The 72,089-nt window shown below is 31.7% G+C and overlaps 4 protein-coding genes across 9 annotated transcripts in view; 3 read left to right on the forward strand and 1 right to left on the reverse strand.

Moving 5' to 3' along the window:
• The first annotated feature begins 1,799 nt into the window (after positions 1-1,799).
• On the forward strand, positions 1,800-31,890 carry LOC148603684 (uncharacterized). Of its 5 annotated transcripts, none has more exons than XM_088552018.1 (10): positions 1,800-1,836; positions 11,181-11,355; positions 16,180-16,375; positions 17,227-17,367; positions 18,720-18,881; positions 19,577-19,698; positions 20,139-20,325; positions 21,053-21,230; positions 22,823-23,043; positions 26,639-31,890. In XM_088552018.1, exons 2-10 carry the CDS (start codon positions 11,251-11,253, stop codon positions 26,761-26,763), a joined length of 1,437 nt encoding a protein of 478 aa, XP_088408144.1. In that variant the 5' UTR covers positions 1,800-1,836; positions 11,181-11,250; the 3' UTR covers positions 26,764-31,890. The 5 variants fall into 5 exon arrangements, with proteins under 5 accessions (XP_088408144.1, XP_088408146.1, XP_088408147.1 ...); XM_088552020.1 differs by lacking the exon at positions 1,800-1,836 and adding an exon at positions 1,892-2,032; XM_088552021.1 differs by lacking the exons at positions 1,800-1,836; positions 26,639-31,890 and adding exons at positions 10,651-10,936; positions 26,462-26,626.
• Positions 31,891-32,800: 910 nt separating this feature from the next.
• Positions 32,801-61,788, reverse strand: LOC148603685 (sterol O-acyltransferase 1-like). 2 transcript variants are annotated; one of them, XM_088553919.1, is made up of 16 exons: positions 61,645-61,788; positions 54,206-54,270; positions 53,013-53,146; positions 51,712-51,732; positions 49,167-49,226; positions 44,403-44,510; positions 43,511-43,659; positions 42,703-42,830; positions 42,249-42,324; positions 41,471-41,585; positions 40,824-41,020; positions 39,588-39,664; positions 38,645-38,743; positions 37,621-37,756; positions 36,896-37,038; positions 32,801-36,275 (listed from the first exon to the last, which is right to left on the reverse strand). In XM_088553919.1, exons 1-16 carry the CDS (start codon positions 61,694-61,696, stop codon positions 36,165-36,167), a joined length of 1,671 nt encoding a protein of 556 aa, XP_088410045.1. In that variant the 5' UTR covers positions 61,697-61,788; the 3' UTR covers positions 32,801-36,164. The 2 variants fall into 2 exon arrangements, with proteins under 2 accessions (XP_088410045.1, XP_088410046.1); XM_088553920.1 differs by lacking the exon at positions 51,712-51,732.
• On the forward strand, positions 46,707-48,316 carry LOC148603686 (uncharacterized). Its single transcript, XM_088553922.1, has 4 exons — positions 46,707-46,844; positions 47,281-47,472; positions 47,795-47,867; positions 48,189-48,316. Exons 2-3 carry the CDS (start codon positions 47,298-47,300, stop codon positions 47,860-47,862), a joined length of 243 nt encoding a protein of 80 aa, XP_088410048.1. The 5' UTR covers positions 46,707-46,844; positions 47,281-47,297; the 3' UTR covers positions 47,863-47,867; positions 48,189-48,316.
• The window catches only part of LOC148603687 (putative serine carboxypeptidase CPVL), a 12,601-nt gene continuing 2,289 nt past the window's right edge, over positions 61,778-72,089 (forward strand). The window contains exons 1-12 of the mRNA XM_088553921.1: positions 61,778-61,879; positions 63,674-63,851; positions 64,426-64,544; positions 65,255-65,369; positions 66,167-66,225; positions 66,716-66,795; positions 67,383-67,449; positions 67,782-67,904; positions 68,841-68,972; positions 69,543-69,641; positions 70,059-70,232; positions 71,091-71,273. Of these exons, the coding sequence (XP_088410047.1) occupies positions 63,683-63,851; positions 64,426-64,544; positions 65,255-65,369; positions 66,167-66,225; positions 66,716-66,795; positions 67,383-67,449; positions 67,782-67,904; positions 68,841-68,972; positions 69,543-69,641; positions 70,059-70,232; positions 71,091-71,273 (1,320 nt within the window). The 5' untranslated portion in view covers positions 61,778-61,879; positions 63,674-63,682. The remainder of the gene's footprint in view (positions 61,880-63,673; positions 63,852-64,425; positions 64,545-65,254; positions 65,370-66,166; positions 66,226-66,715; positions 66,796-67,382; positions 67,450-67,781; positions 67,905-68,840; positions 68,973-69,542; positions 69,642-70,058; positions 70,233-71,090; positions 71,274-72,089) is intronic.

Genomic DNA, 72,089 nt, shown 5'->3' on the forward strand with positions numbered 1-72,089 from the left:
CTCTGGCATAACGTATGAGTTGTGATATGAACATTCCATACGCAGGTGCTGAAGGGATGTTGCCACCGATGAAAGGAAAGTTGACAATTTTGAATGAAAAGTCATCACTTTGTCGTAAAGTTTGATCAATAGTTTTCCCTTACCATCGATTTTTAAGTGTAGGTCAAGATATGAGGCTGACTTCACACTGTCTGTAGTATCCTTATCTCAAGTTCTTTGGGGTAGATCTGATGTATCAAATCCCCGAAATTGGGATTGTTTAAAGATAATACGTCATCTATATAGCAGAAACTGAGATTGAAGGATCTAGCCAAACGATATTCTTTCTTTCGGATCAGATCAGCCATAAAGTCAGCCTCATAAGAGTGAAGGAATAGGTCAGCAAGTAAAGGAGCATAATTTATTCCCATTGGAATGCCGACCGTTTGTTGTAAAACACGTCCACAACACTGGACAAATATGTTGTCGATTAAAAATTCCAGCATTTTGTACCACATCTTAACATCTTCTTCTGTATATTTGGAAGATGATTTGGAATTATTTCTTACAAAGTATGAGGAATCTCTACCAAGAACTATATATTTGCATCTACATTGTAGGTGTACCATCTATTTTGGAAAAACAACGATGTATAATGTTTTTAAGTCGGGATTTTAACTGAGTATGGGGAATAAAAGTATACATTGTTGAAAAATCATAGGTTTTAATGCTATTATATTCAGATAATAGTCCTGAACTGATTGTCTCCAAAAGATCTTTCGATTTTTTTCAGGATCCACATTGAATACCACTACGGGAGTAACAAGTGTTGTGGAAGGACTGCAGACACTCTTTGACAGTTGTAAGTATAAAAGTTTAAAGTTTTGAAAGAGGTTTGGTGGTACATTTTGCAGATCCGGCTATGAAACGTTGTTTGTATGGATTCTTGTGGAGTTTATCTAATTTTATCTCATTATTCGTCTTCAACAATTAGTAATTTTGAGACTCAAAATAGTACAATCAGGCACGTTCTACCTACTTTTTCTTTACTAACATGTCTATACCCTTTTCTATCATTAAGTTACGTGCGATAAGGCGAATTTTAACAATTGGTGCCAGATCTGTTGAAAGTTTAATGGTATCAACAGAAGGTGGTCTATATCCATCAAGATCATATTTATTTTGGCGCTTTGACATTGAATGCATTGATCTATATGTCATCCTTTCATTTGTCCTTCATTCTCTGAAAAATAACTGATTTGACACATTATCCATGACCATGGGGGAAACTATAGATGGGTGGATTGCATACTACATTGACCAGGACTCGAACATGGTGCACCATAGGGATGGAGTTTCATAATGTACATCCGTAAGATTAAATCATGTGACCCCGTATTGCATGTGTTGACTTAAAAAAAAACAACATTTTATTATGTTTACAGCAATGATGCAAATCAATTACCATAATTCTATTTCCCCAAAAATCAATTTGAATCTGCTTACTAATGTGCGAAATGTCACACATGCATTGGACTATATTTTTAGAAAGTTCATTTTAGCTAGGGGCACCTGCAGGTTCCTCGGTTATACGTATACAGTGTGTTTGTTGTTTGGTTCAATTAATCAACCGAAGCTTTGATTGTCAAATATCAAATTATTTTGAATATTGATAATTGAACAAGAACAACAATTATTTCAGACATATAATAAAATATAAAGATTTACATGGTAATTAGATTTCGCATCCGCTGTGAATCCTATAATCTAGGGCCTCGCAACTACATTTGGAAACTGTTACATTTTTGTAAACAATATCCCTCCGCCATTTCTAGAACTATTTTTGTCGTGGGTCAGGTAGGTTGGGACATCTAATCTAATATTTATTTATGTTGATCAAAATTAGCATAATTTATTATGTAGTCCATGTGCTTTTATATATAAATATATATACCGATTTAGCTCTCTTTCTGTTAAAACATGTAAATTAAGTGTTGATAGTTGCTCGTAATTTTCGTTTGCATTCCTAACTTGGTTGCTGATGAGGATTTCGGTAAGTGATACAGACGTTCTTATTTTTATTATTAAGCTGCATATATTATATCGTATTTATTATGATATTTTTATTATCATAATTTATAATATAAATGCGCGAAAATTATTCTATACTACGATAAACAACGATTAATTTACAACCAAAATGAAACCCTTTGTTTACTGGAATCTTGTATTGATTTTTCATAATGCTGTTTTCATCAGTTGGCTTCAGAAGCTGGTGTGATAATTAATGAGATAAGAATACAAAATGGATGCTCTTGAATATGTATCAGTTGTCATGGATATTTTAGTAAACAGTGATTATTTTAAGTTTATCACACACATAATATGTCTTCTTATTTGAGTAAATGCTACATTTATCCATAACATTTTCAGCTTCCGTACACCAGTTCATTTAAGTTTTAACTCTAGTATGTAATTATTTTAAGTACATTTGCATATAAAATTAAAAATTATGTGGCACTTGATAGGAACTGCTTCCCTATTATTGTGTTTTTTTTATATTTATATTATCATATCTTTTGAGCAATTTGATGTTTCCCTATACATAAATTTGCACTTTCCTTCAGAGATATTTTTTACTTACCATGTAGAATACACTATTGGAAGGGAAGATAACTTTGGTTAGATCAATAATTTAAAAAATTAAAGCACTACAAATTAAACTTGTTGTATACATGTACAAGTTTAACTTAGTGGTACAATGTGCATCAGGTCACAGGTTGCTGCTACTATTATGTATTTTAATTCCTTTTTTGGATTATTTAAACAAGCAAATTAAATTACAATGTAGATGTATGAAAGTGTTACATCCCATCAACTCGTATATATTTGTTTGATTTTTATATGGAACCGTATTTAACATGTTATATAAGTGAAGTAAAAATGCTCTACTTGTGACCTAGACTAGATCAAACTTTTTAAAGGATAATTCTTTTTGCCTTGAAAAATACATGTACAATGTATAACTGAAATAAACATATAATATTTGCCTTAACAAATATATTTGTACATGCATATGCGTAAAAATATTCTCTTAAATCAGTCTTTGCCATATAAATTTCTGACAATCAGTTGCTTAGCCCAAGTTCATATGAACTTCTGTAGTAATCATTGGAATTTAAGCCAAACTTCTGCAAGTCCACTAGCATTTTCACCAGCCATGGCTGTCAGGCTGATGGTCAATTTTGAAGACTGCTCTTTTCCATCATCTAGCCCTTCAAAGTTAAGGATGTGTAGCAAGGTTATGCTTTGTAAATGTACATGGACAATGTATTCTCAAAGAAGCCCTGGAGGATCATTTATAAGATGGAAAATCATTTTGCTCATTTATACAAAATAATTACATGTAATATACATGTACACTGTATAACTTAAAAAGAGTTATCTTTCTTCTTTGAATTCTTTTTTCTTGGTATAGCAAAGTTTTTTGGAAGGTGACCTGTGTCAGATTGATGAAAATCAACCATTTATACATGTACATATGGTATATGAACTCATCTTCCATTATTCATTTTTACCTGTGTCGTTAAAAGATGTAAATACAGACTTAGCATGTGTAGTAGCCACTTTACTCCATCCCAGTTTTAGACTGTTCCCTCCATCAGGTTTAGTTGATAAGGGGGTATCCACATATACTTAGTGTAATCTGTAATTCGAAAAGTACATTTGACATATTTAATCAGTATTGTTCAGACTTTGCGCAGTGTTTACCTACACATTTAAGATGTGCACCTCTCATTATGCAGAAATGTGATTAATTTTTCCTTCATTTTTAGCACGTTGACATTTTTGTCGATTTATGCTGTGGGTGGTACATACAATGTAGAACTGTCATTGTGTAATATGTGATTCAAAGAGAATGATACAAATATTATTCAAATGTTGCACTGTATTTGAATACATGTGTACATGTACAAATTTTTTGTAGGTAAATTGTATTTCAGAACTTACAATTCATACTTGTACCTATATTACCCTGAGAAGGATGTTAAAGTGTACATTGTACATGTACAATGGATGTACTGTATATTGTAACGTCATTGACTATGAGTAACAAAAACTTACTTGGAATTTGTATACAAGTATTACATATAAACAGTTGTGGGAAATGATGATTGTCTTCCCGGACTTTAGATGCATTTAGACTGTTGCCTATTAAATTTACATTTTATGCATGGTTTCTTGGTTGAAATACATGAACTTGTAGCTATACATGTATATACAAATGTTCATGTAGGCATCTGTATTGGAAATCTTTTATTGGTTACTCTTATGAGAGGAAATGGTTGTACGTGTATCTTCAATCATTAGATGCTGGGATACACTCATCATGAAGACAAATCTTTGTTAAGTACATGTATCTTCAATCATGAAAGAATTCAAAGATGGGAGAAAGGGAATTTTTAGAACCTACTGATACATGTATGTACAAAGAGTTTTAAAACACAGACCTGCACAGGGCGAAATAGAAAGAAACTTTGAGTTGTTTCTTTGATCGGGCCTATAGAAAAGTAAAATGGGTCAAAATTATTTTTAGGGTTATTTTGTACAATGTACATGAAGGTGAAAAATGATCTTTTTTTACAGGTTCTACTTTACATGTATATCTGGAAAACTGCAAAAGTTTTTGGTTTTTTTTTTCAATTTTTATTCAAAGGACATACATGTATGTGTATATACAGGTATGCTTCTATTCAAACCTCTACAATAACTCACATAATCATATTAAACTTCATGGTTGTGTGAGCTCCCTTTGGATCTTTATAAATTTCTTTTTTTTTCTTGAGTGATGACATAATTCATGCAAATTTGTTTTTTTTTTCTGTATTGGGCCTGTAAGTCATGAACAATGAACATTAGCAACAATCTCCTTAAAACTTTGCTGAGTTGTTAATTTACTTTTATTTAGGTTTTTGTGTTGACCGTGTCATTGTCATCTGTATACACATGTATTTTCTCTTTGTATACAATTTTATAACATGGTTCCAAACTACAAAAGAGTTATTGCTATTGAAACTGGAATTAGGGGACAAAAAAAAACAAGTATTTCATAGAATTTAATCATATTACTCCAGTAAATACATTATTGCTCCACAATATTCTATATTACAAAGGTCAGGCTAGGATTCATTTTCAGAGTTCAGACTTCAACTGTTTAGGAACAATAGGGACCAGAGACAAGCATTCTACTAATGTACAGACAATAACTTTACTATAAGTAATTGAATATTTTTACAATTGTAGCACATGGTGTTGTACCTGTACATATACATGTACGTGTAGCACATGGTGTTGTACCTGCACATATACATGTACATGTAGCACATGGTGTTGTACCTGTACATATACATGTACATGTACCACCAAAGGAAAGATTGGACTATTGTTGGAGACTATGACTAGAGCAAATAGGAAATAAGGGCAAGAAACCAGCATTTTCATAACATTCATAAAAAAAAAAAACTTGAACAGAAGTGAACTGATCTCTTTTAAATTGTACTACAAGGTGCCATACCTCAAAGGGAGACTGAAATTGATTTTGGGTTGTGACTTGAGCCAGTTCAGAATTAGGGGCCAGTAACAGATATTTTTCTGATTTCTTGATGATAATTTGAGCAAAAGGGTATAGATGATCTATTTGAAATTCTACCACAAAATGCATGTAACATGCCCCAAAGGACAAATGTAGCAAGGTTTTGCATATTTACCTCCTGGGTCTGCCAATATATTACAATATAAAAAGTTTTTTTATTATACAAAATATACATGTGCCTACCATAGACAAGGTCTGAGGGGTACCTGTACTTGTATATAGGAATCAACCATCTGTCCACATTTCTTGTAAGCGCAACTCTTCCTAAACTGCTTTAGGGATTTTGGTGCAATTTAATAGGAAGGTTAAGTATATAATGTAGATGTGCATGAAGGAATATAATTACTATCAGAGGACATCAAAATGAGATAATCCAAACTAAGGGTTTTACATGTTAAAACCTGTCCATCTGTCTGTCCGCAACTCCTCCTAAACCATTCAAGGGATTTTGATATATTTTTATAGGATGGTTGGATGTTTGTTTGTTGGGGTTTAACGCCCAAGCAGTAATATTTCAGCTATATTCAGGCGATGAACATGAAGTGGATGATAAAATGAACATGAAATGATAAAATGAAAATGGGATAGGACACAAGGACAATGGGGTCGACAAATTTTGATTGCCACAAGAAAAAGGGAGGGATGGGTAGGGTCAGGCAATTTAGCCACCTGTGGCAGAGCACAAAGGTTCCTACTCCTATCAAATACCACAGCAGGGTTTTTTAACATGCGAGGAACGTGACATCTTTTCCAACACGGTGCACCACTATGGTTTGCGGTCAGGTTTTCTGTATTATAGCCTGACAACCCCATTATGTAACACACCAGGGGTACCCATTCCACCACCTGGGGTAAATATACCAATTGCTCTGTGGGCAGAGCACCTATCCCCCGGCTAGGTTTCTGAGCACTATTTAGTTGCCTTTTACGACAAGCTTAGTGCTGCTGCAGGCCTATTCTTTTGACACCTGGACCTGTACAGGATTGATGGTTGGATGTCATATGTAAAATGTAGGTGTGCATGAAGGAATAAACATGAAGTTACTGTGGGAGGACTCCAAAGGGTAATAATCCAATTTAAAAATTAAAACCTAAGTGCAACTCCTCTTCGACTGCTCAATGGATTTTAATGAACTTTTATAGCAAGGTTGGGTATCTAATGTAGATGTGCATGAAGGAATACTGTCAGAAGACTCGAAAGGGAGAAAATCCAAGCTGAGGGTTTTACATATAAGTCCATTTGAAGAGGGTATTCTCCTCATGAGCTTGCTCACAGTATTACTAGTTTTATTACAATATTAATCAATTTGAAAGTTAAGAGTTGATACTAATGTACATGTATATGTTATAATATGTAGTATATATGTAACACATGTAACTGTAGAAACAGCCTGTTAATCTTTCTAACACTTAAACCATACTACAACCAATGGAAGTTGATGCAGTGCAAAATAACTACATTCACCTATCTTGTTACTATGCATTATTATCATCCTTAATATTTACATGTATAGAACTAGACTATTACATCATTATATTATTGTTATAGTCTAGGTCATATCATTTCATCTATACATTTCCTCACATTATCCTATTTACCCATATACAATAAATTCAATTTGTTCTGGTATTATGACGTTTCCGTGGATATAATTAATGAAAAAAATCTAATTTTCTAGTGGAAAATCAACATAATGGCAGTAGCAGAGTGTTCTGATGGTTTTTATAATGTATTATTGGGTAAAATCAATGGAAATCAATCCTGCTATTAGAATTCTGTATGCATCTCATTAATGCTAATGTTGATAGATCCACTACACAATAGGGGAGATAATTATATTGATGAAATCAATACTGAACATTCCCCCAGGAATATTAAGTTGAGTAAACATCATTGGGAAGTCAGATCAATAGTTTGGACTCAGAATATTTCATTGAGATTGCAGAAGTACATTTGTATGTTATGGCTTGTTCTCAGTTTTTATTTTTTGCAATGAACATTTATATACATTCTATATGTACATGTAGGTAAATTGCCTTGAAATCCAGTGTTGAAAATAATGAAACTGAGATTTAATTTAGCTCTTAGCTCCAGTTTTGTAAAAGATTTCTAAACACTCCGGTAAAAAATTCCCGATCTTCAATAGACCTTTTTGTGTTAAGAGCGGAATAGATGATGAGCATGCATAACATAAACTCCCATGAAGTAGAGCTGCATTAAATAGGAAAGGGTCTTTAGGGGGTCATGTAAGACCCTATTACTGTAGTCTTAAATTTCTTGTCTTTATGTACATTAAACCATTGGTAACATTTTATATCAGAGACCCTGATTTTGGTCCAATGTTTGTGTTCTTGTACTCAAGTTGGACTTTCAAGAATCATTTCAATTGTTTATACCTGATTATGATTATGATTTTTATGTTTCCCATTTTGTGCAGTACTAAAAATTAACTAGAAAATAATTCAGGAACCACAAAATGTACTTGTCTGCTGATTGATGCATCTAGATGTTTAATTGATTCTTACCTATCAAATTTGAGTTATTCCCCTTTACATAGTTGCAGTTACAAATATGTATGTAAATATAAACAACATTTACTTAAAAAATTCTTTTCATATAATACTAGGTCATGAAAAGATGAAATTATACAACTAAATGTATAGTACATCTTTTGAGGTACAATGCTTATATTCTGTTCAATGCACAGAGTAGCATATCTGCATGTAAATGTAGATGGGCATCAAATAAGTTACATGTAAGTATGGTTTTGTAGTAAAAATCAGTTTCCAAATGTGTATATCTCACTAAACCTCAAGACAATGACTGGAAAATGCATTTAAAAAGTCCTGGTTAGTTTACTTAAAAAGCAAACTGAAGAAAGGTCCTGCCTTCATGTATATGCAAGTTACTCAGAAAATAGAAAAAATTACACAAAAAATAATTTATAATAGAGAGATTGGTGTTTCTTTCCTTGTTACTCAGGAAAAGAAAAAAAAACCCTGTGTTTCTGCTATAACCATGATCTTAAAAACTAAGGTCTGTTGGTAGGTAGTAGTTAAAAACTAAGGTCAAGAGGTAGGTAGGCAAACTTTTTCTCTGACTGGTTTGTTTAAGACGCAATTAGACTTTAAAAGTGCTTGTCAAAAAAGTGTTTAGTGGGTGCTAAACAAAATGGGTCAGTTGCGTTTGTTTGTCACACCGGTAATTTTTTTGGCCCGTTTTTTTCCTTGCTGTTACTCAGTGAATTGATCACTTTAACTGATTGCATTTGATCATTGTCAACTCTCTTAAGGAGGTAGACCTAGGCTAAGGGACACAACTCTTACAAATCATTGGAACGTTTGTATTTACCATTTTACAACAATCTCGTGTAATCATCAAAGTTACTTGAACTGATTTCATTCTGTTTCAAAGGAAAGCTTAAAAGGCTTTGGTGAAATTGAATATGATACAAACATATCACTGATTTAAAGAGTTATGTCCCATACCCTAGGTCTACCTCCTTAAGTTGAGTTTTTACATTTTTGATTTGTTTATTTAAAAGCTGATGTTAATAATAGGATTATTAATGAAAAAGAGTGAATAACCAAAGTATGATCACTAGTGCCGAAGAATGCCTAGATTTTTTATAGTGTTCCGAACTTGTTCTGCACAGAAGTTGAATCTTCATGCATTTTTGACATGAGTGATCGTATTTTGGTTATTCACAATAACCAGTTGATTATCAATTTTATTGTATAGATTTCCTCTATTGTTCATTACTATTTTCAACATGAATTTTAAATTTTGTGAATTGCGGATTGATATTTGTACTGTGATGATTAGGCAGGAGAAAGTCTGAGAGTGAAATTACTGAATTTATTTCACAGTGTGAATTATCGAAAAATTTTACACTACGTACATTTGGTAAATCGCTGCTATCTATATAATAATATTCTGATATTTTAATTGATGTAATAGAACTATTAAAGTTCTGGAGTGAATTGTCAATGGTCCATTATTTTTCATGCTGATATTTAGACATTTACGGACTGTAGAAAATGTGCGGGAGGGACCATGTAGTGACATTACTGATAAATAGATCTGTACATGAAGAGCAGAATTAACAGGAAAAAAGCACGTGTACTTTGACTGAGATTAAAATTTTGATGCCATTTTAATGATTCTCAGAACTGAAAGAGACCCCTTTTGCATATACATATACTTTATACAGAATTATTATTTTGAGGGGACATTTTCAGGTAGAGTGTGATAAATGGCTCACAGTCTCTCTAATCCCTATCACTGCTTGTATTAAATCTGAAGTTAAATGTTTTCATCAAGTTTTAAAATTATTTCATCCTCTGTTGGGTCCACATTTTTGGCATATTATGACAAGCAGCAATGGGTTAAAGTACTTCGAGAAATGACTATTTTTTATGAGCTTTTTGACTTAGGTGATCATTACTTTAAATTTTCCTTACATTTATTTTACTTAAAACTTTTGTTTCTTCCTTTATCCATGAGAATTGGTATCCACAAGTTTCAGTACTTTCACAGTATATTGTAGCTATGAAAAGTTTAAGGAGTTGGTGCTTTTCATGTGGTGTTGTGTAAAATAGTAATTAAGTTCATATTTCCCAATGTCAAATTCAAAATATTCAGTTTTGGTCAGATCAGATGAGGAATTACAGTGTATTATTGCTCGCATACAAAGCGACTATTTCCTGCTCTGTACAAACTAATTTAGCAAAGTTAAATATTAAATTGACATTACTAATGCCCATAAGGTTGGCATAAACTTTATGTGCTGTTATTTAACTATGATTAGGTTTACATTATAACTACATATATCCACAGTGTATATGATGGGTACTTAAGATTTACCAAGAAACAGTCGTCATTGATTTGTTCTCTTATTGTATCCATGCCATGAATAAATTGCATTTATAATGAACAGAGTCTGGATTTCCAATATTTGGCTCATTTATGACTAATCCAAATACAGAATTACAAATTAATGCTTCCAAACTCAGAATAAAATAAGATTATTGATTTCGGAATTGATTTGCTTGGAATTCTCCTAAATCAGTCATGGACATGAATATCATTAGAGACTCACTCTATTTCGATATTGATTATTTCTAAAATAAAAAAAAAAACAGGCAGCATTAGTAATGCATTTTATGTCAATAATTCTGAAACGAAGTATAGCCACATTGAGTCGCGATTGGCTGATTCCTGGGTAATATTTTATCTGGATGTCTTGAGGATTGATTCGGGATTTCGTTCCGACCTTATTTGGATATGATGATGTTGGGCAGGTATTATAATGAGCACTTTTTACTACAATCAAATATTCACATTGTCAATGTTGGAATTAATAATTAGTCTTCATGGCAAGGTGCTTAGCATGATTTATTAATAATTAAAGAGTTTGCTTAATTCTCTTAAGAATACTTAAATTGATTCTAAAAAGCTTCAAAAATTGACTTTACCCCTTTTGGATCCTATTCTAACTATGTCTCTCGTTTTCTGCCAAGTTCTGGAATTTTACTGTTTTTTCAGAGGACGCATTGCGACAGGTTTGGAATATTAATCATAAACCATCAAAGTGGCGCCCGTAGGAATTGACCCAATGGAGATGGATGGGGACTCCAGCGATGAGGTGACTGCAGAAGCCCTCAATGGAGAAACGAAGCCAGATGCAGCCAAACTTGCACAGTCCGCCATTATCAAACAAGTAAGTAGTACATTCCTTTACTCAGCAGACGTCCATATTGAATTGTCTTCTGCTCAACAGGTGGAAAGTCTCGCATATGTTTAAGCAGGTGGAAATAATAATAATAAATGGAGATCTCATTAGCAAATCTATGCTAATTGTATGGAACATTTCAGATAAAAGTATACTTTCATGTGCTATCCTTCTTTTGATTCAGTTCATTGAATCTTCTTGTCTCCAATATCCAATATGGCAGATATTTTAAATGATCATCCTTGGTGGTTGTGCATTTCTGAGAAAAAAATCCATTTTGGAATATTAAATGTTTCGCTGATTAACTTTGGGTATATTATCTAAATAAAGGGTGGATATATTATTAATATAGTATGGGTATATTATGAAAGTTCAGGGCAGGCTGATTTTAATTAGGAATTTCCTAGTTGTAAATACCATACATGTACAGTTTGTAATGAAAGGAAATATGTGTGTGTCTATCATTCTGGATGATTGGATTCATGAAAGGTAATTAGTGTGATTTATTAATCTATTGATTAACTAGTTACATGTACCGTGTAAAAAAGATTAGTATTTAAGTGTTTAAAACAAACAAAATGGCTGATTTTTTTTTTTTAATTGAAAATTGAAAATAATTCATTGACTAAGCCAGGCATAGCTGATTTTGTTTTCAATTTGTGTGCTGCCCATGGTGGAAAATCAATATAAATTTTAACTGATTACATAAAAACTACATTTTGATGAGAAATAATTATTAACAGTATTCTTGGCAAAAAACCATTTAATTGATCTGAATTTTCGATTTTTGATGAGACTTACACTTGGCAAATTAGCCACATTCTTCCAAAATATACTTTGCACATTGATTTAAATTAAAATCCCAACATTGTATAAAACATTGAATTATTCACTATTTTCTTTTAAAAGAAAGGGTTACCAGTACATGATGTCAGGGCAAGTGGAATAGTGTGAAAGTAATAGGATAATGAATTGAATAGAGTAAATGAACAAAATAAGGGTTTGCTGAACTTGTTCTGGGCATCCCCTAGTTCCATGCAGGAGTTGAATCTTTCAAATGTTCTTGACATACATGTACTTGATTGAAATTTTGTTATTCACAATAACTGATTGATTATCCTGTATATTATATAGAAGTTCTCCATAATTTATTGCTATTTTCAACATAAATTTAAAATTTTATTATCGATAGTTTAATTTTGGTGTCGTCTGAATATAGGTGAAATATTGTTGCTCGGGTGTTAAACCCCAACAATCAATCAATCATTTATTTTGGTGTTGTGACATTTGAAGTGAGAAAATTGGCAAATTTGTTTCACAATGGGAGTTACCAATTTTTTTGTTTTTTTTTAACCCCTGGAACATTCCATAAATCACTGCTGTTCATATAAGATTGTTTTACTGTATCTTTTTCTCATTTCCTTTGTGTGTTCACAGCTTTGTCTTGGGAGTTTTGTTTTAGGTGGAGATTATTATTAACAAATTCATTGTATTATATCTCCCAGGAAGCTTTTGATATTTCTAAATGCTGCCATAATTACATGTAGCTGATTCACCGATAATGGAAGCAGGTACCATACAAAAAATTTGCATTTGTCTGTCCCTCTCCAAGTGGTTTCCAGATGATAACTTGAAAAATGACGAATGAATCTTTTTGTTCAATACCATAGAATATAGGATAAGTTCCATGGTCAGCAAAATGCAAATACAGTTTTGGAGTTATATCATTTTAAACATTTTGCCATTCCCTTTTTTTCACAATTACATGGCAGGGTGTCAATTAATGTTCCATTGATGTCCTATTTTAATGTTAGTGATATCCATTGATTTTTTTTTTAAATAAAACAAAAATGCCAATATTATTGGTTCATTGATATTTAATACTAATTATAACTAAGCATAGAAATCAAACATTGTGTAAAGCAATTAAAATTTACTAGTATGACATTGAGTGTTTGTAATCTGGTGTTGTAGGATAAAAGAGAATAAATGCTTTGAAGTTATGGAAGTAAAAATTAACACAAATGGAAAACTTGTCACATGTTCTATTTTCTCAGCAATAAAATTATGTTCTTTTGTTATGTAAAATTATAACCAGAAAGATCACTGGTTGAAGTATTGATGTTGCATTGATTCAGTTATTCATTTATTTGATCAAAGTGAAATCTGCAGAGTTGTGTAAGGATTTTTGTTGTTGATGACAAGATTTCAGAGTACAATGTACAAATATGTTAGTTGGATCATTCTGAGTTATTACTGGACTATCATCTAATAATTGAAAGAGTACAAAAAATATACATCTCTAGAAAAATAGTTTTTTTTCCTCACAAGAAAAAAGTAAAGTAATACATGTATCAAGTCAAGTTTTTCATTTTTTCAAACAGAAAAAAGTAAATTTTGTAATTGTCCTTAAAAGAAGTAAATAAGATTGATTCCTTGAAGGCCGAAAAAGTAATGTGTTTCCAAGCACCCCTCTAAATTTTTGGAGGGTCGGTCAGTAGGTTTTCTTTATTTCTATTTTTATTTTTTTAACTTTAAATGAAATAAGTGTGACACCAAACTCAGAATACAATAAAAACCAAATCTGCAAAGATTCAACAAGTGATAGTCTTAGTCCATGGCTAAAAGCACAATCACGTGTGTTTACAATCAATCCTAAATATAAACAACCAGTATTTCTTAATCTTTGTTTCTCCATCTAGGATAGAAACAAACATTTTTGGCTTTATTTCTTCTCTTTTTTTTGTATGTAAGACAGTTGGCAGGCTTTTTAATTATTAGTTTTTATTCAAAATCGCAAATAAAAACTTTCGGATAAGGGATCTGAAGGAGGGTAGGTACGGTATCGGAAACTAACCATTTTTTAGGCTCAATTAATCAATATCCCTATAGACCTTTTTTGGTGGGCGTTTTCACCCTGTCCATTTTGATCAGTCATTTAAGTGCCCTCAACTTTTCAGTAAATTTACCCTAAATAGTATGTTTTTGTTTAAATGCTTATACATTCTTATTACATTACATCCTGTTGTAATCCCCCTTGGTAGTCCAGGGAAGACTATTTAGGGGTTTCCTGTAAAATAAATCATCTTCATTGACAGGGATAATGTTAATGCTTGTACCATGTACTTTCAGTTTTGCCTATAGTATGCTTCAGTGCTCTTTTTGGCCTGGATTACCCTGACTTAAAAATGCCCCTAAAAATACTTAAACAAACAAATGTTGTGTTAACTTGGCCTAATCAGACAAAATACAGTTACTATTAGTCTTAAGGAAATACTAGTTTTGAGATGCAGATTTGGTATTGTGGAATCAATAAGCATGAAATAAGAGATCAATACTATTTTAATAATATTTTCATGTATATGCCTTTTGATTTATATAGAGCATCTCTGGAATCATTTCTCAATGCTTTGATCATGGGTATTGTAAAATGCAAATAAGATATGAAGATATAATGTTTTTCAAAGTAGACTCTTTGAAAATAGATTATCAATTATCTCTTCAGCTAATAATTGTGGAGATGGAAATAGGTTTTTTATTTTCCCTTCATCTTATAATCGATCAGTGGTTTAAGAATGTTTAACTGGGAATTGAAAACCTACAATAGAAGATACGATCTCTCAGTAGATGACTTCTGACAATAAAATCTTGATTGGTTTAACTATTTTTGGTCTTTGTTATTGGAAAATATCAACATTCTAAGGTTTAACACTGTGCGTTATTGGAGATTGAATTGATTTGTAATCAGGAAAATGCAGTATTCTCTGTCATGTGTAAAAATTGGAAAATTTATTTCAGGTTTTCTGGCATTTACATTTTGATCAATGATTCTGACATGAAATAAATTGTACCCTGAATTGACTTTTCATTTTTACACCAAGTTTGGGTTTATTTGTTCCCTGTGCAATGTCTTATTATTAGTTAAACCAGTTTTAATGAAACTTTATAGATGAACCATGAGGATCATGTACATTTAGATATTGAATATTCATGAAGCAAGATAATTATTGCCCTCATGTTAAGAAAAACAGATAATCCAACTAAGTGTAAGTTTTTATAAGAATCGTGCAAAATGAAAAAAAAAAAACAAGAAAGATGCATATCCAAAACTCACCAATCTGTTAATATAATTTCACTATTTGATCTCTGCATGAACTGGATTTGTTAAAAAAAAATTCCAAAAAATGTTGGAAAAACGATTTTTTTTTTACAGTTATCTGCCATTAAAATGTTTATTTTGAGCAGATTTTAATATTGAAACCTCAATTAACAAAATGATATGGAAAATCTTGTATTTTTTCCTTGATTATGTTGGTGCAAATAGTCAAAATACATGTTCAAAATAGTAGAATTTTTCCTACCATGTTTCATTCACTGCCTGATTCTTACAGAGACTTAAAATGAATTAAAGTACATTTGGCAAACTGGGGTTAATTTCTGTGAGCTCCCTCACAGATCCTGACTCTTCTACAATTTATTGAAATCATTTTCATGTCAAAATTACACAAACATTTTAGTGCGTAGTAGTACCTAAAACCATGATAAATAACCTAGGAAGTAAAACATACAAGTTGTTCATCATTTACAAATGTAGTTAATAATGAGATGCCTTGATATTTGTCAAATGCTCGTAAGAGAGGAGCAACAAAACTCATTAATATACATATTTTAAATAGAGGCAGTTTCCCTTTAGGGGTTTCTCACTTATAGAACTTCTAGTTTTTGGTATCTTTAGTGTCAGCTACAATGTATGCCCTGTTTTAACAAATCATGATTTAAGTACATTTGGTAAATGTTTTTGTTTTATTTTAGGATGTTATGCTCTCAGCAACCAGCACACAGTCACCACTGGCAACTGTCTCATCAGTGTTCACCATGCCAACCATCTCCATGCCAACAGTTTCTATGGCAACCAGCGCTTTGGGTGGGCTGACTGACCACCTGTTTATGTCACATCTTCCATCAGCAACAGATTCCCCATCTCATAGTGATGTCAAAAATGATAATGGTAAGTATCATTACCTAGGACTTTGTGGTGGGATGATTTTCTTCTGCTTTTCGGTGGATATCTTTTTTTTTTTTTTTTGATTTTACTGTAACAGTGCTTTATTTCACTATTTATTTACTTCTAATTTTTTTCAGTTTCCACTTATCTGTTATTCCTTATAAGATCATCTCTGTGGTAGGAGAAAGGTGGCAATACGACACAATTACATTTCACGACTGTCTTTTATTCAACGATTTAGATAATGATTTTCTTTTTAATTTGTCACTTGAAATTATCATATTGAGAACAACAAAACAAAAGAATATTACACAGGCAAAATTATTTCACATGATTTTCACAAGAATGTCACATGATTTTCACCTGAGTTGAGCAAATAAATTGACAGAGTTCACGTGAAGTTCAGGTGAATGGAGTCTTCATGTGAAATTCACACGAAATTCGTGTTTAGTAAATTTCACATGAAAATCATGTTAATTTCATGTGAATTTCACATGAATTTCACGTGAAAAATGTTTGCCTGTGTATACAACACACTTAATATTTAATCAAATAAAATCATTTAGAAGTGCTAGACCTTTACAGTTGATCTTTAACTCATAAATAGGTTCTGATTTGAAATTTATTTTTTTACATCCTTGATGGTGGTACACGGACTTCTTTATAATTGCATTGGTTCAAATACTCTGTTTAATTAAGACTAGGGATACTAGGTCACTGATTTTTGTTGATACTACATGTATCAGTTACATATCAAGCTAAAATCCCTTTATCTCTTGCGTATTCAGCGGTTAACATTTTTTCAATAATTTTAGTGTCTGTAAATACTTAAAATGTTTTTACTCTATTACTAGGTGCAATTACTTCACTGTCCAGTCCTTCACATTTGTTTGGCCAGCCTCAGGTGGCAGCTCCACAGTTTTTCCTCACAGGTCAGTCGGTTCAAGGACAAGGTCATGGGGCCATTCAGCAGCTGCTGATACCAGTATCTACTGGTAAGCAGGTTGTCATGGTTTCCTCTTCTTAGATGTTGTCATAGCAACAGTCCTAGACATATTTTTATTCTGTCCATCACTTTTTCATAAGTGCAACTTTATGGAAATTACTGCTCTGAATTGCAGAAAAATTCAGGGTTTGACACTAACTTTTGTTAGCCCACAGGATGATTTGATAGATAAATAAGTTGACCTCATAATTATTTTGCAATCTTGTCCTTATGATTAATAAAATTTTAAGAATTTATTTAGGTAGTCCAAATGACTTCCTTTTGAAATTTCAAGGTAGTTCTTTCTCAGATTGGGCACGCTCAGGACTACACAACCACTCTTTTCTTGAACTTTTTAAGTTTTAAAGACCTGATATGTAGTTGTACATATTCCAAGAAAATTTTTGTATGCACTGAATTTTGTGGCACTTATATCTGTTTGAAGGCTGACAGGGAGAGACATACATTTTTGAAGACAAAAAAACTTTAATATATTTCACAGAAGCTGATCATAGTAGATAGGCTTTTGTTTACATACTGTGTTCAAAAGATAATTAATTAGTTATAATCTGTAATCTATTGAGTCATATGTATATATTCACGTGAGGATTTATCCTCCAATTTAATATCCCCTCTTTATAAAAAGATATTTTGCTGAGCAATTGCTTTGACACCCTGGTTAAACTTTATATATGAAAGCAGTGGGTCAGTATTGATGAAAATACATAACTTCCAGAAGTTTTTTTTATACCCCTTTTCCAAAATTCTTGCGGAATTACACACTTACAAGATTTGGTGAACTGAACCACTGTCCTTTATAAACATGTAAATAGACTTCTGAAAAAATGGTTATATAAACAACCAGCTTTTTCGGGGCACAATAAGTCTACATTGTTGTCAGTATTTGGGTTTTTTTAAATATCTGAGTTACTGTGGATTGATTTGTAAGAAATTTTTGTTAAATGCGTCTTGTAACAAATGATAAGTTTTGATTGATTTTGAAGGTTGTGGCAATCATTATATACAAATACAGGGTCAAGACAGTATGTGTATTAAACTTTGTTTAACTTTAGACTACTTTATAATGAGTAATTTTCACAGGGTGCTCATGCTGGTATTTTATTGGTCTGTCTAAAAATCCCATAATAAATTTGCAAGATATTTACACATAGTGCACCATTTGTCATCCACAAATTTTTCGCGTGCTTTTTGCTTCAGAATGGCAAAAAAAAGCACTATTTGGTAGTTGCTAATTATGTCCAAAGGGGAAATAAACTCAATTTCTATTTATAGTCAATATAACATATCACAACTTATTTGCTGAGGGTGGATGATAGATATATACTTTACCTTTCTTTGCAGGCAATGGTCAGCAACAGTTTATAAGTATACCTGTCTCCTTGGCAACTGGTGGTAACCAACAGATACAATTGTTAACGACATCTAATGGTCAGATTTTAGCCACAAACTTAGCTAATATTCCTGGCTTAACTCAACCACTTAACCTCAATATCAATTCCAATAGTAAGTTACAATGTACAAAGTACCATTATAATAGAGGAAACTTGTTCTTTCATACCATTTTCTTCACTTTAAAGCAGAATTCCGCTTGTTCAAATCCAATTTATACCATTATGATTCTTTTTTTACTGAATATTTACTTTCAATTTTGCCAATTTCTGCCTTGTTTGTTGACCTAAAATCAGGTATGTTCTTTGCTAAGGAATCATGTCATTTTGGAGATCTTTGCATCAGAAGTTTTTATCTGTAACCGTTTTATTGGCAGTTTGTACAAATTTCATTCATCACCAAAGTAATAAAAGTTGAATTTGTCGGATTAGATTTTATCAGAATTTATCAGAATTTAATTTATTATGAAAGTTATGTAATTATTCTTTGTATTCAAGAAAAATCTGCTTTTTTCAAGAACAGTATGATTTATCAAATGTTCCCAGAAATTAAATTTCTTACTACATATCAGATTTAATTCATTGGTTTTCTCAGGAACTTCTCATCACAGCAGCTTGAAATTTGAACATATTCTTCCTGTAGGTATGCCATATGGTGTGATGCATTTCTGGAAAAATTGGAAAACAGTTTTCTGTTAACCGAGGACTTCGTTAATTTTCCTTATTTTGTGGTTAAAATGGGAGTATCACCATTGAGTCATCGTTCACAGATTTCTTGTTACTTGTTCTATAATATGTCATTGATTACAGGCAGCAGTCAGTCATCTAACTCATTACATAATCATCTTAGTGCTAGTGGTCTGGGATTAGCCAACCTTCCATCACTGCTGACGGCTAATGCTCAAAGTCAGATCCTTGCTCTTGGGCAACAGGTAATAATGCTCATAGTTTAATTATTTTTCTTAGGAAATAGAAGGGTTATATTAAGATAGATAGATAGTACCTGTGTTATTGTGCACTGCTTGAAGACAAGACACAATTCAATCTTCTCATATATTTAAAAGACAACTTTCAAATTAATTTACTTCAAAGGAAAAAGCAGAGCATTAATCGTAGCAATTCTTGTCCTTAGTATGCTTTTAATTTAGGCAATAAAAGGTTTAGACAATAATGAGAAAAGTGAGGTAATTACATGAACTGGTAACTTGCAAAATGTTGAAAAATTACAATGTAAGTTATCTGTTAGTATAGACAGCTTCTTGCAAGTTCCTGGATAGAGCAGTCCTTAGGACGGCTTGTCACATGACTCCAGTGTAGCCAGTCTTTTCTCTGCTTCTACAATGCTTTAATTTATTTTTTTTTCAATTTTCAGGTATTGAATCCATTGACCTTGACCCCAACTGTGACATCATCATCAACATCAAACTCAACAACCAATAACCAATCTCGATCAACTGCATCACCAACTACACCAAAGAGGTTATCATTAGTATCACAAAGTCCCACATCAACCTCAACAATAGATGGGTTACCACCAAGTGTTAGTCAATTGTTACCACGTAAGTCTTCTGCCAAGTGTTGGTCAATTGTTACCACATAAGTCTATTTTCAAGTGTTAGTCATTTGTTACCATGTAAGTCTACTGCCAAGTGTTAGTCAATTGTTACCAATAAGTCTACTGCCAAGTGTTAGTCAGTTGTTACCACGTAAGTCTTCTGCCAAGTGTAAGTCACTTTTTACCATGTAAATTGTCACCAACAAGTGAAAGTCAATTTTTACCACCAAAAGTTATTTGTTACCACAGGAAGTTTCCAGGAAAATACCCATAAACATTCTTTCCCAAGAATTCTACCACAAGTACATTGTAAAAAAAAACATTTACTAATGAGTAGAGATAATGTTACGTTACCAAATGTTAGTATATGTAGATGTTACTTTTATCTATTGACTAATTAGGCCTCCATCTGTAAAGTTCAAAGGCAGAGAAAATAGCATGCACCTTCCCTCTCCAATAATAACTTGTATCACATGTTTTTCAGTTTCTGGTTTGCAGGATGATCTTTGAAGCCTTATCATGAAAAAAGGCATCAGTTTTTACCTATTTGACTTTTTCTAGTCCCTATTTTTCTGTACAAAGGAACTTAGTGAATTACAATGTTGAAAAGAAAGTTGTTTGAATTTTCTCATCTTTTATAGGCAGAACACATGCAAACTTTCATTTTTTTTCTGTAAAATCTTTTTTCACTTGATTTTAAGTAATATAGGGTTTTAGATTTTGCGTTTTAGATACTGTTGGAAATTCTACAGAGAGCACGACAGTAGATGGTATTAATCTTGATGAAATAAAAGAATTTGCCAAACAGTTCAAAATACGGCGGTTGTCTTTAGGGCTTACACAAACACAGGTTGGCCAAGCTCTCAGTGCTACTGAGGGACCTGCTTACAGTCAGTCTGCAATATGCAGGTAATGAATATTGTTTTGTATTACAGCATACTACATGTAAGTTAGTTCACTGAGTATGTTTTAGGTTCAATCTTTACACTTTTGAAAAAATGTTTTCAAACTATTGAATAAATGAAGCTTATCAGAGTAGTTGGAGCAGACTTGATTTTTTTTTTACACTTTTTTCCAATCTAATTTTTCCATAACAGTTCTTTATTTTTAAGTGTATATTTGATTCTAATTTTCAATTTAAGGGTTTCATAAAATTATGTGTTCAATTAACAAATTTATATCAGTCTTTGACGTTAGCCACTAGCCCGAAGCCCGGGGCTAGTACAGTTTAAATGTCTGTAGCCCGACCGTGCTAGTCAGATTTGAGTTGTGAAGGTGTAAGATTAAAGTGTTTCAATGACCTACAGTACATTGTTGTGTTTACATTCTGTCCGAAATATAATTACAAAGTTACGACAATGTCGCTATTGTTTATTTTTGTCATTATTTACTTTCGCGACCTTTTGTCCTTTCGTGTCAAATCATTCTGAGTTAAACCTGAAGATATCTGAAAACCGGGCGTTAATTAAAAACAGCAATATGCCGCAACGTTTATTTTATGTTAGAGTTACTATTAAAAACGATGATTAAAAGTAAAACTAAATAAAAACTAATCGATTTATATAATAAAATCTTTCACAAATACTTGTAGGACAACATAATATTTAGTTGTCAAATTAAAATTACCATGGTTCTTATTTTGATTTGAGGGTTGTTGTTGTCTGTCGATAGTTTTCGGTATTGAAATTTTAGCGATGTCAATCAAACTCCTCAGATAATTTGCATGTCTCTAATGTAAACAAAGATGGAGGCATCCAAACTGTCATGGCACGACGGGGGGATCCCTGGTAAAAAAAGGAAAATCATTATCAATTTTTCGGGCTATTAGTTTTGAGTTCGGGCTACCAAAAATTCAAACTTGCTAGCCCAAAGGGCTACTGGACAAAAAATTTAAAGGCAAGGACTATTTATATTAAAATAGATAAGACAGGTTGAAAGAATAAACAAAAAGTCCTGCTCAATGATTTAAATAAGAAATGTTTGGCAACTTTGGTTGCTGGCCACAAATAGTAAAGAAACAAAAACCTCAGAAAAATACTTAGAGCAACTTAATTAATGTACTTAAGAAGTGTTAGTGAAGAAACATTGAGTGTTGAAAAGATGTCGTCGTTTTTATTTTATATTTGATACAAAATCACCTGGTCAATAAACAGGGTCTAGAACTTTAAACCACACCTCTTTTAACCAGAGTACTTTTACCATTGAAATAATCCTGTGTGAAAAAAATGCATGTGTATTGGAATAAATTAATGTGAGTTATTCTTAATTTTTGCCAAAATATTTGATAATAAGGAATGTTACCAGTATCTGTAGATATTATCTTGTATATAGAACTTTGGTTCGATTTACGCATTTCACAAACTGCTTTGTGGTTTATTTTGCGTAAATCAAACCTATGTTCATTATATAAAACAATATATTCAGATATTAGTTGCGTTCAATCTTTCTTTTGAACTCAGCTATACATTGAATTTTAGAATACTTACCTTCTATTTATTTAGATTTGAAAAATTAGATATAACTCCAAAAAGTGCACAGAAAATAAAACCAGTGTTAGAACGATGGATGCAGGAAGCTGAGGAGAGATACAGGAACGGTGTGAATAATTTAACAGACTTTATCGGAAGTGAACCGTCAAAGAAAAGAAAAAGAAGAACGTCATTCACACCTGCAGCATTAGAAGTTCTCAATAATTTCTTTGAAATCAATACACATCCTTCAGGTTAGTCATATTTTACACTTTCCTAAGTCAAGTCAAAGAAAAATTGAAAACAGTCTAGAAATGTAAAGTGTAAGTCCCTGTAAGAATCAGGCAGCTGTTAAAACAAAGGAAAAAAAACATTTTGAAAGTTCAAAGTTCAAATATGACTATTTGAACTATAAGATTCAATGAAAAAAGACAAAATTTTCCATATCATTTTGGGAAACTGAGTTGTAATATTTCATTGAAATGCACTGAAATTGAACATTTTAAGGGCAGATAACTCTATTTCCCAACATTCTATTAAACAATCCAGTAATGCAGATATAAAATAATGGTCATGTAGAGAAAGCATCTTTGAGTGAACCTATATTATCAGATTAGTGGGATTTTGACATGAATGTTTCTCTTTTTTCCCCATTTTGCCTGATTCTCACAAAATCTTACGCTTAAGGAAGTAGACCTAGGATAAGGGACACAACTCTTACAAATCATTGGAATATTTGTATGTACCATTTTACATCAATCTCATGTAAGCATCAAAGTAACTTGGATTAATTTCATTCTGTTTCAAAGAAACGCTTGAAAGGCTTTAGTGAAATTGAATAAAATACAAACATATCATTGATTTCAAGGGTAATGTTCCTTACCCTAGGTCTACTTCCTTAAGTGCAAGGAGATGAATCATTACTAAAATGTTGGGCAGTGATAAAAAAATGGTTATAGATACCAACTTCTCTAGAGGTATGATATAACTTTCTGTATCTTTGGAATTTTAAGAATAAAAACAACACCTCACTTCTACAATACTTCAAAATTATAAGTCAGAGAAAAATATGTACTGCTTGTTATTCATGGAATCCCTGGATTTTGATTGGGGTTGCTATTCAGAACTGAAGGGTTTTTTTTCAAGTTTCTGGCTCACAGACATGTGCTTCATGTTCTGTTTCTGGTATCTTGTAATAAGCTAAATCAAATGCATGTTAAGTAAATATTTCAGGACCAGATAAACCTGCTAGAAACACTCTTATAAAACCTGCCTTTCTTACATCAAATAAAATTCTTAAAATAAAGTAAACATGGCAGGATCAGTCCTGAAGACATTTCAAATCATGACCTATCTGTGATTGATCAATGAGTTTAATATTTTTCAAGTTTTATGAAAAACAGACACTTAAAATTATTTTGAAAAGCTATATATATTTAGAAAAAAAAAGGTTAAAATGTTCATGATTTAAGTTGTAGCTCAGTAAGATTTTTGAAGCAAACTACTCTTCTCATGAAATTTTATCTATGAACCTAATGCCTAGGTCACACATTCAAGGATTGTCTTACTGGAAGAGCTACAGATACAATCCGGCATAACTTGCAGCGATCTGTATCGTGCCGTACTTACCATGTTATATCCATAATGATACATATTAATACTTGGATATCCGTGACAAATTTTGAAAATTTCACCACGGATGAAACAACCATAGCACAACCCTACTTAACCGTATAAGCTCGTACTGACCTATTTTAAGCCCTATTAAAACTGTATTGATCCCTACTAATTCGTAGATTAGTATTTGTCAAGGACTTTTAGGGTTACTTACAAATAAGTGTGTACTAGCATGGTTACACTACGTTATTGCTAAGGATAGAGTATGGTGTGCAATGGAAAGGTACAACCCCTTTACGTTGAATTACGAATTGGTAAGGATCAGAAAGGTTTCCCAATGATTTTTACGGTTTACTACATGTACGTGTATAGTACATTCAATCTTGACAATATACAGATTATAATGGTCCAGTGTAAGCTCAATGGAGCACTGTCATAAGAATATGACCAAACTGACATCAAAATGACACCAGAATGTTGTATAAATACCCTGCACATGTAGTACTGAAGATAAAGTATTTGTTTTGTCATAGACACAGTAGATCATCGGTCCTAAATGAACTATCATCAACTCATATTTGTCATAGACACAGTAGATCATCGGTCCTAAATGAACTATCATCAACTCATATTTGTCATAGACACAGTAGATCATCGGTCCTAAATGAACTATCATCAACTCATATTTGCAGTTAATTGGCTTGGTGTTGATATTGATATGACTCGAAATGCAACAACAATGATTGAGCTTCTTGATGACACATGTAGGGAGGACCGGAGGCAGAGGAGATGGTGGAACAGGGACTGGCTTCTCCGAAAGGCCTATCCATGGGCAATATGAGGCCCTAATTACTGAACTTAGATTGGAAAATTCAGCAGCACTTAAGAACTTTGTGAGGGTAGGTCCACAAATGTTTCAGGAACTTCTTTATGTCATTGGTCCTAGGATAACTAAGAAGAACTCAAGGTATAGGCAGTCCATCTATCCTGGATTGAGACTAGCTATCACATTAAGATATCTTGATACAGGGGACAGTTACGGAATATTGATGTATTGTTTTCGGGTTGGTGACAACTTAATAAGTGGTATTGTTCGAAATATTTGCAAGGCCATAGTTTCAATATATGCCGAGGACGTTATCCAGACCCCTACTGAGCCTTAGCAATGGCAGGCTATAGCTGAGCAGTTTCAAGCGAGATGGCAGTTTCCCCATACACTTGGTGCTCTGGATGGCAAACATGTAGCCATATGGTGTCCTCTGAAGGGAGATTCCCTTTACTTCAACTACAAACGATATCAATCAGTAGTTCTGATGGCTCTCGTTGACACCAATTACAAATTTCGATGGGTGAACATTGGTGCACAAGGTCAGTTCTCTGACGCTGAGATCTGAAATCAATGTGATTTGAAGGGGATTAATTGTCATGCCAGGTGATGAAAAACCAATGGGATTTTATATAATTGCAGACGATGCCTTTGGCATGAAGCCTATCTCCAGGTGAAGCCGTGCCAATGATAAAAGGATTTTCAACTATTGTTTATCTAGGGCCAGAAGAGTAGTTGAAAATGCCTGGTATTCTGGCAAACAGATTCAGATGTTTGCAGTCAGTCATGAACTTAGAGCCAGATTCAGTTCATGTAATTGTCCTAGCCAGTGTTTGCCTTCACAACATCATGAGGGCGCTCTGTAATGATCCGTACTTAATCTTATCAGACCGTGGTTTTCTGTAGTAACCCTTATCTGTACTGTAGCAACATGTTGTTTCACCTTAGCAAATGCACTGTGTTATGACTATATTGTACCGTCTCATTCCGTATCAATTATAGCCATTTTCCCAAATTGTCCCTGGTGTGTGTGTCCAAATTCGTAATACCACTGTCCTTCAATCATATTGGATCCATATCGAACAACGCCAGCCTGATTTTCTGGGGTCATCCGTGAAATTTCATCCGTAGCAGAACGGGCGATGCAATCCGTGAATGTGTGACCTAGACATAAGATTTTGTCACGGACCTTAACACTGATTTTTAGATTTATATGTTTCTCGTAACAGGTGCTGAAATGACTGAGTTATCAGAGCAGTTAAATTACAACCGTGAAGTCATCCGTGTCTGGTTTTGTAATAAGAGACAAGCTTTAAAAAGTACAATTAAAAAACTGAAACAGGAAACCCTATAACAGTTTTTACAAGTAGCAGTAAATGTTCAGATTTATATGTTTCTCGTAACAGGTGCTGAAATGACCGAGTTGTCAGAGAAGTTAAATTATGACCGTGAAGTCATCCGGGTCTGGTTTTGTAATAAGAGGCAAGCTTTAAAAAATACGATTAAAAAACTGAAACAGGAAACCCCTTAACAGTTTAAACAAGTAGCAGTATAACAGACAGTCTAGTCACAGTGCAGAGGGGCACAACTTACAGACATGTACCAGATACTCTTACATGGTACTGAAATCTAGGATCAAACCATCCTCTACTGGCATATGCTTCAAGCATTTACATTCATTTCAGAGGCAATTGATTTAAAATGGATTACTAACTTGCAATCCATTTCAAAATATACAGTACATGTTTAAATTGATCTGTATGTGTAATGGCATAAAATTGTGCAATATTTTGTTTAGCAGATTATTTATAACAACTTCCAATTTGAAAATTTTTTATTTTAATTTTTTTCCCTTATATCAAAAATTATTGATACAGTTGAATCATCTGTGGCTATTATAGTTTAGATGGAATTTGAAATACAAACTTGGTAGTTTCACCATCACAGGATTTTTCATGCATTTTAATTTTAAGTGTTATATTGTCTAGTTTAAGTTTTGATGGCTTTCATAGTTCTTGTTCTAGTACTAGAACATCTTTCATCAGAAATCCACATATATACCTCAGATTAGGTTGTATTATACTTATGGTTGTCGGATCAGTAAGTTATGGACTTTGGACTTAATACAGTTTGGTCAAAAATCTTAGTAGAATTGTTACTTGGTATATCAAATGTTAAAGGAACTGTGTTTCTTTATTATTTTACTAGTCATATTTTAATTCTAATAACAATCCAGATGTGACACAAACTGACATGACAATTTTAACAAATTTGATTTATTTAACAAGTGAGACAACTGTCAGGAAAACAGGAAAGACAATTGTTAAGATTGGGAAACTAGGGGAGACAATTGTTGTCATGAGATTGTTGTTGTTACTTTCTTGTTAGTGTTTATATACATTTTATAGAATGATATTGTTAGATTTTTTAATTATTATTTATTAGTTTGGTCAGAATAAATGAGCTTATATACATTTATATATATATATTCGTGAATCATTTTTATTTTTTATCATCATCTTAATTGTGCAATATTACAGAGAAGCATTTTATCATAACATCATTTTTTAATAGATAAAATCAAATTACTTATTTGTTCCAATAAGACATATATTCAGTATTTTATCGATTCTTGTATTGGCATTTTATAATTCTCTTATCCCTTTTGTTGGTATAAACAGTGATGGGGAATATTGTTAAGTCAGCACAGTGATCAAATACTGTTACAAACAGTCATATTGCCCTTTATAACCAAACATTTAATTTCTAAAAGATATTGTGCCTAATGAGAATAATTAAATTTGTCAAAGTGCAAAAAGTAAGTTGTTTTCTGCATTAGCGTTCGATGTAATACTGCATCAGCTCAAAATTATTTTACCTTTTGTAAGAATATAAAATTGTTAAGTAGGAGTCTTCTTAAGAATCATGCAAAATTTGTAATATGTGATACATCTTGAAATATGCTACACATTTTTTATTTTTGTTATTTAGTTACTTTTAAAGTCTATATGATGAAATGTATAATTATTCATTCCAATCTGTCTGCTCTTAGGAGATATTGAAAATCCAATAGTTTCTATTGTATTTTAGTGTCTTTTACAGAGTTATCTCCCTTAATTTTGAATTCAACAGTACATTCTATTAAATTATCTCTCCTATGAGCAAGGGTTATATGAAAAGCCATATGTTAATTTCTGTTTACCATAACATTTAAAACAAAATATTAAAAGTAAAAATATATGGGTTTTCGTACCATGAATCACATTTTGCATCATTCTTATCTGGAGTGCTACTTGAATTTATTTCAAAAGAGGCTATATAGTATTACATTGAAAGTTTAATATTTATCGAGTGAGTTACAGTCCAGGCATTAATTTCACAGAAAGTCATAAGTTTGAAATTGATCTTAAGTTAAGATGTGACAATGCTATTTTTGGTTGTGACATCATTACTTACGATTAATTTTACACATATGACTTTTTATGAAATTGATGCCTGTAGTCAGAATATCTTCATAACATTTTATTCAATTAATTTACAATTACAGAGTTGAAACTACCACATTACAAACTATTCTCTTTGGTAAAAATTTTTTTTTAAATATGTCACACATCAGATAATGCAGTTGGAATTTCTTTTTTTATATTTATAGTTAGGAGTTATTATAGTACAATGACTTAACAGTAGACCAGTATACATATAAGGCATAGAACCAAGGGAAAATGCAAAGCTGTACAAAGAACATGTAATTTCACTGGTTCAAGTCAAATTCACACATACTGGCAACTGTGTAATTGTGGCATTGTAGTATTTAATCGGGATAATATTAATGAGCAATTACATACATATTCCATGTCAGTTTCTTTTTTCCTTGACAACAGGGTATTATACAATTATTTGCAACTTTGTGTAGGCACATAGTTAATCTCAAGTCAGACTTGTGGTTGCTATACAGTAGTTAGGTAAAAGGCACATAAAGCTTTAAGAAATCTTTTTTATTTTTTTATGCCAGTAAGGGATTTTAGGTCAGAGTTGATTTTATGTCATGTTAGATAGACATAGGACAGAATAGTCTCCAGTTATGTAGGTAACGAACAAATTGTTACAGGTTAGGAGCATAGTTGGTATGGTTTGGTGACGTACTTATAAAAAAAATAATTATTTCTACTTTTCTGTCATTTGACCATTTCATGACTTACTGTTTCCTTGTGGAAAATAATTTCACACACATTTTTGGTTTTGTGTATTTTAATAATTATTTATTGAAGTGAATTTGACTATTTTTGTTTGTTTAATCATGCCTAAATGCGCATTCCAGGTTTCATTAATATTTAGGGGCTATGTGAAAGGCTAAAGAAGCAAAGGGGTATCTACTATTCTTTTATCTGTGTCTTGAGCTGTATATCAGGAAAATAAAAATGGTAATTTAAGACTATGTAAACATTTAACGAGACTATTTCCAGCCTATTGACTTATCACAAATATTCTTCGTACCTTAGGGTGTGTTACTTACTATCCATATTCTCTTAACCTATAATAAAAGCTTAGCTTTGATAGTTTCTGAAGCTATAGATGTTGATTAGTCTTTATAATGTCCTAACTTTAAAGTTTTATTTGTGGCATTTATTCTCATTAACTTTTGACAGTGCTAAGTACCAATATTCTCCTAACCTTGTGTATTGCTTAGTCTCTACATTCTCCTAACCTAAAAGTATTACTTCAGGTATTTATTTCTATACTAACAGACAGCGCTTGGTACCAATATTCTTCTAACCTGTATGTGATAGTAAGAATGCTAGAATTTTGTAGAATAAACTATGTAAATATATGGTATTTGTTATCATAGTTAATGTTTTGTCAATGTAAATATATCCATTGTTTATTTATTTTATTCATCATTTGTATAATGTGCAATTATTTTGCATTTTGTAGATTTTTGCAGTATCAAAATTTTTATCTTGAACTACATTTCACAATGTAGATAATCATTTTATTTTATTTGAATATTTTTTATATTATATTGTATATGTAAGAAAAATCCATTCTTCCAAATATAGTGTATAAATGTGTTACAGTTCAGTTGTATATTTTTGTTTGTGTCTTATTGTTTAGGAATCAAATTCTTCTTAATAAATGTTAGGATTTTTATTGTTTCACTTGTGAACAAGATTTATAGGTAATATTCATTATAATTATAAGCATATTAACTTACAACAAGAAATTAATACTATTTCTGACTAGAACAGCTAACATTTGAATAACAAGATCATAGCAATTGGAATATTTCTGCCAATTTGAAGAAGGTTCATTTTTTGAGATCTTGCTGACAGTAAATGTTTTGATTAATGAATATTGAATTAGCTTTTTTAGGTCAAGTCTTATTTATACTTTAAGAAGACTTCTGGTTCTTATATCTGTGAGCTAATTAATTTATGAAAGTCCCAAAAAAAGGAAACATATTCCATTTGAAAAAAGCAACAATCTGCATTTACCATAAAATCAGGGTCTACAAAGTATATTATACATTAAGCTAATTAAGCTAATATCTATTAAGTCATATGCTTGTCATGTGGTGGCTTGAAATAAATGGGATCATGTGTTAGTCATGTGATAGCTAAAAGTCCTGGCAATCATGTGTTAAGTCATGTGATAGCATGTTGGCAGCTAATTTATAAATGTTTTCCTCATTGAAGTTGTTATTGAACCTAATCTGTTATTAGTGAAAACAGGGTTAACAAAGTTCTAATAGTGTATTTTTGATTTTTTAATAGATGCTTAGCAACTACAGATACTTAAAAGAAAAGATATTGTGATTTTTTTTCAATTTTAAGAGTATTTGAACTAGGTTCTTTTCATGATAATTTAATTAAATTTTAAATCAAAATGTTAAGTCTGAAATTAGATTTCCATACATGCATGACTGAAAGAACATTTAAGCTATTTAAAGATCAACCAAAGATTTTGGATATGGTATTATTTTTTTTCTAACTTGATATTACTTTTGAAATATCCAATAATGTTGGTCTATTATAAATATGGTGTTTCTGTGCTGTAGTTATATTTCACATTTCAGAATAAATCAGAAATCTAGTACTTTTTACCTCAGAAAAGTTATGTAAAATATTTTTGTTCAAAATATTATGTTGCTTACTACAAATTGTGGTGGTCATATTCAGTATATATTGGAATAAATGGCTTCGGGTTAGGATGCTGAAATTTAACCCTCAGCTCTTTGTGCATTATATAGAAAATATGTCAAAGGTATTTAAAATTTACCTGAGTTAATTCTCAAAAATAAGATCCTTTTACATTCATTTTTACTGATAACATATTTTTAATCGAATCAAAGAATTTCAAATTTTGCACATTTTATATAAATCATAGTTGGGCATTGCTTATTTGAAAGTATTGCCATGTTTTGTTTTTATTTTTTTTTGCATTTTTTACTGCAGTTTAATCTAGCAGTGTAGTCAGTTATCTCCATTTGACCAGGGATACAAAACTATTGTTAGTGTATGGAAGTTAGATCTGTGTGAGTCTAGTCATAATTTTTTTTAGTTTATAAGCTTTTGAATATGTGGTGCTATTTGTTGTCAGTGCTTTTTCATTGTATTGTACTGATGTTTTTATTCATCTCATAAATAAATTATGAAACAGCTTTTTTTATTTTTCTTCAATTCTCCAAAAGGCTACTATTTTTAATGTAAAGAATAGAGTGTATTCTACAGCGTTGCAGGAATTCTGCAAACATTTCATGAGTTGACTGTTAATATCTTATTTTCCAACATGTACCAGGTAACCATCAACAACTATCTAATGACCTTTTCAATAAAACTTTGTGTCAAAGTGCAATACAATAATTTTCTGTCTTTTATGAAAAACAAGTTTTTTATACCCCAACTACTTTGAGTGGTGGAAATGATTACCGATAGAGTGTCTGTTCTTCCATTAGTATTTCCTTCTTTCTGTTACGCTAATAGGTACCCATCTCTAATTCATTACTCCTCCTACAAAACTCTATGGAATTCCTTGCAACTTTCACAGAATCTTTATTACATGTTCCCACTGTGCACCTCTTATTTTAGATTTTGATCATAAGGTACATGTTTGTGAATGGGGGAATAGGGGTTTACTATATAGTGAGCATAGCTCACAGTATTTTTAGTTTTTGCAGAGACTTAGTATATGACAAGTTTTAATAGGATAATTAATTGGAAAGAGTGAATTACCCAAACAAGATCACAAGTGCCAAATAATGCCTAGATTTCACAAGTGTGCAGAATTTGTTTCGCGCACAAGTTAAATCTAAACACATTCTTGGCATAAGTGATTATATTTTGGTTATTCACGATAACCATATTGATTATCCTATTTATTGGATATTGACGGATCAAAAATCCCCACATACCGTAATAATGTAAGGAATATTTATACCAAGTATGGTTCTAATTCGTCAATTAGTGTTAGAGGAGAAGAGTTTTGAAAAATTGTTAACAATAACGGACGCCAAAAGATGACAATAGCTATGATGGCCTTTGGCCAGGTGAGCTAAAATAAAAGCTGTCACAACCAGTTGTATACTAGTTTATTCATAAAAAAAAGAAAATTGTGTATATAGATCTCTATTATAAATATCAAGACAAAGAACTTCCTATATGAGTATCAATAACAACTTGATCAGAAATATACATAAGTAGGGGGCAATTTTTTTCTCATACATGTTAAAAAAAGCTGCATCATGTTCACTTGTGTTTCTTAAAAACAAATTTGTTTCATTGTTTACTGAACTATACGGCAATGTTGAAACATGAAGTATATACCAGTAACACTGATTAATTTCAAATTCCATAAGAGTGCCCTCCCCTATCTTGAATCTGCCTATGATTTCAATTTATCAGTTCTATCTGTAACAAAGAAAACTTAACAGGCAATAGTTAAAATTTGATGTATGTAACATTAGCATTGACACATCAACGTGCCTCAACAGAATAAACGTCATACTCGTCATAGAAACAATTGGTCCTTAAATATACACATAAAATATTCATTTCTTTTGATATAGATTTATGGGCCTTTAACTTGATTGCAAATAGAATAATGCTGACATCAATGAACAAAATATACTATTAAGTGATTACAATAAAGATCTATCCCAATTAAGGGTTGATGTGGTCTAATTCTATTTAATAGGAAGTAGATTTAAATAGCCAGTTAATGGCCACAGAATCAATTCTTAAGCAGTACCTGGTTTGATTCTTGGTGGTGATTGTGTAATTTTTTAAGCAGAATCATGCTCTCCAATTAATCATGCAGGAATGTAGCAATTAGATAGGCTTTTTCTTGATTTGAAAAAATTTTACTACTTGTATTCTCAAAGAAAAAAATCATTCAGCTTTGAATCAATGAACCTTCTGATAAATAAAAACCTTGAAGATAAGTACCCTGGTTTGACAGGTCTGGCATTGGTTTCACAAAAAGTCTTAAGTGTGAAATTGATCGTAAATCATGACATCACAATGCTATTTTAGTTTATGACATCATTACTTACGATCAACTTTACACTTACGACTCTTTGTGAATCGATACCTGGAGATCACTGACAGGACAAATGAACTGAACATTATCAACAAAGAAGAACACAATCAATACAAAATATACATTTAATTACAAGGTTTTGGTTTCTTAAAGAAACTGCACCATAAAAAATAAGTAAAAAGTGGTATGTTCCAGGCATATAATAATTCTCTCTTTCGACAAGCACTCTAAAAAATATAACAGACAAAACATACACTGAAAATGTCAGATGTACAATAAACATTTAAAGCCTCGATCCATAACTAATTAACTCCACTTATCTTGCAAGGAGAATCTGACTAGAGTTATAATCCCGTTTTTTTTTTTTCTGTAATTAAGAATCATATGATTATTATAGGTGGCACTTACGAATGAATGATTCTAACATCAAATCAGTCACTTATCAAAAGGATATCGGATAGACTACAGGTGTACACAAATTCATCTACATGTATATACACAAATACAACATTGACAAAAACATGTAAAATGTACTAACATACACAAGCCAGGTGCCCATAAAACCTGAATTGCACACCATTATTTGGTTGTAACATATTTGACAACAGCTAATCAAATACTCATGCAATGTCATGAACATGATAATGTACTCCTGAAACTTCCGCCATAATTTTAATATTGAAAAATTCATGAACATGTTCATTTATCTTAAAGCTTTACTCCTGATTTTATCATTCATTTATTTCAAATTCTGACTGAAAAGGCACCAACCATACTGTTCTATTTTAAGCCTTGGTGCCATATTCATTTCTTATAAGGAAAAATACTAGTAAGCATAATTTTGAAATCAGCCAGTCTAAAAGCTCACATATGACTATGAAAATAAAAGGAACCTTTTATCCATTAAGACAAATATTGTATCAAAACTTATCTTATAAAACATTCTTAAGTTATCAAAAGGCATGTGCAATCTGCATGAAAGTTTGAACTTAAATTCTTGTTAGATCCATGTTGGAATTGAAATACAGAAATGTTTCTTCAAGCAAAGGCTGCTTCAGTCCAGCATTTCTTGAATTTTTGGTGGTTCAAATGTCCACCACTTTCTAAGAACTTAATGGGTAGAAAACAACCTGACATACAGTGATATACAATATATACAAAAATTGGCGACCAATGCTAAGTAATGGCTACAGCTCACATATAACCTTGGTTGATATGAGCTAATAATTGTAATCCATAGGCAGACAAAGTAAACCAGCTACTAGGTCCCACATTCAAAATTAATTCCACTTATAATTATGATGCAAACACACCTTATAATATATACATGAAGTAAATCTCTAATTTCAATATAAAAATGGCACATTTTTATTGCAACTGTTTATTGATGGTCAGTTTATTGTTTAGAACATATGAGTATTTAACTGACAACAAAAAACATCATCAAAATGGTAAAATTAATTAACAATATTAGAAAAATATCTACATAATTCCACAAAACCTGATATAATGGATCTTTTCTTTAAAAAAAATGTTTTCAAAAAATATGTACTTGCTTAAATTGGGTACCAGTTTAATTCCTTAATTCCACACTTTAATTTTCCTTAAATCTTTGATTTCTACTTACTGAACTGGAGTAAGAATTTGATCAAATGCTCATTTTAAAATATCAATTTTAAAACTGGATCCATTACTCTCTGTGCTATCACCAACTTCAAAATGAATTGGTCACAGAAACTGTCATAAAATGTAGAAATATTATAGCTAAATACGAAAACACATCCAACAAACTTATCAAAATAATGTTATTAGAGAACTCCTGAGACTAGAAAAAGCTGCTTTATCTTTGTGTATAGGCCAAAGAGCCACAAAGCTCTGAAAAGTCGGAAAATACATTGTACTCTTTAAAAATAAATATGAAAAAATATTGAAATTTGATAAGTCAAGAATGTAAACATATACATGTATGAATAAACAATACTTAACAAACAAGTTTGTTTGTGGTACTAATATAAGCCCAAGACTGACAACTTCATCTCAACACATGCACAAGTTTTTAAACTTTTTGAACATCAAAAGGTTCATTCAGATGAAAACAATACAAAAAATGTAAAAAATATACTTTTCAACAGTTGGCAGTATCTTACTAGGATATTAATGCATAATCTCATCTTTTTAATGCCTACATACAAAGTTCAATAAAGAGTTCAATGTTCAGTTAAAAACAACATGCCTTCAAATGGTCTTAAGTTTAACATTTGAATCTATGACATATGTTCATCAATACAGAATTCAGTAAAAAAATAAATCATTAGATTCTGACCTTTAGTTTATAGATTTGAACCTCCTCTTCCATCTTTTAACCTTTTATAAAGTTAGTTGATCCATATTACTATTCTAAAGTTCAGCCTTTAAGTAAGTTGCAGTAGACTGATATTTCATTTTATTTTCCATTGCATCAAAGTTACATGTCCAAGACCTTGGTATCAACTTGTCTAAAATATTGTCCTGAAAAATATACATAAAGTAATTGCTAAATTTTAGCTTTAATACTGTAACATTCATTGGTAGATATTTCACACATTTTCTGAGTACTATTCTTTTCATTTAATGCTTGGAATGCTTCTTTCTATGTGAGACTGATGAGAGGTTACTCCTTAAAACACATTTACAGCAAACTGAATTTTGCATTATTGATATAATTGGTATTTTTGCATTGAATAACTACTGGGTCAATCCAACAGCTGTTCAGATGAGTAAACTTGACCAATGTTTTGAGTTATTCCTATATATATATTATTCTTGGATTAAGAACTTCCTATGTATTTGGTTGTAATGCTGCTGATTAGTGATTACTTGTTGAAAGACATGTACAGCGTATTGGAAGTTGCAAGGTTAATAACAGTGGTATTTTTGTATGAGGTAAGCCCTGACTCTAACTACAACAACACATTGAGCCAGTTTTTTTATTGTTCATGCTCATAGGAGCTTGCAAAAGTATTTGTGTCGATTTATCAACTAATATTCTAATATTTTAAAATATCAAGAAGTATGGAAGTGTTGACAAAACCAATTCACCAGGGTCATATATCACTCTAATAAGGTTTTCCTGCTCTAAAAGTACTTACTGTGTTATTAGGACAATTAATTCTAGCATACCACTCCATACTGTATAAACACATCAGTATACCGGTTCCTGTAAATAGGGCAACCCAAAGAAAGACATTCCAGCTTCTAGCCTGACCTTTGTCCGTAAGGAAAATAAAACCAACTACAATGAGAAACATTACATTTATGTCTGTAAATAAAACAGTAGCCATTATCACCACACATACTTTATGTGCATAGCATGACCATGTCTTTTAGTCATGTTCTGCTTAATAGCAGAAGATGTGTGAGGTCTTTCATTTCATTTCATTCTAAGAATCCTTCTTTAATTGGTAAATACATTTTTCTTACATGTATGATTCCAATTTCATAGTTGCTGTCCACAATTTTTTTAGGAGGGCAATATTTAATAGTTTTTTTATTTCCTACAACAGATATTTCATGTATTTCAGGACAAGAACATTAGATCAATCAAAAAATCAAAAAGACACTGCTTCAGTTGAAATAGTGCAATACAGTGAGCTGAATTGTAAATGTGCTAGCTCACAAATGCAAGGGCTCACAGGAAGGCAAGTCATCCCACTCAGACATGTTACTGTGACTTTGCGCCAACCAGGCTATCTTACATATACCTTGTGCTTATTAGAGAACCAGGAACTACTAATCTAAAATTAAATAACTTAACACCAAAACACTGACCAAATGCAAATGATTTAATGCATACTGTTTTATTCTAGTTACTTACATCCAGCTCCAGCAAACATAACTAGCAACACAGGATAGAAGAAGCTAAAACATAGCACCAGTACATACTCATGGAAAATAGCAGAAAAAATAAACACACAAGCCATAGCTGCTGGACGGTTCCTGGTACCAACAACCTAAAACAGTATATACACATATGTTTAGGATAAGGACAGTAAGCATAGCAAAACTGTAGGGATATTTCTAGTTTTCTGTGAAATATTGACCCAAGAATATAAGGTGATTGTATTTACATTGGTGAAAAATGTCCCAAGCAGATACCAAACTGCATAAGTTAGCTGCACTTCAAAGAGAAATATAGAATTCTTTATGATTTGGTTGTTTAGTCTATTACTAGATATTTGGGATATCACACATGGTCAATGTGATAGAAACTAGTGAATGAAAAATTTATCATTGCAATTGGATGTATGTGTTAGTGTATAATTTTTTGTAAAACCTGATTGGTCAAAAGTGAAGTAATGACAATTCTAACATTATTCTATGTCACCATTGGTCACGTCATAGAAGGATGATCGCTAGCATTTCTGCCATGACAGATGCTACATGCGGCAAAAATATTTCAAAAGAACCATAGAAAAAATGGTTTAAAAACTCATGAAAGATGAATATTGCAAAATATCAACTTACTTTATTAATTTCAACGTCATAACAACCTCACTGAGGCTCATTTGTTATGTCATTAAAATTAAATAATTGATTTGATATTTTGCAATATTGAACTATCACTCATTAAGAAACCTTTAATTACATATTTTTTTTCATTTCTTTGAGTTATTGTGTCATGTAAAAAGTTACCCTTTAACACTAGAACAAAGATCCTTGAGAATTCACATCAAATCTATAATATTATTTAAGAACACCCTCCTTTTATACAATTTGTTTTCCTAAAGTAAGTTTAAAACTGATCCTGGGTGATATCAAGATACAAACTCTACACCCACCATAACAAAAAAAACTGTAAAATGAAATGTGAAAGTTATAGAAGACTGACAAAACTTTACCTTACAGACATCTTTATATACATATGTATAGAGCCAATCATGTACCACCACATTCCAGGTTCTGTAATAGTTAGAGAATGAAGTAGAATTCCACCAATCCTGCAAAATAACAAAGTTTTAGCATTTTGATATAAATACAGATATAAAGTTCCATGCATTATTATTTTTAGCATACACACATACAGAAGCTGGTATTAGACAGCTAACAACTTATACCCTATTTACATAAAGCCACACACCAAATTTGTAATAAATTCATCCATTATGAGCCAAGATTTTTGTGACAAAAGTTTCGACAATCTTTTGATCTAGTCCTACAAAACAGGAAGATAATAATGGACAGCATGCAAAATTGCTTTTATATATTTAGCCACACACCAAATTTTAAATCAATCCATCCATTTGGAGCGGAGATAATGCAATGAAATTTGTACAGACATATGGACAAGGTTATTCTAATATACCACCCACTTCTTGAGTGTGGGTATATATGGTATAATTACTAAACTTTTGTTGAGTCCAAAACAATTGTCTGTATAAGGCTACATGTGTGACTTATGAAAATCCTAAAAGTGTATGCATTGTGATTTAATTACAGTGTGAAGTTTCCTTCTGATGCAATAATCAACATTAGAACCAGAGACCACACCAACAGCTGACTTTTAGATTAAATGCCTTAAGTTTTTAATTACCGGTTCTTCACTATTACCAAGTAATTTTTTTCTAAATCTGTATTTTCTGTGGTCAACCATTTTTTTTTTCTATTTTCAGGATAAACAGCGTGAACTAGGGACAGGCTGGTGCGTTTCCAATGGACAGGTGTATATACTAACATATCTATGATGATTATTTTCAGTAGCTTATTATTCTCTATTTTTTTTACCTAACATTGCATATTTTGTAGTTGACACATCAAACCTGTCATTAATGTGTTATATCTTACCTTATAAAACATTCTATCAGCAAATCTCAACATTTCAGCAAAAGCATTAAACCAGGAGTGTAAAATGGCAAAGAAACCTGAAACATGATCAATGTATTTAAATATAAAATATTTTAGATGAAAATAACCTTAGTGAGCACACTCATATGCCCCAAACATTTATTTTGGTCCATGCTCCTAGTTTTTAGTGGAGTCCAAGTTTCTCATTTGCTTTTGTTACTTTGTGTGTATGATTTTAGTTACTTTATGTTCTTTGTTGTGTATGTCTGTTTTCCATGTCTGGTCTTTGTCCCTGGATTACATTCTTTTTATTACTGCTATAATCTTGGTTCCCTTGATTACTCTTTTATTGCTATTAACCATTACGTAAGGTATAAAAAAAATGTAATGTCATGATCGATTAAAGGAAAATAACTGGCCAACAACAGAACAAATCAATGCCAAAATAATTGTTTGGAATTCGCTTGGCACTTTGCTTTCAACAAGATTTGTGAACAGTTTATCAAACATACATTTCTACAAAACATTGAACAATTAGCCAGTAAATTCACAAAAAACAGGCAAACTTGTTGTGTTTTTCTGGTAATTAATAATCCTACAAAGTTTGAATGAAACCTAACCAGCATTCTCAGAGATGTTACATCCAGAAATAATGAAAATGAATGAAATCATGCATGTGGCCACCAACACAGACATTGTAGTCCTTCTGTCAAATTTGTGGTGAGAGATGAAAATTATTGATGACTATGTCTTTATACTGGCATGAGTGAGGTTGGGTAATTTTGTTGTTTTTCAATGTAAAAGTTGTTTTTAATGATTTTTAAATTTTTTTTTTCTTGGTTAAAATTTGTTATCTGGAATGTTAGTAGGGATTTTGAGTTTAAAATCATACACCGGCAAAATATTTTCACACAATTTTCACTTTATATTCACATTAAAGAAAAAAATTAATACAGCCTTCACATGAGATTCCAGTGAATTTTTTATATGAAAATTATGTGCAGCTCGATTCAAATGGATTTCATGTGAAGTACTTTTGCCTGTGAAAACAAGCAGTTACTACATAGTGAAATGTTGTGCAAGTTAACAGTTTCCAAGTTTTCACATCAAATCTCAGTTCGTTTTTTTTTTAACTTAAATTTTTTTTTTTCCTTAAGAAAACTCCACATTCATGTTTATCACCACATATAAAACCCTGAATATTTCTGCCTCCATGACAGATTTCTAATGCCTTACCTATAAACAGAACCAATGTCCCTGGTAACATACAGCCAAACATCGTCATCACTAACAACTTGGGTGTCACATGTTCTTGGTTAAAGTTATGGAAGTATGGAACACAGAATCTCACAAAAATATAATAAATGAAGAATAAACAGGCAACAACTTGAGCAAAGTTTGTCACAACGTAGTTCCATCGAATTGTCTTTGTTCTGAAACAAAGACAACCATGAATTTAGTATGGAAATTTCCTATTCAAGCTAAAATGTACATCTAACATATCATAGGTCAGATTCTGGTCCTCAAACTTAGGAATATTTAGTTAGTAAACCTCCTACTCAGTCAGATTCTGTGTTCATTATAAAGCTTATATCTCAGCAATCTGAGGATTTGCTGATTTATAGATGAGAACTGTAATTTTTGCCATTTAGATCTGAAATCTATAACACAAAATATTGTATATTGTATCATTGCTTTATTTTGTATGTAAGTTATCACTGTGTTAGAAGTTGCCTGAAAATGCTAGAATTAGACAAAGCAAAATCATAAAATATTCTAGTCATCCATAAAAAAATCATACATGTTAATTCTCCAGGTCTTACTAAGTTCACTTAGAATGACGAAATACAGTTAAAATAGTGTACATAGAAATGCTGTATTACCTGGGATAATTGTCTCGATATATCAATGTAGGTATAAATAAGAAATATAAAAACTTTGAGAAATCTGGACATAGAACATCTTCTACCAAACTGTCATCTTCTTCACTATCATCATCTGGAAATATATAGTAATGGGATATACAATTAATATTTGGTGAACACCTTCCATTTTTATGTTAAGCAAATACTTAACTATGAGAAAGTTTTGTTCCAACTATTAAAATTTAAACAACAAAACTTGGTATTTAGTTTACAAAAATATTTGTTTTGGGGATTTTCAACATGATTTTGGCATGAAAAAGGCAGTTATTTTATATATGTTTCATTGAAATGTGATACTCATTTAATTAGATGATATCATATATTAAGATTAAAACATACAATCTTTGTATATGCATTATTGGTGATTGTTAAACCCTAAATTGTTACCCTTCTTGTCACCACTTCTTGGAGCACACTTGAAGTATAGTTATACCGATAATATATGATGTAATGGACATGACATGTCAGAATTTGTATCACAAACCATATAAACCCTTGGCCTATATCACATGTGCCCCTTGGGGTGATATAAGAGTCTTGGTTTAATATAGCATATTATGGTACAGATTTTGGCATGTAAAATTCATCATGTACAGTATATATCATAGTAAATACTAGCATAATAATAGACACACACACAATTTTAAAATACAAGAATCTATAATTCAATCATTTTGTACAAATATCAATATTACTTTTTTCCCTTTCTCCACAAACACAATAACTCTATCCATACCTGTCTTATTGTTATAACTAAGTACTCTGGGGATGTTTTCTCGTACAAATGAGTGCATTTTCATGATAAGCCTCAACTGTAAACATAATACCATAATAAAGACTGATTTAGTAGGTACTCTTCATTACATATATTTTTGCACTTTATCCATTCAAAAAAAAAACCTTTCATAATATACAGTGTTCGTGGTAAAACAAACAAAGCATTAAACAGGTCTTTTCAATATATCTCAACTACTTGTCAAAAAGATGAAACTATCGCTGAATGATTTTTAAACGGAACAACATTGTTTGTACTTAAACATAAAGATGATGCTTAGAGACTTAAATGCATCTTATTCTTGCTCAGAAAATTAGTAAAAATAAAATTTCTCACAAAAATAAGTTGCTTCAAAGTAACTTGTAGCAATTAAACAAAATATCCTTATTTATTTAAGTAAAGTCCTGACACTGACCTGTTCACATGCCACTATCAGTGATGAAGCTGGTGGCAGTGAATTCTCCATTAGATATCGTACAGGTAATACTAGAAAGGCTACCATAAATCCTATGTAGAATGATAAGGCTAAAAAGTCATACCATTCTGAAAAAAAAAAAGACAAAATGGTTAATGAGAAATTCTTTAAAAAACCTCAGGGGACCAGGTTACTTTATCAATTATCAGTTATCAATTTTCCTAGTTTAAAAAAAATGATTAGCAAAATTGTAGTGTTAGAAATCAATTTTAAGGGTACTATTTTTGCACTTTTCTGTCCACTGCAAAAACAGGTAAAGTACATCCAAAAAATTAATACATGTATATTTACAGTAATAGAGTTCTGATGCAAAGCAAACAAGATATTACCACCAAGGCATAAAAAAACAGGATATGTTTACAACAGCATCCTCATGAATAAAACAAATATTGCTGGCTCAGTTTCAAATTTAAACACTGGTTAATTTCTATTGTTATAAGTTCACTGAAGCATTTGTCTTGTTTGTTCAGATAAAATATGACGATAGCAGAAAATCAGTCAAAATTGTAATAAAGATCTACATGTATTTTATTAAATTTTAAAACTTTTGACACCATTTCAAAACTAAAATTATTTCTCAAATGAAAGTGAACATCTGAAATTACTTTTACATATTTCTTGAGTTGAAAATAATATTCTTTATGAGTTCTTCAGTTAATTGTGGATGATTTTGTCATTTGAAACCTTTATACAACATACGAGTTTATTTTCCATCAACTATACCTCAATCATTTTCATAAGTACATACTTGCAGGCCCAAATGGTCTTTTATTAGCCCAGTAGTAAAACATTGGATACAGCAGAATTAATGTCCCAAGATTCATCATTACCCACAATTCCATCACCTTAGACAACTTTCCTAAAGCCCATTGCATCAATTCAAAACTCAAGTTGATTCTGGAACAAACAGTATATAATTACATATACACTTCCATTTTACAAACATATATTACAGCTTATGAAGATTCCAATAACACCTTATCACATATCTCCTTTTTTCACTTTACTTTTCATTATGATGCAGTTTCAAAAGCTATTAAAAACAGACTGTATACTTAATAATTTAATTAGCAAAAGGAACCAAAAATAATTAACCCCAAAGTATGAACATTCCACTATATTGAATGTTGAAATATCCTTAAAGTTCAAACTCTTACAAATATCAAAAAAAGGGCATTACTGGAACAGTAACACAAGTGGTACCCAGCCAAAATTGGATGGTAAAATGTTCCAAATGGCCGAACTCGAAAACTGCATTTTAGATTTTGCTGAAAATTGAACTAAACCTGAATTTTATGGTACTAAACAACTGTGCAAAGTTTATAAAAAAATATGATGAATAGACAGACGGATGGACCAACACACACTGTTTTAAGGGTTTCACAAAACACTTGCCACTTTGTGTGGCAAGGTATAAAAATCAGTAAATTTTCCTTGTACCGTAATTTAACTGTGTATATTTTGATAACAATTCTGTTCATGGTAAACTGATGCAAAAAATTCCAAACTCTGTAATGATACATATGATTCCATTGAAGTAAAATGATTCAAAAGTTCCAATTTCTATAAACATTAAATATGCTTCTCTTGGCACAAATGTGTAGTTAGTTACATCTACTTCTAAATCTTTAAAGGCTTACCTCCCTTCATGGACCAGATCATAGACAAAGGTATTGAGACAGAAAACTATAAGCATGGCTACAAACATGTGGTAGATTGTCTTTATGTGGTTGATCTCGAACAGCTCTCTGAAATAAAATATAATGTCATTAGATCAGCTGTTGAAAAAGAAGTTTTGAATAGTTTTGAGCTCTAACATGTCTGAAAAATACATAGACACCCTTTTTAAATATTTTTTCTTGATGTGGCCCTTGTATTGCTGTTTCAATGGTGTACAATCTTAATTTCTAAGGACAGCTTTTGAATTTGATTGATATGTTATGATGTAATGAAAATGTACATAAAAATTCAGAAGATAAAACCACCTTGGGTATTTTCAAAAGTGGTTGAATGTTTAATAATGTACTAAAGACTTTGAAAGAACTGTAGCTAATGGTTTTCCATTTTTGTTTCTTGATGTAAGAAAAAAGTTTATGTCCCTTCAAACATATAATAATTTGCCTGTTCCAGAAAAAAAAATTCATGAATCCTGATAACCATATAGAAAACAAAAATACTAATACAAGTCAAGTCAAGTAATGTTTTTTTATAAGTTGATACATTAAAAAACAGCTAACACCATCTCTAATGAGCTTTTAAAATCCAGCATACATAACACTGGATGACACACTAGAAACATTCAAAGCGAACAAAACATGCCCCTTTTTAATTTTGTCTTTCACCTAGCATTCAAATCTAAGACACATTTTCCAAAATTATGTTTAGTTTGATATTTTTCAAAGAAACTGCACATCTAACAAACCAGTAATCACTTCAAACATTACCCACTGAGTGTACAATGAAGTAATCACTTCAAACATTACCCACTGACTGTACAAACCAGTAATCACTTCATACATTACCCACTGACTGTACAAACCAGTAATCACTTCAAACATTACCCACTGACTGTACAATGAAGTAATCACTTCAAACATTACCCACTGACTGTAAAATGCAGTAATCACTTCAAACATTACCCACTGACTGTACAAACCAGTAATCACTTCAAACATTACCCACTGACTGTACGATGAAGTAATCACTTCAAACATTACCCACTGACTGTACAAACCAGTAATCACTTCAAACATTACCCACTGACTGTACAATGAAGTAATCACTTCAAACATTACCCACTGACTGTACAAACCAGTAATCACTTCAAACATTACCCACTGACTGTACAATGAAGTAATCACTTCAAACATTACCCACTGACTGTACAAACCAGTAATCACTTCAAACATTACCCACTGACTGTACAATGCAGTCAAACTTATTCATGTACATATCTGCATGCAATTTTAAAACACTTAATAGTTTTGTTTTTTTTTTTTCTGAAAGAAATTTTGAAAAACTCAAATCAATAATATATATTTTAAATGAATGGACATCAGAATATATACAAAGTTACCTTAAGGCATTACTATTTTGTAAATAAACCCTAATTAAAAAATAACAATGAAAGTGAGATAGATATGGCAGATACAACATATAACCATACTTAGATGACAAAAACACATATCACATCCACACATACTCAATTTTGTTGTAAAAAAGAAGTACCATATTAAAGAATGGAATAATATTTTCATTAACTTTCCCTCTAAGTTTCAAAAAATTGATTTTACATTAATTTTGTTTAAAAATATGAATCAAAACATTGTGCATAATTTGAATAATATTGGTTCAATACTTTTTGAGTTACAGATTACCCCCTAAGCATGTTGGACAGATAAGCAGCTGCTAGACCTGTGGTTGTTGTACAGGAAAAGCAGTATGAAGTGAAGTGAAAGTCAAAACTAATTTAGAGATATAATTTTAGTGTAACATTTAAATAGATTGTTCCTAGAAGTATATCAAAACTTTAAGGAAATATTACACTACTTGAAATCATATGTACTTAACAATCTTTGTAACCCTTTTCAATATCAAGGCTTTTTTTTTATATTCATTTAACACGATGAAAACAACATCTAACATTTATGGGATACAGTGACTGGGATTAGAAAATTGAAAATGGGCCATCTTTATTGACTTTCAGGATTTCAACGGAACATTTTTAGCATTCTTTATTAACATTTCAGCATTTTATAAGACATTTTGAGCTGGAATGTGATAAATGGCACATTGCCTCCTATAATCCCAACCACCTGAATGGCCAAATATAACCTAAATAACATTCATCTTACATAAAAGACATTTAGTGTAAACATCTATAGAATATCCTGATGTCCAGTCCAGACCAGGGTGTAACTATACATAATCTATATCCTGGACATGTAAGGAAGCAACAGAATACATGTACATGTTACCAGTAATTACATGGACAGGTGTGATGTCAAATTACATGTACAAGTATATATATACCCTGAAGATTATCAGCAAATCAGATCATTCTCACAGCAGATAGTCTCAAGGTAAGGAGCACAAAAAATAATCATTAGTAATTTGTTAAAACAAAGTTTTAAAAAATAATTCAAGATGCAAAATTTTTAAATTAAAAACAAAAACAAATTTTAAAAAAATATATATTTCAGTATATTACTGATATAATTTAATGTTAAAAAGTCTGTAGTATAAATATGTTTCAAAAGGTTGCCTGCCTTGTTCACAGTTATCAATTCTATAATCACAGTTTTAAGAACACTTTACTTTGGTTTAGTATTTTTCCTTAAGTCTTCACAGTATACCAATTTTTTTCTTTCATGTGTTTGACCAATAAATGATAATTACAGCATACCTGTTAGATAATCTATCATAGCTGCTTATTTTTAAAAAAAAAAATTAACATAATTCATTCCCCTGACTCATTTATGAATAACAACCTAATTTATCACTTTCAATTTCTTTCAGATTAAAAAAAAAAGAAAATGAACAAGTCAATCCTCCTTGTCCTTATCCCATGTATCTTGGCCATTGCCATGAGCCAGTACCAACCAGGTAACTATGTTAACCAGTACAATGTATACCAAAGACAGAGAGCTCTCTACAACACAGGAAATGTTGCCACTGCTCAGTTCCAGGGAGCCAGAATTCTTAACTACCGTAAGTTTTATTTACTGGAGAAATCATAAGTTTCTGACTTATAAATCTACAAAATAGCAGGATTCATTAATTCTGTAAGTTATTCCTGTCAATGGTTTTATTAGGAAAGGCTTAAAATCAAAAAAACAAATTCTTCAGGAAATTCCCTTGCACTGAATTCTAGCATGTTATAACATTACAGAACACACACATTATATGAGGATACTTTATAATTCAACATCTTCTCCATTAAAATCATTGACAATTTCATTCAACAAATGTAATGAATGTATTACAATTGACTACAATATCACAAGGTAATGATGAGCTTGATTATTTACAGTATTTGGATTTCTTCTTCTCCTCGACCTGACCAATGCCACTGGAAACTCACTTAAAACCCTCGGTTAGATAAAGTAAGTATACAATAATCCTTATGTTTCACATTAATTGGATTGATAATTATATCTCGACACTCTGGACTTCATAAAGCATCTTCTCTAATAGAAAAAGGAGGACAGAGCTGGTTTTAATCAGATTTTAATTGTCTAGAACTACCAACAATAAAATCATCTTACTCTACCTTAAAGTATACATCAATTATATATCAATCTGACATTGTGAATGAAAAAACAATAAAGTTTTAAATTGTGGATTAAAACTTTCTATAAATTTCATTGATACATTATTAACACCTTAAATTCAAGATTCTAATTGACCTTTTATCTCACTTTTAGAATTAGCAGTTGACCATCTCCTTGATTATGGAGCATAATTCGGAAAGTCATCATAAAGTGCAGTGACCCATGACCACATGGGACAAGTTCATCAACCCTTCTGTGATAAAATTAACAGTACTCAACTGTCATGTAAATTATTGTCAAAATTATTTAAACAGTTAATAAACTTCATTTACTTGGGAAACCTGAAGTTTTTTTATCATTCAAATTATGCTGTATGCAAACAAATAAACTCTTCCAATACATGAAGATTCAAGAACTTAAGTTCATTCTAAAAATAAAACAACATTACTAATAATCAAAGCTCAAAATGCAGTCAATACTAAAATATCAAAGGACCAATAACTCAAAACTCAAATAAAAAGGATCACAAAAGAGCATAAAATCCAGAAAACTCAAAAACCAAAGTGTACCAACAAAAAAAATCCAGAAAAATCTAATACCAAACAATATCAAATTGGTCAAAAATACACACAAAAAAGTTATTTAAGGAGGCAACTTAGAGCTTTCACTTAAAACAACCAACAAACAGGGACAGACCAGTATTACAAGACAAAATACCACCAATTACCCCAAAACTTGGACAAAACAGTAATACCAGGCAAGGTACCAACATACACCAATAAACAGGGACAAAATAGTATTACAAGACAAAATACCACCATATACCCATAAGTAGCGACAAAACAGTATTACCAGGCATGGTACTTATACCAAAAATTACCCACTCACAGGGACAAACCAATATAACCAGTCAAGGTACAAACATCTCCTTAAAATTATTTTAGGTAGGTGATGACTTCTTGACCATTACAACCAGCTCAGTGCCAACAAATTCAACAAAATGTGTTTAAAAGTTTCTGCATTATATTCTTTCATTGGTCAAAACAAAACATGGATTAAAAAAAAAAACAATGTCTGTCTATAGAAGATGAATGACCTCAAAAGAAGAAATTCTTGCAGTAACATACTTACGTAAGAACTGATCTTCTTGGTAAAAATATTTTGTCAGGAAGCTCTCCCTCCTTCCGTCTGCTGCAAATATAAATAATAGTAAATCATTACTATCTTAAACACACATAGTCATTAACAATCACTTCCCTGAGTCATCCTGAACAAATACAACAAAATTTGTCACAGGATGCAGCATGATATGATCACATAAGTCAAACAATGAATAGTCAGGTAGATATGGGTATACATTTGAGCCTGATGCCGCTATGAATTTGAATTGAGACTAAGCAATATACACTGGACAATAATTGGACTAGAATAGAAGCGGCTTCCTTTAGGACCATAATTCCTAAACAGATCATGTCGCAATCTTCAAAAGTCTTCCTTTGGAGGTATGGCACCTTGTAGTACAATTTTAAAAAGAACCATGCAACTCAGGTTATTGTCCAGATATCAGGACACATCTGTTTCTGGCCCCTTTTAGGTCCATATTCTTACATGGGTCAATTAACAACCTCTAAATTCTAGCCTTCCCTCTTTAGTGTGACACCTTATGGTACAGTTACCATACAGGCATATGTAAAAAGAATAGTGCTAAACAGACAGATAGACAGAACAGACAAGTGAGGGTATAAATCTCCCATTTTAAATATGAAGTATCATTTATACCCTATTTCTGAAGGCATTAATATTATTCCTCTTTTTCTTAAGTCCTCTTTTACAATATTTCAACTTCTCAACTTTATGTCTAGCACAAAGTGTAAAAGACAAGGGATGAATGCAGAAGAACACAGCCCACATCTAACTATATTCTATAATACTTACTCTGTTGTCAATAACTTAACAATGACTCTGAAGAATCTTGAATTCTATAACTACATGTAATAATAATAGGTAATATTGGATTCAAAGTGAGAAAAAATACTAAGAAGCTTAAAAGAAGTTAAAACAAAGCAGGTTCAAAGCTTTAAGGCAATGGTTAATAAAAGCAAAAACATGCAAATAAGACAAAGCCTGATATTCCACAAATAATTAATTTGATATATTTACAGAAAAGTATTCAATGTAAAGATATGGATTATAGTGAACACTAATTGCAGAATACAAGCAAAATCTTTAACTACTAATGTTTAACCATAATTATATCCAATTTATGTAGACTTCAACTAATAACCTTTGGGTACAGTGATTTTGTTCCTTATTTTAAGAGCAGCCACAAACCCTTTATTTTTGGAAATTTTTGGCAGTATTTTCAACACATTGGGAAAATATGGTAGTGGGGACAGAAACACATCATATAGTCTGAAAACCGATACCAAACTGACAAATATGTACTTCCAATATTCAATCAGTTACAACTTGCCAAAAAAAAACATTCCCCAGAAGTGAACAAAGTACTGGGCCTAGAAATCGGGTCCTATAGAACATTTCACAGGCATCTTTACCTGGTTTTCCGAAAATTATGCCTGACAATTGGAATTTTCCTCCCTTAGGGAAAAATATTTTTCAACAGTTTGGGAAACGTCTCCGGGGGAAACAGCCAATATCCGGCTGCAATAAATGGGTAGCAAAATCACTTGTGTACCATCATCACCCATATACTAGAATGCAAATAAGTATTATGGGACTAAGTAGTCATCTTAAAGACCAAAACTTTGACCCAAATAAATTTGAAACTATCAACCCATGCAAAACTATATCATCATCCCTAATTAGAAGAGATTGTTGGTTTACAACAAAATCAGAAGTCTGATGCATTCATATTCTGTAAAATTTTCCTCAATGTATCAAAATGTTTCCTGTTTTTGTAGGAGTAACATTTAAATGTGATATTAGCAAATTAAATTTAATATGGTAGACATCAGTTCTTTCATCAATGGGCAAGGAAAAACTATGTCACATGTCACTCACATCTGAATTCAAATCAATACTGTATTAAAAATTTAAAATCACTCTAAGGTTATCTGAAAGTAGTGATGAACAGGCCAGTGAAATGGAAGCCTATTTCCAATGAAAAGAAAACTCAAAATTGTTCTGTTTGTTGAAAACCGAGATTCTCCTCCATAATAATAATAATTGTACAAATCAACACCCATTAAAACCAAGTTAAAACAGTACAGTTATAGAAAATGTAGTAAATATGGAGTAAAGTTCAATGATATCACAGGTGTCAAAGAGCTACATAACAATGTTCCTTCTAAAACCTTACATAGTATTATTGTTATAATTTTTATTACATTGTGCATTTAAAACATGCTAAAATTTGACAAACTACGTTTTTAAATGAATGCAAAATGCCAAAATGTATAATTCATGCCATGTAAGTTCAAGCAGTTTTAAGTATAGTAGCAATGATATAAATGCATAGAAATAGTACAAGATACAGGAAATATCAGAATCCTTAATTGTTATTCCACAACAGCAAATGAAATGGTTCGAAGGATGAGAAATCATGAATTCTCTACAGAATATCTGCATATCACATTTAACTCTAGTAACACTACAACTGTACTGTCTTGTATATTAAGCATTAGTTTGGTAACATGTGCCTCTAAAACATACATACTATTTATCTCTTAAAATATTTCTACAACACAGAAAATGACACATTCATACAATCACTACAAAGTGAACACTGTGAAGTTTTGCACATGCCATGCAGATCAACACATTGTAAGTTACAATGAACAAACCCAATACAAACAGCTAACATACAATATACATTTACTACATGTGTATCTGAGGCCACACTTAAAATAATGGTTATTTCCCTTTACCTGACCCTAGCTCCTGGCTTAGGGTAGGTACATTTGTAGGTAAGAAAAATATACTCTTTCCCCAAAGTTCATATGATTCTGTAAAAAAAAAGATCAAAAGTGATGCTAAGAAAATTTTTTTTTTTAATCTTGTAAGAGAATGCCAATAAAATTATTTGGGTAGGGCCAATTTTTGTGAGTATGAATTTTAATTTTGATCTGATACTTTGAAACTCAAACCATATTAGAATTTCTCTAATTCATGTTAAAACTGCTATACCAAAAACCATAAAAGTGTCCTGTACATTTTGTACAGTCCCATATTTGTATAATCACTACCCCCACTTTGATCCCTCAAATTGTTAAAAAATCTGCATTGTACATACACAACAAAAATTGCAATAACTTGTATCAAACAAAATCCTCAATGACTAATACACAATCAATTAAAATTGTTTTGACAAATGATTTTCACATACTCCTTTATTGTTAAACGAACAATTATACCAGATGTACATTTACATAGACAATCCAGCCATGTGTTACTGTGTAAACAACACAATCTCTGTAACATTTACTCTAGTATTCTAAATGTAAATCTTGAAACAGAACAGCTTATTGATAAAACAGTGCAGCACAACAATCAATCATTTGTTGAAATGAGCAAACCATATCAAAATTAAATCATGACAACATATGAAAATACAAACATTGGATGTCCTGAAGTAAATGAAAATGGCAATTGCTGTGCCAATGAATAGAAATGAAATTGTCTCAATGTGAGAATTAAATCTAATAAAAAATGAATTACTGACTCAAAAAAAAAATTTTTTAAAGAAAATCCATTCAGTGAAAATGTTAAAAATGCTTCATTTCGTCAAAATTTCGGCTGAACAGAATGACAAGCAAACAAACAAGATGATTCCAATATTTTGTTTACAATGACGATATTTACTCTTAAACAAACTAAGCTAACATCTAGTATGATGAACACATATCTTGCAGTATTATTTTATAGGCAGATTATTTTAATTCTATTACACATAACTAAACCTTGATGGAATAAAATGATTAAGCCTATTTTAGCATGGGGGCGTATGTTTAAGCTTACTTTGATGAAGAAGGACGTCTAAACACATAATTCTGGTTCTGTTCTTGTTCATTCTGTTCTACGTCTGTTATAAACTGTTCAAACAAAGCATCCAGCTCATCTGACATCTTCTCTTTAATGCCTTTTTGCAGGGCCTAAAACAAAACACTGTATTAAAAGTACCACATTAAAAGTTACTGGTATATGAGTCTCCTAATTTGTCCAACAAATGGCTTATACACCCATGTTAATTACCCCAAATAAGATCATTTCCCCAATTGGTAGACAAGGTGCTGGATATGATATTTCTGTTCAATATTACGATGATTAACTATTTATGACTTGTCATTTTCTTGACAAATTCAAGGTTGAAAAAAATAGTACACTTCATTGTTCCCAATTTTTTGAAGTCTACTTCAAGGTCAATGCATGCATAAATATGTGTATGGTATGTTTGAAAAAAAGGTATGTTGTAGCAATCTTTGGGTCACTTATGATATTGACTAGATAATCAGTTTAAGAACCAGATTAAGCAGCTGGTAATGAATATAAATATCGGGGCATGCTAATGTATATGACCTATATAGTCTTGTAATGAGCCTCAGTGCCTGAATTAGAAACTGGGTAATGTTCAAAGCTAACCAATCATTTCATGTAAACTTTCCATAATACTTAGGAGGTATATTTTTATCTCTTATGAAGCTAGAACTATGACACTATGGCAGTGAAAATAGCAAGGAACTGCAGTATTATGTGGCGTGTAACTACATATTTATGCAAATCATATGAGAATATTAAGTACTGAAATTACAAGTGCAAGAAGTCACTAACAATATTAGCGACTTAAAAAACTAATTCACAGGCCATGAATGACTTGTCAGTTTTCTAAAGACAGAGACAGTCTGTCAGTAACAGTCTATGATATTATATTACGAATTATTTGGTGGGTGTAAAATCTGGCAGTAATGAACTAAACAAGTAAGCCAAAATTTTTTTTCAATTCTAATATTGCCAGATGTCAAACTGTGCTTTAAGTTCCTAAGCTCGAAGTAAATATTTCGTGGAATTTATTTTTGCATTTTTAGACAAACTGCTAAAATAGGCCAAAATTAACATCCTGCGAAAATTATCCACTACATGGTATCCGATTAATATTGTGACAGAGAGTAATTGATACCCTTCTAACCATCTTAATTTGATTGCATCCACTATACCTGTGCCTGATTTCTAAGTCTTTGAAGCTCCATCTGTTTCTTGAATGGATCAGTACAACCATTACCTTAAAATATGTTCGTAAATCTGATTATTTTGTGATAAAATTTGCTATATAAAAAGATAGAATAAGGGAACATAACAAAATTCATCAGTCTATAACCTAAATATAAAATAGTAAATATTTTACGTGATCACCAAATGGTCTTCAACATGTGTAAACACACCTTTGAGTAAACTATGAAGGTGTGTCTAAAGGTAACAAAATCAATGGTGACAGAACTATGACAATTCCTTAAAATCAAACTAAAAAGTAATATACCAACACAAAGACACAATAATAACTTACATCTCCAGACTGAGGACAGGTGTATGACAGGTGGCCTTAACCATCCCCCTTTAATGTAAGATCAAAAATGATTGATTGATTGATTGATTGATTGTTGGGGTTTAACGTCCGAGCAGCAATATTCAGACGATGAACATGAAATGGATGATAAAATGAACATGCAATAATGATGAAATGAAAAAAAGGGATGGGACACAAGGACAATAGGGTCGACAAATTTTTATTGCCACTAGAAAAAGGGAGGGAGGGATGGGTAGGGTCGGGCAATTTAGCCTCCTGTGGCGGAGCGCAAAGGTTCCTATTGAATACCACAGCAGGGTTCTTTAACGTGCGAGGAACGTGACATCTTTCCCAACACAGTGCACCACTATGGTTTGCAGTCAGGTTTTCCGTATTATAGCCTGAAAACTCCATTCCACCACCTGGGGTACACATCCCAGTTGCTCTACGGGCAGAGCGCCTAGCCCCCGGCTAGGTTTCTGAGCACTATTTAGTTGCCTTTTACAACAAGCTTAGCGCTGCGGCAGGCCTATTCTTTTAACATCTGGACCTTTTATTTGAATTGTGGACTTCCTACCAATCAAACATAAATGATGTCACAGTATCTAACTAGATGATACAAAATAAACCGATTTGCTCTTAAAGAACCAACAAACCAGTATATGCTTAATAAATATATTTTTCACAATATCAATACAAAATTTGTCAAAAGTAGTAATTGCAATATTTTGTTATTGTAACATGTACATGTACGTCTACTTGGTTACTATTTAGCCACATTTGAATATAAAACTCATGTAACAGACTTACAATGATCAGAGAAATTTTCTCTAAGTTTATTATCAGACTTGTAGGTAGCTTTACTACTTAGAATTCCATACATTTCCCTATCAATGTATTTATGTAAATTTCCAAAGCATTCTCCAATGTCTTGAATATTTTTACACTGATAAACATATTCAGCCATTTCAGACTCCGACTTGTAATACCAGTTGTAATAGAAAACTCTTCAACCTGTAAATTCTTATTTGAACAGTAATACACCAATTAAACACACAGTACAGAGTGATTTGTATAGTGAACAGCAAAGTATTTTAGTCCAAGAACTACATGTATCAACAAGGTTGAAGAATAATTAAGGTTTAAAAGCTGAAAGTATAGACTCCTCAAGTTTAATACATTTTATGTAAATCATCAGTATATGTACTGGTCTGTAAAACGTTATCAACTTAGAGATTAGTTACATAGGATTATACTGTAGATGTGACAGGTTGATGACCCTAAGGATAAAGGACTAAAAACAAAATGATTCAAAGTACTGGACTTTCAATATTTCATAGTAGATGTTCCAATATACATACTACAGCTGAAATGAAAGTTTACTTTTCTCCAAACCTGTTTTAACCATGAATAGTTATAGTTCATTGATAAAAGTCAATAGTTTCATTAACAATTGGAATAAATTTAGATTTGCCTGTAGCTTTTTTCATATCAAATAGACCTCTTGAGCAGACATCGAATAACTCAACATTTCAAATTAGCAAGTTTTCAATTTGAAAAACTTTCATTCACTTGATATATTTTTAAGTTCTTAACGATCCTCATGCTAGTTTTGAAACAAATGTACATGTAAATTCTGAGTCTGCTTTTAGTTTACATGCTTTATCAGCATACCAACAACAATGTATTTCTAAGGGAGCAGCCTGGTTGATTTTTATGGGAAGGGCTAGAATGAAAATTTTTATCCTGCCTGTGCCTTCTCATTTTGAGAAAATAAAGCTACTGCCTATTTGTTCAGATTGCACCATTTCTTTTTTCTAATACCAGAAAAAATACATGTATTAGAACAATAAGACATCACACATTTTTTTATTATTGCCTGTCCTGTTTTTACATTGTATTTCAAATTTAATCCTAACCCTTCACTCCTTTTCCACAATTATCAAATGGTACAGTAGTTACCTAAAATAAACTACAAATGTGGTCATTCTCTATAAAACCTACATCTACAGGGGCAGATCCAGCCTTTTCGGTGAGAGGGGGCATGTTAAAGAAAAAGTCACCAAGCCGAGAAAGAAAGGGATATGATAGACAAAAAATTTTTAAAATCTTGATTACATGCTAAAAAATCATATTTTTTTCAATTTTAAAGGTAGGGCACACAAGGTCTTCACCCCCTGCTATAAATCAGTGCCTGATCTACATGTACATATTTCTTTTCACAGATTTTTTTTATTTATTCAGTAGCAATCCATAGACTTCAATGTCCCAATAAAGACAACAATCTGAAAGATCACTGACCCAACATCACTTATCATTCATTGTCCAGCTAGTCAAAGGTGAATGAACATTGAAGGTCAAAGTTCAAACTAAGCAAAAGACTAGTGGTACATTATGTCCATGTAGTTATCTACTCCAAACCATAAATTAAAGATTGTATTAGTTTCAGCATACTGGTATTGAAGAACTTAAGAGTATCTGAATCTTATTATATATGGAAACAAGAAAATGCATGATTTTGAACAAAAATTCTTAAATGGTTATAATTGTTATTATCATTACAATTTTTCTATAGTGCTTAATCTTAAACAATATTACTCTAAACACTTTACATCACATCACATGTTTAAAATTATTCATAATAATAATAATAAAAATACATGAACAAACAAAAATATATCAGGGTAGTATAACTTGCCTAGTTAATTAGTAAAGTTAATAAATTGGGAATATTTACAAAAACAAGAATATATATAAATGAATCATAGTCAAATTAAGTAAAAACATATTGAATAAATTTGGTAAAAATCTAAAATAACTTTACTATTTAAAAATTATCAAATAGAAGTTTAAAATTTGAAATCTAATAAAAATAATTACTGCTAGTAAAAAAAATAATTTTGAAAAAGAAATATAAGTACTACTAAAGCATACAATGTACATATTATAAAAGAAACAGATCACCAAAGGTCCAAATAATCAAAAGCAACCAAATATCTAAGGCACTATGTATCACAGAAACGAAATTAAGGACTTTAAAATCCTTTTCGGAAAATGTGAGTTTTTAACTTCTTTTTGAAAATAGACACTGACTTTGCATTATGCAGTTCTTTTGGTAATGTATTCCAAAGGGTGGCTTCCCCTTTACCAAATCTTCTATTGCTGTAAGAGTAATCAAGGGAACCAAGGTTATAGCGGTAATCAAAAGAACGTAATCCAGGGACAAAGACCAGACATGGAAAACAGACATACACAACAAAGAACATAAAGTAACTAAAATAATACATACAAAGTAACAAAAGTAAATGAGCGACTCAGACTCCACTAAAAACTGGGAGCATGGACCAGGTGTACCTGTAGGGTAAGCGTCCTAGGTTTTTGTTATGTTGTTTTCAGACTTTAATGATCTTGATGGCCTGTATAAGTTAACAAGTTCACTTAGATATAGTGGCACTTCTTGTTTCATGGACTTGAATACATATAACAGAATTTTGTATTGTACCCTGTCCTGTACAGGCCACCAAAGAAGAGACTCTAGTGTCGAAGTAGTGTGTTCATGTTTCTTTTTCTTGTTACCACTCACCCAGCAGTGTTCTGAACCCTTTGAAGTCTCTGAATGACACAAGCTGGTAGTCCACAGAGTAAAGCGTTGCCATAATCTAATCGAGATATGATTAATGAATTGACCTATTTTTATATGCATCCTTGTTGATGTATGGATATATGCGGCCTATATTTGGATATTAATGAAACATGATCTCAACACTGAACTGACTTGTTGATGAATTGACAGAGTCTTATCAAAATGAACACCCAGAATTTTTATTTAGTCAGAAGTTGCAATGATGTTTCCTTTAAACGTGAGATGACAATCCTTCACTCTATGTTTCGGAGCAAAAAGCATCAGTTCCGTTTTGTCCTCGTTCAGTTTAAGCATGTTTACACACATCCAGGAACTTATAACAAACAACAAGACCTCAATTCATTTGGATATATTTTTCCAGTTATCTCAAAGGTTTGAATACTATATAGATCTGCGTATCATTAGCGTAATACTGATAGGACATGTTATGACATCTACATATTTCGGCAATTGGCTTCAAAAAGATACAATATAGCTTAGGGTCAAGTAAGGAGCCCTGTTGCAGACTCCACTTAAGATGAAGTACATTGGAATGGCTGGAACCTATAGCTATATGATAAGCCAAACCATGAAATTCTGTCTAAACTTTTCATTTGTGGGTTGGAATTTAGCATTCATCACCATATTCAAATAGAGACTATCAATTTTAACTCAATAATTGTAAAAAAAAACAAATCGACAATAAAGCGAAAAAATCTTATGGGAGCAAATGTTATGCAGTCATATTAAAATATACACTTTACCAACCAAAATCTACATGGATAACTGCAGGAATTTGAGGACCAAAATGACACCTGCAAATAGCTATTAGTATCTGCTACAGAAATAAAAACTGAATTCCTGGTACATGTAACAATAATACCATGTGTCAAGAATCAGGATAAAAAAAAATCATTAGTTTTATTGCACTTTGATAAATCTGAACAGTCATTGTCATGAGGGGAACCATAGATTTATTACTCAATGGACTTACTGTAACCTGAGGCAATGCAGAAGGTAAAACTTCTTCTTGAGGGGTAAATAAGTGTATACTATAGTAAATTATCTGTAGCCCAATGAACAGTTTACAGATCTTGAAAAATAGTTTTGATAATGTAAACAAAACACCAGTTTTTTTTTTTTTTGTTTTTTTTTTTACATAAGATTCCAAAGTAATCTTTTTACTTAAAAAACAGAGTAATGCGGTCAGATCATGCATACATGTACCTATACTACTAGTATGCCCCATATTAAAGAATGTACAAAATGTATCTGTTTTCGTGTGTGTGAGGCCCGCCTGTACAGGCTGTACTTGGAAATGAATATTTTCACTATTTCAAACATTCAATAAAGTGCAATAAACAAAAATATACATGTACATAAATACATGTACACTATAATTATTTGAAAATTAAAACTGATAGTTAAGATGAATATTATTCATTATCATGCACCTCAAACTGACAATAATTTACACAATGCCAGTATTTCATTATTTTAGCAATTTATGAATCCAGCCACAGGATTTAAAATTCTGTTGGTTAATTAACACTTCAGTTGCACATCCCTTCAATTACAATAACAGCTCTATGACTATATGTATTTTTAAGGTATAAACCATTGACTTTTAAATGGGAGGGAGGCTAGAATGAAAAATTCTTTCCTGCCAAGACTTCTTGTGACAGTAACGATGCCATGATTGTTGATTTGTCATCTAACCTCAGTTACCTTTAACTCTGTATCACATTTAAACTTTTTCAATGCTATCCACAAGAGACCTGAACTTTGATATGCCAAAGGAATGGGAGACAATAAAGAATAAAAAAAGACATGAATACATGAGTACAGTACTGTTCCCATACAAAATGTAACAAGAAAAGGTATGGTGTATATGTCAAAGAGACAACAACCCCACTGGGATGAAAATATTGAACAAATATACAATGTATATACATGTACATGTATATGTAATAGTCATCAGTAAAAAAAAATTGAAGACAGAGTGTTCAACTGAACACAAAACAAGATATTAGAGTTATTACATGTTGTTAAACTGTAACACTTGATTTAATATATAAAAAGACATCCTGATGACTGAAGTACAATAGCAAGCGCCGTGAAGTGGTGTGAGCTCTACCGTTATTACATGTACATGTACTAAATTTCCCTTAAGGTTCCCCAATATAATAACGAAAAAAAAGTCATATCCCGGAAGTAACAAAAAGTGACTGTCCTTACGGAGAAAATTCATCAATACCTTTAATCAAACAAATAAAAAATATAGGTTAAGATTATGTTTCAGTAAAAATAAATTCATCTTTTCTGATAGTTTTCAATTTTCTAAATTGTTATACTTATTTAAATAAGTAAATTTTATGTTTATAAAAACTTCGGGAAACACATGGATGTACATACGTGTATCTCCGCTGTTCCACTGTTGCTGTTGTCAAGAACCTAACCCGCCTTGGAAAGAAATGAAACTGCGATTATATTATCAAAATAGAAGCATAGCTTTTCTAAGATAGGAAAGGCCATCGTTTGGAATTTGTAGCTGTCGTCTGAATTTTGTTTATGTCACATGATATGTGTAAAATATTCCTACCATCCTAATATTTCCGGTATCTGTACAGATGGATCTGACAGGCCAAAACTGAAATGGATGTTGATAGAGATGCCCTTAACGGATAAAAAATGTATTGGAAAGTGCTATAAATTATTGACCACTTTGAGAGCGAGAGAAAGAGGGGGATGGGGTTGCAATTTTGAGGAAAAAATTGTTCAAGTTATTCATTAATTAAAAAAAAAACTCCCCTAGGGGCTTCTAGGTCAACCCCACTTTGTAATGTCCTTTATTATTTTTACAAGTCTCACACAGACTATACATGTATGGTAAACCTCACGGTGTTAGCTGATTTAGGCAATGCCTACCCCATATTATCATTTGTAACTGGAGAGTCGGTCAAAGAGCTCTACACAGCTGATGACTTTCTACATAGCTGATGACTTTCTACTGCTATTTTGTATATACATGATACACACGTACTAAAGCCGACTTACCTACCTACTTACTTACTTACATGTACTTACTCACTAATTAGAGCATCATAGTAAATAAAATTGTTACTGTGAGAATCAAACCAAGAGGCGGACCCAGGGGGAGAGGTAATTAGCACCCCACCTTTTCAGTGGAAAATATTTGTCATTTTTGTGTGTAAAATTGACAAAATATAAAAAATAATGACCTAGCATCCCCCTTTTTTCTGAGGAACCCGGTCCCCGGTTGGCATTCCACCTTTCCAAAGAATCTAGATCCGCCCCTGTCTGCAGGCCCTGAAACCTACATGTAGACTCTTAATATATTAGCTCATTGGTTTTCTATACCTCTTGGGTCCTAGAATGAAATTTGTAGAATTGCTTATTTAATCGTGGTAAGATATTTTGAAAATCGTCAATTTAAAACATATTCTCACCTTTATTATATGAAGGAGAAAATTCCATATTTTCAACTCTTTCTGTCGACATCGTCGTCTGTATTTCTTAATAATGCCAACATCTAAGTTCTTTAACTAACCGTTGAAAATTGTGTTAATACAAACGTTCGAATGACCTGTAAAGGTGCGTTTCCGGAATTGACAAATTCGGGCTACCCACATGATTCTCATGTGACTTATAAAACGATTTGGAAGAATAGAGAAGTTCTTACTGGTAAAACTATAGCTAGAATTGCACATTTTACACTGTTGTTCAGATATAACACAATCTATCCTTAGATGAAGAATCGTAATTTGCATTGATAATTTATTCTAGTGGGTAGCAGTGTCCAGACACTTGACTTGTTTCCCCCCTCCAAAGGCAAAGTATGCATGTAGTGATTTTTAACCTGCTGGCGTCTGCAGGCATATTTAAGTAGGACCGTGTGATATACATGCTAAACTCTTTAAGTCAAAATAGAAAGTTTATTTTCATTTTGCTAGGTCGTGTCCCTACATTGGCTACAACACATATAGGTCAGATTAAAAAAAGGCAGTGGCTGCATGTCCATGCATTCGTGGACTGGAAGTCTCAGTGGCCTAATCATCCACACATCCGGTTTAAGATAATGACACATTAAATCATGACGGGAACGGTTCATTTACATTAGTAATTTGGAAATCATGAGAATCTTTTTATACAAATATATACAAAATGATACAACTACAATTTAATTCGTAACTGACGTAACATATAACAATTAAAATTCATTCAGAATAAATACAAAATACACATTTAACAAACTTGAAAGACATTTTGAAACAAAGTTTGCACTATGAGAAAGATTGTTGTGACACACAATTCAGTCTGGTACATTTTAAATCACAATGCTGTAATTCCAGACAGCAGATGTGAAACATATCCATTCACATTGGTCCATCTCTATAGAAACTAATATTTTAAGAACATTCCATGCGTTTTTTAACACGTGGGATATTTTTATTTTCGGCCAAGATTTAATTATTTTTAATATCTGGTAAAGACTATGCTTTGACTTTGGCACCAGTCAACGTAACTTCTCTGACTTGTTCTGTGTCTGACTAACATAAAACATGCCCATTTTCAGTCTGTCTGTCCACATTTCTTGTAAGTGGAACTCCTACTACTAAACCAATAAACTGTTGCTTTTTTTATGAAGTATAATTTTTAGGAATGGATGTCATAGTATTTAGATGTATGAAGGAAAATAATTGTTTTCATGATTCAAAATGGAGGTAATCTAACTTGAGGGTTTTACAAAGTTAAACAGGGACAATAATAAAACAACATTTATGATGCATGTTAAAACTTCTTATGTGCAACTCCTCCTAAACCATTTTTAAGGACTTCATGACGTCATTATATAGAAAGGATGGGCATGTATTTGACAGAAGAAAACATATAGTATGATGAAGGCACTAGTTAGCCTTCAGTGCTAGTGAGGCATAAAGTAACAGGTTCTCTTGTAAACAAAACAGACTACATGTGATTTGTAATATTAGCCAAGTGTAATCGGGATATTTTAATCAGTAGGAGCTGCATGGGAGATTCCGAATATTTATTATATTTATTTGTCAAACTGTTTATAGTCAAAGAGTTCCAGGGATGGCTTAGAGTGCCTATAATAATATACAGATCTCATCATCCGGAAGTAGATTTTTTGAAAATGTCCAAGTACATGTAGTTCTGATCAAATTAAACATATGTCATTGTAAGGTATTGTCTAGGCAGTGTTTCTGACTACTTTAAAGTTTTTATACATCAAGATGTAGACTTTTGCCTTGACCAAAGTTTCTCTGGTGTAAGTATGATGAATTTTTAGTCAAACTTTTATACATTTAAAAGGGAGCTACGCTCACTTAATAACTGTCATCATGTATCTTGTTTTATATAAACAGGAATCTTTCAATAATGCAAATGCATTTCTTTTTAAATCACACCCAATGTTAAACTGTGTTGGTATTCATTAATTTTATCATGTTTTAATAGGATCACATCATGAAGAGAATAGCCATTATACTAGTGCTTGGCTTAAGCTCTGTGTATGGGAGGAGTTTCTTGAAGACCATGTTCCCTAAAAAATACCCACCTATGATGAAGAATGGAATTGATCCTGGTAAACCAGTCTTTCTGACTCCTCTGATAGAGCAGGGCAAGTTTGATGATGGTATGTACATTTGTATGGAAATCAAGGAAAGACACAGAAACATTAAAATAGGATACATGTACTTCGGAGATGTTAAAACCAGATACATGTACATGCCCATAACATATGAAAATAGGAAACAATCCTAGGATCTGCATGTACATACACAATGTAGACAACAGAATAAAATAGATACCAGGTACAATGTACTTATAAAACTGTAGACAAGAAAAACAATTCAGTGTACAAAAGACTATAGCACTAGCAATGTGGACTCCTGAAAAAAAACTGGGAGTGACCTCTGGTGATCTTGAAGGGTAAACTGGGAGTGACATCAAGTGATCTGGAAAATAAGTGTAGGAAAAATGTTTTAGGGAGCAACCATTTTTTAAATTTGATCCTAGCCCCCACTCACCCATAAAAATCAAATTGTCAAGTTCATTGATAAAATGCATTCTGTTTCAGACAACTATAAATTGTTAAGTATTTAATTACAATGGAAATTAAGAGATGTATCAAAGACAAGCTTTTATCTCTGTTGTCATATCAAGCTGCACCTCACAAAGCATTTTATTACTGCATTTATTTATTTCAGCTCAGAAGGCGAGTTTAGTTGGAAATTTGGATGGTACTTCACTGAAAAGTTATGCAGGATTTATAACTGTCAACAAAACTTATGATAGTAACATGTTCTTCTGGTTTTTCCCATCACAAGTTAGTATATGGTTCAATGGGTTCAGAAAATTAGAAATATCCATAGGTTTTAATTTCTATAATTATGATTCATTACTGATATCAAAACTTCAGGTTATTCGATAACTTATTTTAGTTATCTGTTGAAACTTTTGTTTAGTAAAAGGTTTTAAGTAGCACTCCAGCTAAGAATCATGCAAAATGTGATTAAGAGGTGAAAAGCCTACATATTTTTATTTTTGATATTTTGCTTGAATTGCCATAGTAAACAGAAATCAACATTCTGCTTTTCATATAACCCGCGTTCTTAAGAAAAAAAATTACATAGAATGCACTGCAGATTTCAAAATTAATTAAGGGAGATAACTGTGTAAACGACTTTAAAATACAATAGATTCTATTGGATTTTCCATGTTGATTTTCTTCTAAGAGCAGACAGATTGGAATGAATAATTACACATTTCATAATATAGACCCATTAAACAACTTAAGTACAAAAATAAAAATATGTAGCCTTTTTTGGGGGTGTATCACATTTTTTAGATTTTGCATGATTCTTACAAAAGGCTTCTACCTAATGGTTTGATAATTTGAACCTGTTTGGAAGTACCAATTGAACTTCCATGTAATATTTTAAATTTCATATTAATAACTGTATATATTTTATCTTTGTCTTGCATGGTTTGTTTGATGACAGTTTTACCAATAAAAGTATTATTATTTTCTTCCAGAAAGACCCTATGAATGACCCGGTGTTGCTATGGTTACAGGGAGGACCAGGAGGCTCATCTTTGTTTGGACTGTTTGTAGAAAATGGTCCTGTCATGGTTGACAAAAATAATAATTGTAAGAAGATAAGACTGTATAATCACAAGTTTTTAATTCCTTCCTTAATACTTATATTTGTATATATTCACCGGGAATATTGGAATGCATGGATTTCCCCAAATTTTGTGGCCAGAAATACGGATTTGCATGCCACAGAAACTATAGCTGCAAAAAAAAATATGGTATTCATAGATTGAAAAGCATTATTTGTTGGGTGGGTTTTTCTGCGCCATGAATCACCTCTACCATTTGTAGTGTCAGAATTTAATATGGATTGTTACTAAAATACTTTACACCCTGGTCATCTATTTATCTATTACATTTGTATATTTCAAACATGGGTCATGGTTTTTATATTATCCATTTTGTAAGATAAAATTGTTGATGCTACGTGATAAGTACTTTATATTCTTATTTATTTGTAAGTTGGTTTTATCAAGAGCTTATTTTTATATGTTTTTTTATGTGTATGCATTTATTGCAAAATATAATACTATTTTATTTATTATGTTACCTTTAATATTTAAGAATTGGCAATAATAAAAATTTTGTCTATTGAAAAATAACATAAATTTTCCATGTGCATATTGTTTATTGTGTTAAGTGCAATAAACAAAATATGCACATGGAAAATTTATGTTATTTTTCAGTTGACAAAATTTTTATCATAGCCAATTCTTATAAATTAATTTTAAAACATATTTTAATCAATATAAATATCAATATATTTTTTTATCCATTGAGATATAACAAAATTATTTTAACAATCAGATTACAATATTTACCTCAAATTAATTTATTATGTTGTGTTTCAGTAAAGAACAAAAATATAACCTGGAACAGCAGGTTCTCCATGTTATATATAGATAATCCTGTAAGTAAATCTTTTTTTTTTTTATTTCTTTTCACTACAAATTAAAATTGCTACTGTTTTAGGCCTACTGTGTACACAGTTTGGGGGTATATATGAATTGGTCTGTCTGTCTCTCCATGACTATCTGTTCGTCTATCCATATTTTCTACTAACTGTTACTCCTGATGTTGAAAATATAATGTAAGGAATTTATAATTTGAAGTAGGGATGTATTCTCTCAGTGAATTCATCATAATGTTTCTTGTTTATTTTTTACTTAAAAATATTATTAGAGTTGTCTAAAAAAAATACATGTAAGTTTTGTTTTGAATAATGTAAAACTAGGCTGTAACCCCAAAACTTCTAAAAGTGAAACCTTGATATGAGTAATTTCTATATATCATGAAACGGTGACTTTAATGACTCCATGTTCTGTTTTAGTAATCATGGGTAACTAATGTAGGATTTTGCCATGTATTGAATTTGAACACTGTGCTTTATTTTAAATTAGGTTGGAACTGGCTTTAGTTTTACACATGATGATAAAGGATATGCTACTAATGAGGTGGATGTAGGTCGAGATTTATACAGGTATTATTTGTTTGGTATGAAGTTTTGTGTTATATTTTGATGAAGAAGTAGGATAACTCTTCAGTACACTTTCATAAACAAAATAATCCTATGGTGTCATCTTTTAAAAAATTGAATGCAAGACAGAGATGTTTAGTTATACTTTTATTTTGCCTTGATAAACTCATGACTATCTGAACTATGTAAGGGTTACCTTATGAATATAGACTCTACAACGATAGCAAATTCTCAGGATGTTAGAAATCTCATAATCAATGAGCTTAAGATGTAGATACTGTTTCTTTTAATTCTTTAAAACCAAAATCTAAGTTGTCATTCAGCAGCTGTGTCTGGTGGAAATTCTAGCCAATGTTTGTCTATGACATCAACAATTGTTATGGGAGAATAACATAAGAAATGTTACATCTCTTTTGATTGGTCAGGAAATGTGAAAGTCAAAGACATGTATTATCAAGTACATGTAATTAATTCTTATGAGATTGTACTGTGTAGAATTTCAATAAAAACCAAGTTCGTGTAAGTTCTAATTACAGTATATTGTGGAAAGAGAGCTGAGCCTGATTAGATCTGCTTTATTTCTTTTTTAGCTGTCTAACACAATTTTTCATGGCATTCTACCAGTACCAGAAAAATGACTTCTATGTAACAGGAGAGGTAATCATTATACATACAGAACATGAAGATAACAAATTTGATTGAAACTGTACATATTAAGGTTGTGTACGTATGGGAGATAACTCAACGTGTGTTTTACTTACAACCAATAAGAAATCACCAAGTGAAACTCTTTTTAAAGTGAATGGAGATACATGTACTTACTTTTAGGTGTCTGTAAAGGGAGATAATCCTAATTAAGGGTTTCACTTGTACCATAGAATTTATATCAGAACAAGATATATCCTTTTTGTAGGACTGCTGGCAATACTTTTAAAATTATTTATTTAATTCTAATGAGTTAGTAAAACCTATATCTTCTTTTTTTTCAGTCCTATGCAGGTAAATATGTACCAGCTATATCTTATAAGATTCACATGGAGAATCCTACTGCTAAGGTCAAGATTAACTTTAAAGGAATGGCTATTGGTGATGGATTATCAGATCCTCAAACTGTAAGTAAACTAGGATTACATGTATATTCCATTATGAAACTTGCTGAAAATGGCATTCCTAGCTGTTTATGATATCATAACATTTCTGTAACGGAGACATTTCCTTACCTGTTACTTTTAAATTTATATTTGGGAGATATACCTAGGTTAATTGTAATGCTATTTATAGTCGTAAGTAACTTTCACTTGTACTGGCCATGTGATTAAATCGGGTAACAGATAAATTACGGTTTGTCCGCAGTATACCCACAACCTTACCCGATGCCCCAGCCGGTACATATTTCGGGTGACTATAAATACTGAAGTGGTCTCGGGAAAGGGGTTCCAGTAAATTTTATGCAGATGACGCTGGTCAAGTTTTATCAATAGACAATATTTTTGGGCTGTTTACATTATACAGGTAATTAACATCATCTCTGATCATTTTGGCTTATAATAACACTCTGTAATTTATACGAAACATGAGAAAGCACCAATAAACTATGTATTTGGAATTTATATTAAATTTTTCTATCTTTATCCTGGAACCAGGGAAATGAATATTTAACGAGGTAAATGTTCAAGAGACAACTAGCCACTGGAAATAATATAAATAAGTGAACAACAAAAATAACTGGAACATTTACGCGCCCGGTTACATTTCAAAGAAAATTCTTCCATTCAAAAGCATAAAAAGGAAGTGGTGTCTTACTGAGTAAAGATTTCAGACTTTTCAACAAAGCCTGTAATTGGTAAATATGATGATAACAAATATAATGCTTCACTGCTTCTATACTATTATAAGTCAAATAATGGCAAAATTCTGAAAACTATACATCATATTAAATACAATTTGGTTTTGAATGCTTACTACAGTAGAAATTCAAGATAAAAAATAATTCAAGAATGAGTAAAACAAATCCTATCAATAATCAATGTCACCCTTGTATGTTGTAGATGATGCCACAGTATGCCACCTTCATGTATTCCTTAGGATTGTTAGATGAGAGACAAAGAGCTTACTTCCAATCCCAGGCAGATAAAGCTGTCGCTTATATCACAGATAAAAAGTTTATGGATGCTTTTAAAGTAAAGTAGATAACAGTAAACCTTTATTCGCATTTTCTTCCACTTATTATCCTGGCTTAAACAGCAATTTAAACAAAATAGTAAACATGTCCATGGTCATAAAATTACAGTACTTATATTTTTTAAGTTTTTTATACAAAAATAGCTGCTCTATTTGAACAGTCAAAATGCACTGACCATATATTTACAAGTGATACTCAGTCACAGACTGTCACAAACATTTACCTTGTTTTGATGCGAAGATGTCTCCAGTTTCATGCCAAAAATGTTGTTTTCAGGTTAAAAAGTTTTTTTCTTTTTAAGTTTTGTTGCAGTAAAAAAGCAATAAAAGTACACTGACTTGACAAATTCTTTTAAATACTGAAATTCAGCTTAAATCTGCAAAACTTCCAACAAATCGTTGTATTGTCCTGTCGTACTGAGGCTCATTTTTTATGTACTGTTATTGCAAGATGAGAAACCAAGCATGTATAAAACTTATCTTGATAAATGATTGTTCTATATCTGATGATATTTTCTGATGAATACAATACTTTGTGTTTACTTATTTCTGTCTTCTTTATTTGGCAGATATTTGATTATCTACTGAATGGTGACATTTATCCTTATGGTTCCTTCTTCTACAACGCCACAGGAACAAAAAATTATTACAACTTCCTGTTAACAGAGGTTTGTATGTACTTCTATATAGCTTTTTAGAAGAGTAAAAGATGTGAAATGTGAAATTAAGGGTCTTATTTTAAAAGTTACAGGTAACCATTTAACAGATCTTAATGTTATCATATGCAGGCATTGATTCTATATTTAGATTTTTGCATTAGATTGTATAGGGTTTTGAAGACTTACGCATCATAGAGGTCACTGTAAGCTCCAAGGTTACTATATCATTATAACACTGATTTTCTCTGTAACAAGTCCTTTACAAAACAATCTATACAAGTAGTCAAATTATTAATCAAAACAAAATCTAAAATTAGTAAAAAAAAGATAAGCAGCCAACAAACTAATCAATTAATGGAACTTGTTATGTTTCAAGGATATGTAATATTAGTTTCATTACTTACCTGTACTTTTATCTCCTAACAGGAACCAGACAGTTTTAATTACTATGGTAACTACCTCTCTCTCCCGGAGGTAAGAAAAGCTATTAATGTTGGTAACCTGACATACAATGATGGAAGTGCTGTAGAGAAACACTTACTGAATGATGTTATGGATACAGTTAAACCTTGGGTGGCAACTCTGATGGATAATTATAAGGTATGGATACAGTCAAACCTTGGATGGCAATTCTGATGAATAATTATAAGGTATGGATACTGTCAAACCTTGGATGGCAACTCTGATGGATAATTGTAAGGTATGGATACTGTCAAACCTTGGGTAGCAACTCTGATAGATAACTATAGGGTTTGATTACAGTCAATTTTTACCTGGCAACTTTGATGGATTTTGTCAAACTGTGGATGGCAACTTTGATTGATTTTTATATGGTCTGGATTCAGTCAACTTTTGGTGGCAACTTTGATTTATAGTCATAAGGTACGGATACAAAGTGTCGGTGGCAAAACTGATGGATAATTATACTGTATGGATGACAGTATGGAATCCAGTGTGGATGACAACTCTCCTGAAGTACTATTGGAAATGAATTGATTCAGGGGATATATAAAGCCTGAAAGTATTTGAGGCTAACATGAGGCTCAGAGACAGGAGAAAATGTAGAGCTGTTTTATCAGAAATGGTTGAAGAAAATATTATTGGAACTTGCTATCTGCGAAATTAAACTTTCTTTGTAATTTTTTTTAATACTTCCGTAATTTAGGTACAGGCTACTTTCTTCTTCAGGGGGCCTAGAATTTTCTGTTGAGTGTGAAATTTGTTTTGCCACAAGCACCAAAATAAATATTTTTTGTCAGTTATCAGCTGGAGTTGAAATGTTTATTTGAAAATCTACACTGTTAAGTAACAGTAGAAATGTTGAATCATATTTTTTTTCTGTCCATGGCTACTGAAGTAAAAATTTGTTTGGCTGAAATAGGAATCAATTTTTTTTTTTCAACAACAAAAATATCTACCCCCTTATAAAATTGTTGATGCCTTTTTGTTGTTATTCAGGTGATGTTTTACAACGGTCAGTTAGATATTATTATCCCAGTACCAATGACAGAGGCATTCTTACTGACAGTACCATGGTCAGGGCTACAGAAATATTTAGCTGCTGATCGTATGATATGGAAGGTTAACCCATCAGACAGGGAAGTGGCTGGATATGTCAGACAAGTTGGCAATTTTTACCAGGTTTGTATATTTTTCATTCAGTTTGATTGGTCAGTTTCAGTATGGGATTAAATACTGGCAGAATGATGCAAATGTTTTCTTTAGAACTAACAGACAAGAAAATCTGAAAAAAAATATCATTGTTTTCTTTAACAATTTTGTTTGCAGAACGTAACACATCATGCAATACAATGAATTAAAATGTGATTAACATTGGCAAATTTGGAAAGAAATACAAAATATTGATCAAACTCATTACTTTGAGGTTTTATTTTAATATGAAAGAAATTTCAGCAGAACATGCATTGTATTTTTTTTAGATATATAGAATCTACAACAATAACAAGTTGATTATTGAATTTGTCACATCGAGTGAAATAAATTTTATACTTTTGATTGCGAGGCTTGCCAAGCTATTCAAACTATAAAATTTATTTCACGAGATGTGAGAAATTCACAATCAACAAGCTTTGAGTGTAGATTCTGTTTATCTAATATCCTAAAAACGTCAAAAATACCCAAAAATGAAAAGTGCACAAAACGTTATGATTCCAATTCGAAGGAAATATGTTGACGTCACACAAACGCAAACATTCCAAACAAAAGAAACCAGATGATTTCAAAGGTTTTTTTCACTTCAAATCTTCCCGAGTTCCTTCATAATTCTTATTTAAGGTAAGAAAACACCAATATTATCTCATTTAACTGAAAAATAACTACAATGGCAATCGATGCGGTTTGAGATGGAGTCCAAGACAATCGATTTCTAAGCCAATTGAACTCTGAGAATAAAAAAGTCACTAGTGTTGAGAACATTTTTTTTTTAACACTAGTCAA

The sequence above is a fragment of the Perna viridis genome, chromosome 11 (assembly GCF_037379345.1).
Source record: "Perna viridis isolate PV_CMFRI_1.1 ecotype Kerala chromosome 11, ASM3737934v1, whole genome shotgun sequence".
Taxonomy (NCBI): domain Eukaryota; kingdom Metazoa; phylum Mollusca; class Bivalvia; order Mytilida; family Mytilidae; genus Perna; species Perna viridis.

Excerpts from the sequence above, each read along its gene's own strand:
- LOC148603684 (XM_088552018.1), top strand. The coding sequence starts at position 11,251 with ATGGAGATGGATGGGGACTCCAGCGATGAGGTGACTGCAGAAGCCCTC. Across the intron at positions 19,699-20,138 it reads TCCTTGCTCTTGGGCAACAG|GTATTGAATCCATTGACCTT; the intron begins GTAATAATGCTC and ends TTCAATTTTCAG. Across the intron at positions 20,326-21,052 it reads TGTTAGTCAATTGTTACCAC|ATACTGTTGGAAATTCTACA; the intron begins GTAAGTCTTCTG and ends TTTGCGTTTTAG.
- LOC148603686 (XM_088553922.1), top strand. The coding sequence starts at position 47,298 with ATGAACAAGTCAATCCTCCTTGTCCTTATCCCATGTATCTTGGCCATT. Across the intron at positions 47,473-47,794 it reads AGCCAGAATTCTTAACTACC|TATTTGGATTTCTTCTTCTC; the intron begins GTAAGTTTTATT and ends GATTATTTACAG.
- LOC148603685 (XM_088553919.1), bottom strand. The coding sequence starts at position 61,696 with ATGTCGACAGAAAGAGTTGAAAATATGGAATTTTCTCCTTCATATAAT. Across the intron at positions 54,271-61,644 it reads TTCTCCTTCATATAATAAAG|GTAATGGTTGTACTGATCCA; the intron begins GTGAGAATATGT and ends ACATATTTTAAG. Across the intron at positions 43,660-44,402 it reads GATCTGGTCCATGAAGGGAG|AATCAACTTGAGTTTTGAAT; the intron begins GTAAGCCTTTAA and ends TGTTTGTTCCAG.